Source organism: Glossina fuscipes, unplaced genomic scaffold, assembly GCF_014805625.2.
Source record: "Glossina fuscipes isolate IAEA_lab_2018 unplaced genomic scaffold, Yale_Gfus_2 61646, whole genome shotgun sequence".
NCBI lineage: Eukaryota > Metazoa > Arthropoda > Insecta > Diptera > Glossinidae > Glossina > Glossina fuscipes.
In genome coordinates, this window is record NW_024003855.1 from 711086 (window position 1) to 783174 (window position 72089).

The 72089-nt window shown below is 35.0% G+C and overlaps 1 protein-coding gene across 12 annotated transcripts; it reads right to left on the reverse strand.

Moving 5' to 3' along the window:
* Positions 1-12228: 12228 nt before the first annotated feature.
* LOC119643787 (ATP-binding cassette sub-family D member) lies at positions 12229-35426 on the reverse strand. Of its 12 annotated transcripts, none has more exons than XM_038043259.1 (10): positions 34951-35403; positions 34580-34882; positions 18680-19314; positions 18515-18613; positions 18021-18160; positions 17750-17922; positions 12834-13702; positions 12676-12765; positions 12493-12618; positions 12230-12440 (listed from the first exon to the last, which is right to left on the reverse strand). In XM_038043259.1, exons 3-10 carry the CDS (start codon positions 19300-19302, stop codon positions 12353-12355), a joined length of 2208 nt encoding a protein of 735 aa, XP_037899187.1. In that variant the 5' UTR covers positions 19303-19314; positions 34580-34882; positions 34951-35403; the 3' UTR covers positions 12230-12352. The 12 variants fall into 12 exon arrangements, with proteins under 12 accessions (XP_037899185.1, XP_037899187.1, XP_037899191.1 ...); XM_038043263.1 differs by lacking the exon at positions 34580-34882 and adding an exon at positions 20386-20561 and having other exon boundaries at positions 34924-35403; XM_038043260.1 differs by having other exon boundaries at positions 34580-34725; positions 34924-35403.
* Positions 35427-72089: the final 36663 nt, after the last annotated feature.

The window sequence follows — 72089 nt, forward strand, 5'->3', positions numbered from 1 at the left end:
CAGGTCACCATGAGACCGGCGAGAAAAGTTTTGCGTAATGCTTTTGACCCTCTAGTGCTACCTCAAAATTAGTAAGTAAACGGTTTCTAATACCTAGAAAGACGTACATACGCTGCATGCAGACGTTGCAAGACGACTAAAATTATGGGAAGATGCATTGCTGTGAATAAAGGTTAGTATTATAGCATTTAGTATGTCACTACAGTTTTTAAGCATTTATCTAGGTCGCTGACGTATTCTACAGGAGAAGCGAAAGAGCTGCTACAGCTCACAAAAGCTGGGAAGAATAGCCACTGTGTGCGCGGCACTGCACAACATATACGTACACCAAAAACTTTGAGGAGATCATTTGAATTTTCCAACACACCCTGCAACCTATGAAGATGATGGTGTTAATGTTTGTGTGTAAGCATCTCAGTCTGGCAACTCTGTCGCGCGGTATAGTCGTATATATTTTGTTTCGGCAATTAATATTTTAATTTTTTGTTGAATTTCGTGGCTATTCTGCCTTATAGTGTGTGAATTTATAATATACTTTGAGAAGAAAGTGAGTGAATTCAAAGTAAAGAAATATTTTTCCTTTACGCTTTGATTCATTTGATTTTTGCAAACAAAAATTTTGACCTCTGATATAAATCTCTCTTTTTTTTTTTGTTTTCTCTCTTTTTCTCTGTTATTTTTTTGCTGTTTGGAGTTTGTGTTGCTATTGATCTCTCGTTACAGTGGCAACCTAACAGAGAAGTTTTGCACAAATTGGTTGATAAATTTTTATGTTCAGGATTTTTTTTATTGATTTGTGTGTCTGTTCTTCATAATCCACAACTGTCTTTTTGACAGGACTTGAAGTGTTTATATACACCTTATCGGGCAAAATCAGGCCCGGATTCTGATAGATTCGTTTCTTGTTGGCTCTGCGAGCGCTTTGGTCCTGCAAAGTGTGCCGGTATTCTCGGCCGTGCTGCTGACGCAGTCGCTGATCCGTCTAAAGGCTTAAGATGGTCATGTCCTGACTATGATATGGACATTGACTTTTATAAACTTTTCACGGAGACCCGTTACGGTTTCTCGGAATTGAGTAGAAATCTCGGTTCCTTGTGGAAAAGTTTGAGCTCATTAAGTCTAGGTTTGATGAGTGTCGCTTTATTGGACACTCATCTTCTACTCGTAGCGTAGCGTGTGGGACGTCACCTCTGGCTGTCTCCAAATCTAATTCGTTGGTACAAGTTACCGCTACCTCTAACTCTAAAATGGACAGTAATGTTTCCGATATTGCTGAGTCGGTTGGTAGCAAAACAGTTACAAACAAACCGGCAAGTCCAACGGTTTTAAGCTACGCTGAAGTGGCAAGGGTATCTCCACCCAGAGCCGCCACTCACTCTAATCAAGCGCCATCGCCTAAAAGTAATGAAGAGAAAAATAAATCATCCTCTCCCCCTGGCTGTTTGAATGTGAACGCTGGTCACAATACTGGGCAAGTCGCACAAGCTGCCGGTACAAGGGCGATAACCACATCTATATTTTCCCCAACTCGAAACTCTCCTATCGTGAACCCCCCTCCTGTTCCAAATAATGACATTTGCTTGACGGCAGTTCCTCCCAGAAAAGCAATATTTGTGTCAAGACTGGCACCTGAAACATCGGTGGATAACATAAAAAGTTATCTGGCGACGAAAGTCCCATCAGTCAATTTAAAGCGTGTTAGCATCTTCAAAATGGCTCCTTCTCAAGCTAGGGCAATCTCCTCTTTTAAAGTATTAGTTCCGACTGAAAACAGTGATATGTTGTTAAACAAATCACTGTGGCTTAATTAAGGAATTTATCCCTCGAGATCGTCCCCGTAATACCAAGGCAATAGTCTTGTCGTTTTTAAAAAACTAATTGTTTCTTCAGGCCCACTATCTCTCATTTATCAAAATGTTAGGGGCCTAAATTCGAAAATTCGATCCACTTTTCAAAATTCAGTGAGCACGGAATTTTTCTGTTTGGCCTTCATTGAAACTTGGCTAAAACCCGATCTTCATTCGTCGGAACTTTTTCATAATTCTTTCCAAGCCTTTAGATATGATCGAGTGAATCGCATTGGTGGTGGTGTATTAATTGCCATATCTGCGTCAGTCCCGTCCAATTTAATTGAATTTCCCACTTCTCCTGACGTTGAATTTATCGCTATTCGTGCGAATATGCCTGATAAACATCTATTTATAATCTGCTCCTATATTCCTCCAAATTCCGATATCTCCATTTACAGGAAACACGCTTCCCTCATTTGTGAAGTGGCCAAGCGGTCTAGACCCACTGATTTGGTCGTTGCATTAGGTGACTTCAATTTGCCTCAAGTCAATTGGTGTAGCACTGATAATTCTGGCTGTTTGGTTCCTACTTCAACGTCTGATAGGGCTGTTGTGTTCTTTACTGAATTGTTTGATCATAATTTGGGTCAATATAATCGTACCCCTAATTGTAATGGTAGACTGCTTGATCTCTGCTTTGCCAATTTTCCCGAGATTTACGTAAATCGTTGTCCGCCTTTTAGTTTACCTGAGGATCCTTATCATCCATCAATATGCATTTCCTTTCATCATATTAATGATGGTTTGTTGAAATGCCTTAATGTGCCAAATCAAACTTTTTAAAATAACTATTATGATTTTCATAAAATCAATATTGTATTGCTAAAACATCGTCTTTCACATATGAGGCTTGATTTCTCAACCGGAACTATTGAAAGCTTATTGTCATCGTGCTAGAATACATTAAATCTAGGTATTGCTGCATCTGTTCCGATCAAGCATTGTCGACCTCGAAGCAGGTGTCCCCCGTGGTTTAATAAGACAATTAAATATCACAAGAATAGAAAAAACTCGCTATTCAAAAAATATTCGAAAAGTGGCTCTGCGCTCGACAATGTCGCTTACTCGGTAGCGAGGCATAGGCTTAACTCCCTCAACCATCATTATTACTGCAGATACCTTCAGTTCATTAAATCCTCTCTGCTTGCTATTCCTAAATTCTTCTTTAAATTTGTTAACTCTAAAAGAAAAAATTCCACATATCCCTCTCATGTTTCTTTTAATGGCTCTGGTTCCTCGGATGATTTTGAAATCTCAAATCTATTTGCTGAGTATTTTCCACGCAACTTTTCGATTGCTAATTTCGATTTATCAGCAAACTACCCATATCCTATAACTAACTCGGTTTCAATACCTAACTTGGTTATTTCGGAAGATGATGTTTTCAAAGCGTTGAGTTCTCTAAAATACAGTTGTTCGCCTGGACCTGATGGAATTCCATCATGTGTACTTAAATCTTGCGCTGTCGAGTTGTGTGGTGTGATCTCAAAGATTAACATGTCCTTGTATGTAGGTGTTTTCCCTTCATGTTGGAAGAGTAGTTTCCTTATTCCTATCCACAAAAGTGGAAGTAGACAATTTGTTGAGAACTACAGGGGCATAGCCAAGTTGAGCGTCTTGCCCAAGTTGTTCGAGCGTATTGTGACTCAGCATTTGGCCTTTGCCATTAACTCGTATATTTCTCGACACCAGCACGGTTTTCGGAAAAGGCGATCTACAGTCACCAACTTGTTAGAGTTTACCTGTCATGTTTTCAAGGCTTTTTCTAGTGGCTCTCGCACAGATGTTATTTACACTGATTTAAGCAAAGCATTTGATATGGTTAACCATAGACTACTTATCTTTAAACTCCAAGCCTCTGGTTTCCCACCCTACTTAGTGAAATGGATAAGCTTTTATCTGCACAATAGATCCTTCAGAGTTTTGTTTAACTTCATCACCTCGGATGAATTCCCCGTTACGTCTGGCGTACCTCAAGGAAGTCACTTAGGTCCCATTTTATTTAGTTTATACATTAACGATATCCCATCGGTGGTTAATTCCAGCCAGATCTTAATGTATGCTGATGATGTGAAACTGTTTTCTTCCTTCGCTGTTGAATCGCAATCACATCAGCTTCATGGTGATTTGGATAATTTTGTTGCATGGTGCTCTTTGAATCTCCTGAAACTAAATCTGAGTAAATGTAAGAAGCTTTCATTCTCAAGAAGAAAATCATCCATTACTCAGTATTTCATAGATTCGCATAAGTTGGAGGACTTCGATTCGATCACAGATTTAGGCGTTCTATTTGACCATAGGTTACGTTTTAACTTGCATATTGAGCTCTCGATTAGCAAAGCTAGGTCCGCGCTTGGTTTTATAAAAAGGTGGTACAAAGAGCTTTATGATCCCTACATTACGAAAAGGCTGTACATGTGTTTGGTTAGACCCATACTCGAGTATGCCTCAGTTGTGTGGTCTCCTTCATGTAGGTACTACGTAGATTCAATTGAATCTGTTCAAAAGCAATTCTTGCTGTTTGCCCTTACAAATTTGGGTTGGGATCCGATTGCATCTCTTCCTCCGTATGAAAATAGGTTGCTTCTGCTGTCCCTACCGTCTCTTGAGAAACGTAGATTTGTTCTTGGCGTTTCCTTTCTAATTAAAGTAATAAATGGTGCTATTGACTCGCCTTCATTACTTGGTGAAATAAGCTTTAATGTCCCTAACCGCTTCTCTAGGCACTTTATCTTGGTTAAGCTTAATCAGTGTAAATGTAATTATGAGCTGTTCAATCCGCTCAGAGTCGTTTGCAAGAACCTAAATGACGTCTACCACTTATTCTCGTTATCGGACTCTTTAAAGTCCATTAAAGCAACATTGCTTAATACGCGCGATTTATGTCGTATTTAAACTAGCTTTTATCCTTAAAAAGTCGTTACGTTTCGAAAGTGAATTATTGTCAATTTATTATCGGTTGCCAGGCTTATGCATGTTTGCGATGGCTTAGGGGTTCATTTGCAATTTGGTCCAGACAAATTAGTATTGGCGCTTGGGTTAATTTTTTTTTAAGATATTCATAAACATATTGTTGGGACTCAGCACAAACCAATGCCTCTCTTTCTGCGAAATTTGGTATAAATCTTCAATATCATGAGACGATTCGTAGGAACTGTCGTATTTTAAATTTTGTAATGGCTTAAACTATGTCTGGATCTGACTTCTGCTTCAACTATGTGGCCTAGAAATCTCGTATCTCTCCTTCCAAACTCACATTTTTCATAATTGATCTTTATATCTGCCCCTCTAAAGCGTTCGAACACCGTTCTTAAATCATTAAAATGTTTTGTGATTGTTTTCTTGACAATAATAATGTCGTCTAAAGAGACAAACACCTATGGTCCCATATCTGCCCCTATTACGTTGTCAAACGCTCGTTGGAAAGTAGCTCAGGTCGAATGCAGTCCAAATGACATCACAGTCCATTGATATAGGCCACTTCTTTCAACTATGAAAGCGGTATATTTTTTGCTATTAGCAGCCATAGCCATTTACCAATATCAATTTTTTAAGTCGATACTGCTGACGTATTTTGAGTTCTGTAATCGATCTAAAATATAAGTAATTCATGGTAACGGACACGCATCGGGTTCGGATCGTTTGTTAAGTTTGCGACAATCCATATAGGCTAGCCATGGTGTGTTTCTTCAAGAGTGTTATGGGAAAATTACAGAGTCTGCCCTCTTGTTAATAATTTATCAAATTCTGTATTTTTGTAGCATTCATAGCTGTTTGTTTGAGTGATACCTTATCTTTATTGGCCTTTCGTCTTTCATGAATATTTGGTGTTCAGTAATTGTAGTTGCACCATTGTTTTTTTTTAATTTCGATAATTCCACCTCTAGAATTTTCTTTTATGACCTCTCGAACATCATTCGAATGAATTTTTCACCGTAAGAATTCTCTATCTGAATTTTGACCTGTTTCTTTTTAAAACCAGTACTGAACCTGCTTGGCATTTCTGGCAAGTTATTACCTGATACTACTAAACATTCCTCTTTGGTGCCTCTTTCGTTAATATTATGGTTATCTTCAATATTCATTTGGATGCCTAATTGTGCCCTTAAGCGACCCTGGTATGTATGGTGTGTGACTACTGGACAATATCCAGTCCCTCATATGTTGTGGACAAACCGGCAATAGTTATCACAGCATTAAAGGTTTTTAATAATGTCGGGCCTAGGATGGCGTCATCTGAAGTGCTGAGCATTACTAAAAATATTACAGTGCCGTGTATCTTGGCTAATGATCCGTCGGCTAATATTACTGCTGTATTGGCAGATAAATTTTTAAACTGCCTTATGAGTTATTTTCTAAATCGGCTGCTAATGAAGCCACTGCTGGCTCCTGTATTGATAGTAACCATGGTTAGCCTGCCTACAATTGCAAAAAAGGCTGTAAGTTTGTTACTGTTGCAGTTTAATGTTGGAAGTTTGGCGGAGACGTTTGGGGAGCCAGGAGTCCGCTATTCAATCGGGTTCTTTTCATATTTTCCGAGTGCGGATAACCAAATGATGACATTCTCTTCCACAACGATGGCATATTCGTGGCCTGGCTCCATCATCGTTATTAATATTATTTTTTATATGTTTTATTTATGTTTGATGTTTCTATAGTTTGGTTTGTGTCTTATTTTATTCCGGGCGTAGGATTACGTGATCTCATCTTATCGATTGTTATTAAGACATTATCGGTAGATACAATAATGTTTGATGCCATAGCCATATTTTCTACATCTCCATTTGTCCCGTGTGTAGGTTTCGGTACTTTTGGCGCCTCATGTTTCACTTATAATTGCAGTAAACGGCGAAATTCTTCAGCTGTATGGTCAGTTGTTACAAATTGAATCAACCCCTTTCTTAATCCGTTGATAGTTCTTGCATGTTCGAATTCAAATTGCTGTAGGTTAAATCCTCCTTACGGATATTATAAATCCACGTAAACTGCAGCATTATGTATCCTTGCAACCTCAAATTTGAAGTATAGCGTAAATGTATTCGTTTTTCTCTTTATTAAAAGAATTTTTTCTTCGTACAGTCAAAGCGTGATTCACTTTTAAAAATCTGTTGATTAATAATACACAGCTTTCAAATTATTTCGGCACCAAAACTTCTCGCCAGTATACCATTTAAAAGCTTTTCTTTGTTTACAATTAGCTGCTGACGGTGAAGAGAACAGCGATTCGGTATGTAACATAGTTGTGGTGGCAGCCAATATCTTCTTTTAGAATATAAGAGTGACAAAATATGTTTTATGCGGCATACAACAAAACTTCTACAACGTCGAGTCAAATGTTTACTCTTTTTGTACCAGTAGAGCAGCAAGTTAAAATTGATCGAACGATTTGTGTTTTCTGATATCATTACTCGCAGACTCATATCATAACTCGCAGAGTATGTAAATTTTTGCACATCCTGGATCAGTTAAAAAAATAATTGTATGTATATGTCGGTACGAATACAAAAGCGATGATAAATGGTATTCAATTATGCTTATGGGATGCCATAACATTAAGAAAAAAAGAAATAATTGTTAACAACAAAACGAAACATCATTCGCTTCGTTACGTCACAATATATATATTAGGTGCTTGCAAAAATTTTGTCAACGATTTCTGCAGATAAAAATGAGAAAGTAATTGGAAACACGAGTGTACAGAATGATTACATTCGATGATTTTGAACTTTCTCTACATAAAATATCAGATTTCCATTTAATATTATTGATTCAATCAGCGCGTGCCTATTTATGGAGCACCGAAGATTGCATTTTCAGCGTCCATTATTTTTTCTGTTTGGTTTGAAGAAGTCTGTTGCCGAAGCCCACCAAACACGTTCAGAAGCTTAGAGTGACGCTGCTTCATCGTATCCCAATTGCCGGTTTTGGTTTCGATGTTGTAAAAGTGATGACGCCAAATGACTGAAAATGCTGTTATTTGGCCACTTGCTGCACGAGTTATCAAGGACCACCTGACATTCCTTCTTCTTCTGGTTATCACCTGTTTAGATCGAGGCAGCTTGGCTTGGCTGGCACGCAGAATTGCGAAAATGGGTGGGCGATTGGATTACCGCCAAACCAATATAAATTCTCGACAGACATGTTGCCAGAAATATGGTAAAATATTTGAGAAAATCATGGAAGATATTTTGATTAATATACATTGTACCAATTTTTCTCGCTAAATGGATTTTACCAATAGAAAAAAGGCAATATTTTTGCAAGGATCTAATATATTTATTTTTGTTATGAGATTTGTTAATGAAGTTGTGAATATTAAAGGGATGGAAATAAGCAATCCGCAGAACTGTCCGACTCAAATAATTTGGCAAGTATGAGAGAGTAATTTGGCAAACAAGGGTGTGAAGTTACATTTAAATTTAACTAGCAAAGACGCAAACCAGAAAATGTGAACAGAGCTCTGTTAAGCAGTTAACAGAGCTTGGTTAAATGAAGTCTCGGAGATATTTAAAGCAAAATTTAGTTAAAATAGGACCTTTTCAGGATTTTTTTTTTTAATATTATGACAAAAATACCACTTTATCTTAATTAATTAAAATCTAATACAAAAAGGTCTTTTTACTATATGAAATACAAGGCTGAAAAAGTGAAAGTTTACTTAACCACTATGACCAAACCAAGTGCTGCGAACAAATGAAACTAATATCACGTGAATCCTTGATCATTGACCATTCCAACGGTGTGCCACATTTATAAAGATTCCGTGTGAAAAATTTTTTTTGACACATTGAAAATTTGTTCTACGTGAACTAATATGGGGGCTTCGTTCGATAAGTCACTGTGGCCAAACCAACTGCTGCGAACAAATGAAACTAATGTCACGTGAATCCTTGATCAATGGCCATTCCAACGGTGTATCACATTTATAAAGATTCCTTGGGAAAATTTTTTTTTGACACTTTGAAAATTTGTTCTGCCCACAAACAAAAGTTCTTGATATGTGTCTTTGCTGGTTAAATTTAAATTTAACTTCACGCTTTAACATAGCTGCTCTTACATCTTGTCTGTAAACTTTGAAAATTGTCATATTTAGCATCATGTTGCGATACAATGTTTCGAACGATATTGAGCATTTGGAAATGTTTCATTCTCATTGTAAACGTACTCTTTCGTGTGTTTGTGCATAAAGAAATGTAAATATAGGCATTTATTGTTCTAACAATAATCAAATTGATACAGACGAAATGAGAAAATACATACACTGTACTCTGAAGTTCGTGGGAAAGCGACTATGGATAACAGACACCATACTTTGCTTTTAAAAGCAAAGAAATATGAGAGGAGAAAAAATAAGTACATTATATTCTATAATATTCGAGATATAATAGCAAACTTTTTATGAAACTTATTTTTGATAATATAGAATTCTTTACCATCATTTTTTATTTTGTTTCATACAACCATAACTGAGTTTGCGTAATCAGCAGAAAAAGACGATATATATATATATATGTAATATGTAAACATTACAGTTTGCCTGCATTTTCTGTTTCATTTTATTTATTAATATATATATATATATATATCGGCTTACATTTTGTTTCACGCAAGCATAACTCTCTAACGTAGCTGCTTGTATACCTTTTTTGTATGCTTTGAAAATTTAGAATCCTATAAACAGAAGTAACGATCAAAAACAATGTTCTGGAACAATGTGAAAAAATTGGTATATATTTCGCTCTCATTGCAAATGTACCTATGCATACGCCTGTGTACAAAGTAATGTAAATAAAGGCATTTATTACTCTAACAATGATCAAATTGATAGACAAGAAGAGAGAAATTACATACACTTTACTCTTTGAAATCCATGAGAAAGCAACTAACGGCAGCAGATGCCATGTGCTTCTAAAAACAAAGAAATATAACAAAATTTCTTTTCTACCTTTCTTACCTTTAAGACTCCCTAGACTTCATCCCTTGTAATAGCCTGAACAAGTAAATCATACAGCTACCGTTGCAGTGTTTACAGCAAAGTCACTTGCTTCGAAAAATGACTATATGGTAACATTTTTCCTAGATAACCCTTAATTGTGCCCATAATTATGAAAGTTGCCTATGTAATACATTTCTTGTTTCGAGATATTTAATGAATTGCATTTGATTAAATCAAAATATATTTTTACATTATGCGGAATTTTCTTATTAGTATTGATTAATGGAAATTTATTAGAAATATGAAATTTTGAAAATGAAATTTTGTGAAATGTTGATTTTAAAATTTTTATTGACTTAAACCATTTTCAAAACTAACTAAAGGTCTTATAAATGACTTAAAGCAGTAGAAAAATACGAGTTTTATTAGAAATAATTCATGAAGATTTATTAATTATTTTTAAAAAGTAATCAAACTGGAGGTATGGTAGTAAACACATAATATTTTTGTTTTTCTTCCTTTAATAATTCAGTGGTGGTGTATAATGGAAATAATTTAATATTTCCGTATATTTTTGGTTTTTTTCTTTTACATGAAGGTTAGAATCATCTAAAGAAGTTTTGTAGAATATCTTATAAAGCTTATTTTTCAAAAATCTCATCCATTAAATTTGCAGCCAAGAAAGACATTCACCCACGGTATTTTTTACTTCTCTTATCGTTGACACTTCTAGTGATTTCGCCGAAATAAAATCCGGCTGCGACATTAGTTTTGCCGAAAATGTATTTCCTCTTCTACCCTTTTCTGTCAATTCAAAATAATCTCAGGGCTGTAAATGTAATTGGCTTTTTTCATTTTCATTTCTATCAACCTAAAATCATGGCCATTCGGTGAGAAGGAATAACCAAATACCAAAAATTTATGGCGTATCGTTTCAATATTATTATTTGATGACTAAGCAACTCTTATCCATCTCAATGCTACTTTGACGTTACGATTTTGCCCTAAACAAGCATCACTGTAAGTAGTTACGTGTTTTTGAATAGTTATATCTTCCGTGTGCATTAAAATTCACGATGCTACTTCCGTTGCATCTCTTAAAGCTGCTGTTTTATCCCATACATTCATCTTGATATTGACAAAACCGACTAGTTTTCATAAAACTCAACTCATGAAGAGTGGCACTTTTGTAATAATATATAAGTTATTTTTCTTCCAACAATTAGTTCGGAAGGGCCCAACTGAATTCATGTGTTGTCGTTTCTGTTACTGTGTGATTGTCGCTTGTCGGCTTAATGTGTACTTCAGAAACGCGCCATGTCAAAGTTATGTTCTTATAATTTCTTTCTTTTTAAATTTTTGAATTAGACCACTTTCATAATTAACACAATTCCATATAATGTTGAAATTACAATCACTATCTAATGGTTCATTTTTGACGACATTGTAAAAATTACATTGAATTAATTTAACTTAAAATAATGTGATGTGAAATAACTGATGAACTCATTTTTTAAAATTTTGACTCAGATCACTTTCTTAATTATGGGCGCAATCAAATACGGCAAAACTGTGACTTTTCAATCCACTTGCATTGATGTCGTAATGCAAGGCAAACTACTTAATAGGCCGTAGGAACCCGTACACAACCAAATCTCCTTCATGTTCGTGATAAGCGATGCGAATGCATTCAGTGTCTTCAACGCCTAAGTCATAGCTACAAATAATTATAAATAACGCAACATTAATTATTGGTAACTTTGAAGCAATAATAAAAATTGGACTCTGCCAAAACGGAAAAAATATTTTTAAAGCAGGTACTCGATGAAAATGCATGCACCTTGTTTAGTAATACAGCTACCTGTTTATATTCATTACTGCAGTACTGCTATTGTAAGTTCGATATTTGAATGCATTGTGTCGCATGGATTTTGTGACCCTCTTAAACTGGTAAATTCTATTAATCAGTTTTTTGAAAAAACATTCAAGCACAATGCCAAGAAGTGAGAAAGCATTGTTTTAGCAGCGAAAACATTTCTAGCGCTGTCAACACTTCAAACTAAATTCACTGATTTTACTTTTTCATGGTAATTTAGCTTGGCATTGTCTATATGGCGAAAACATGACTTTTTGAGTGTCTCTATCTGAAATTACAAAAATAATCAAAATCATCTTTGGTACATTTACCGTATTGCAAAAAAATCTTAGAGACTTTTCCCAAAAACTATAGGAAGTGTTTACGATCCTAAACTTATATTTTTGTAAATTTCAGAAACGAGAGCTAGTTGAAAGTTCTATGTGTTATGTTACGCTAAAAGTGATTACACACACAGTAACGCAAATATAAAAAACACGCTTCCTTAAAACGACTGCTGCTATTGTGGACTGCAATCTTTCATATTCCCATAATTCCATCTAGTAAAAATGCTTCCTTTTCATTGAAACGTGTGATTTGAAGTTTCGTCTTAACATTATTGTATTAAAAACCAAGCAAATACATGTGTACCAGAAAAAAATACCTAAATTGATAGCCAGCTACAAAATATTTATTAACAATAGATGTAAACTATGGTCGTTGATATTCTGGCAATTCCAAAGGACGAAAACTCCAACCACCTTGGCCATCAAATTCAAGTAAATGCGTGTGAAATTTCCTATAAAAATTATTGTTTTAAAAACTAAACCAATGGCATAATGAATATTCACCATAAGGTCGGGCGATGTGTAATTGTTAATAATGTGATGCCCATATTTTTTACCGTCTCGTAAATTGAGCTTTCTATATCAACCGATAGAGCACTTGTACATTCATCTAGCAGAGCATACATTGGTCTGCAATTATAGATAACAAATTTTTTCTCTGGCTCATCATATTATGTTTTGATTTACTTGTGGTAAAAGAGACGTGCTATGGCCATTCTTTGTTTTTCGCCGCCGGATAAGATATCTTTCCAATCACGCACAACATAAAAGCTGTCTCTGAAATTATTGTCATTATATAATATATAGTTAAGGCATAGTTCGACTCAACTTGACTCAATTTATACCTTTGAGCAATGTGCTCCAAGGAAACCAGTTTCAGTATGTTCCTTAAGTCATTCTCATTGATTCCCTTGCGCAACATACTGTCGCGAGTATCAGGATATATAATTTGATCGCACAAGTTGCCGATGGACATGTAAGGACGCTGAGGTATGTAGAACATACAAGGTTTGTCTTCGATCGCCCGTGGTATACATAACTCACCTGCGTATATGGGCCAAAGTCCACTGAGAATGCGAAAAAGGCTGGACTTACCGCAACCGTTGGGTCCTGTGATTAATAAATGCATTCCAGGTTTAATGGATAGATTCAAACATGTTACTACGACATTGCAATTAGGCGTAACAACCGGCACCGATCGCAATGATATGCAAGCATTGTCACAATTGTCTGAGTATACGATGCGACCCTTTGCCACAGGCTGATCATTAATAAATTCTATAACGCTATGTTCGTCTTTAGCATCTTTGCCCATGGTTATCTTACTGTAAATGCCCTGCGCTGTCTCTTCAAACACCTCTATCATACTAGCTACGCGGTACGTATAACCAGCCAAGGACACAATTTCTTTATAGGCGGTCATCATACGCTCAATGGCGTCAGCCGCAGATATCAGTAAATTACGTGCCGTCGTCAAATACTGTGTTCGTTCACTAACATTAGAATCCATATCTCCGCTTAGACCGCGACCGCGGTATCGTTTCTTGACGGAGCCCATTAAGATTGGCAGTGAAACCATTACCATGCCCGTGCCGGACCAAACATATTTCATAAAAAACTGTTCCACCATGATAAACCATAATTTCTGTGTGAAAATATAGTTCATTTGATTTACCAAACGATTATATGCTTGACGTAGTTGCTGTAATTCAACCTAAAGAAAGGAATACGTTTCTTTGGTAAGGATAAAGTATGTTTATCATCGTAAATAAAAATAATGTAGTTACTTTTTTGAGTTTTGTAAAAAAATTAATAATCTTGCGAAGTGACTAATATCGATAGAAAGATTGGTTCATTTTATTCCAAAATTGAATATCATTACATATTTATCTTAAAGACAATATTGATTTACAGGGACTTTCTTAACAAACTATTCCAATCAGGCTAGTGGATAATATACTAGCTTAACATAGTTATAACAACTAAATGCACATGTATTAGTTCTAACAATAACTGATTGTAGAGAGCAATTTACTCGCATGCTTCCGGCTTCAAAGAGTAAGTTGTAGTAATAGAAGAGAGAACTGAAGAACAAGAACGCTCAAAAAAATTTTTAAAATAAGATATTTCAAGAGTTCGTATCGCTTCTGTTATTAGTAACAGTAATGATGCTTTGAATTAATGGTCAAAGGACTAAAATAGAATAGAACCACACACTGCGTAACCAGAAACAATAAAATAAAATATGTAAACTAGATAAGTCTAATAAACAACAACATAACTTTTTTTAATAATAAAAAATTTCTTCATATTTCTTGATATCAAAATTTTTTTTGACATTTGTCAAAGCATAGATAACATATACCTGCTGTTTGGTCTTTTTTAGTACATGCGCACTTATACGCATTCCATATCCGTATATTTCAAATTGCAAACACTTGATAGTAAACGTTTCATTCTTTCGCAACTAAATAAATCGCATCTATGTAGAGTACAAATGCTTTCGTCGCGAATGTAGAAAATGTTTTTTAGAAAGCAAAATATTCAGTAACTTTTGATAGCAATTGTATACTATCATATATTTATGATTAAATAAATTTAGAATCACACGTTCATCGCAGATATATTGAGAAAATACGCTGTGGAGAATATTTGACTTTCATAACCAAGCGCAACTTCGTTGTAAGCAGGCTATTGTAACTTTCATATAGCATTAGAATTATAGTTCAGAACCGCCTTATTTACAAAACGCTGGCGATGAAAATTGTTATTTTGAATTATATAGGGTGAGGTCAGCTGGTATAGTTGCATTGATCTTTGCCTCAGCCTCGTTAGCTGGACGTCTTAAATTGAATTAAAAACACAAAACATAAAAATTAGGGAAATTTACACTCGCTCGATGGCTGTCAGATATCCGTCCGTGTGAGGTCTGTTGAGGAAACAACTCAAAAAAGCCAAAAATAAAAGATGTCGCAGCAGCAACTTAAAAGACAACAATAACGCTCTCGAAAGAATTAACCACCCGATGATGAAAATATTAAAGATGAAAATGTTAAGAAAGTAATGAAAGGATTTAATTATCTAATTTAAATTTACAAAAAATAATAATTTTATCACAAAATACAGAGAAAATATGAATTAGCCTTCTGCTGCTCACATGGACAGTGGAATAACATGCTAATGAGGACAGCCACATAGTTAATTTATAATACGTCAGTTGTTCGTTAATAAGTTGTTCGTGGTAATATGTTCGTCCGTTAGACATTATTTTCTGGCATCGCGCGTTTAGCTTACGTAACTTCACCCTTCCCTACATTAGCAAAACCTATACAATTGCATCTATCGCACGGCAAAAATTCAACTAAATTTGGAGTCTATCAAGACACATAAAAATAAACATCAAGTTTCCCACATTAAAATCTTGACGCATTACAAGGCAAGAGAAAAAACATACTGCGTCCTTTTCTACTATACTTGATCACCAGTTAGAGATCCTTGCGACACCACTTATCACATTTGGTCCTTCATTCTGCGTTAATGTTACGAGTCAACGCCCGCATAAGCTTTTTAGCAATGACTTTATTGTCTAATAGAAAAACACGCCAACACGTCAACAGACTGCATAGATATAATATTTCATTTTTTTCTAGCCATAACGCCGGCAAATAATATCAAAACCAAAGCTATGATGTTTGCATGTAATGTTGCTATCGTAATAGATAAACTGCTGATAATGTATTTTAGTAGTGGTCGCAAATTTATTATCACAAAATCATTATATATATATATCGCTAGCAACATTTGTGCAGCAAAATTATTAAGTATGAGCCCAAAGCACAGAGTAAAAGAATTGAAATAAGAACATTTAGTGAAATTTACATTTATGCGTAACCCTACACTATGAATATGCATATGCTATAGTATGGCATTTGGAATAGATCTGTGCGTGAGTGTATTCGCGCTAAAACAGAATCACTTGTGTGCGGTTGTGCGTGCATTTGCTTAATATGTAAGCGTATACGCAATAAAATTTTCAATTTTGATTTTTCAGGGCTTGGCCGCTCTTAGTTTTGGTATTTTCATTTGAACTTTTTTTTATATATTGATTTGGGTTATATTTGGGGAATTTTTTTATATATTTATTGCCAAAAAGACTTTATTATAATTACTTTTGCTAACTTCCACCACGTCTATCTATTTACTAAAAAAAAACTAATATAATTATTTTTCCTAGTTTCGACTGTAATTATGCTCACTTATTTTATTTTTCTATTACATTCTCAAAGTATTTCGTTTTAAAGCAAACAATATTTCGCAATAACTGTTTTAGAATGTTTGTTACTAGCAATTTTACTTTCTTTTTGTCTACCGCAGGTTCAGATATTAGTTTATTTGTATTGATTTTCGAATTATCATTCACGTTAACACAAATGCTAATCTTTCTCTATAAATTGTTATTGTTTTCTCCTTATTGCATTGAGAATGAGTAATTCAGTAAAACATAGACACATTAAAACACAACCAGATCGCGACGTTGACGAACATAGACAAACTTCAGATTATCTTCTTAGGTGCTTCTTACCGATTTTTCTTCTCTGCATTCTTTGGCTTTTTCTTTCGTTTACAAAAGAATACAAGCAATGGGATACATACTGGAAGCCCGCTATGCAGAGTAAATATCAAAGACACTTGCTTGTACATTTAAATTATTGTTTATTGTATTTTTAATTTTGTGCAATAAGAAAATAAAGCGGAGTAGAACACATAAAGACTCTAGCTACGTATACGTTACCGGTATAAATATGGACTGTACAAAGTAGAGCATAGTAATAAAATAAACACAAATTGTATGTTAGAAAATTAAATTTCTTATAAAATAATCGTAGTACCGAAAGACTGGTTTAACACGAATGACGATTGCAGTAAGCATAAACGTCACTTATTGGTTGTGATGTTAAAAGTCTTAGTGCAAAAAAACTTAAGATTCTTGGCCTGAACATGTCAATCTAGAGTATATTAGTCGGGAACATAAGAAACCGCCCAAATTGCTTAAGTTAAAGAGTTTTTGAGATTTTATGCGTATATTTATTAATTAATTCATTGTAATTGTATTACAATAGTCTTTTGAGCTATATGAGATATGAGCTATCTGAAATAATTTTTGGGAGATCAACTGTGTATTATAAAATAAATAGGTAACACGCCTTGTGCAATAACTTTAAGAAGGCAGAAAAAATGCAATTCAAAGAATATATTAAAGATTGGTGTATGCAAATATGTCACATTAAATAAAGCCGAATTGTTTTTCCAAATGAACCTCTTTTATTATGAAAGAAGTCTTCATATTTAAAAAAAAAATGTTCACTGAAGTTTGTAGAAGTATTTGACAAATATAAAGTATAATAACCTTTAATATAAGCTTATATAATGTGGAATGACATCATCTGCGAGTTTTTTTTTCATGTATGTACACTTATATGTGTACCATAACGTGTGCGAATTTAATGCATAGGCATTTGATGCAGAATGGTATCGTACTAAGAAACCTTTGACAAGATTTTTGCACATAGAAATAGTGATGAGCAAAGGAGCTAGTAGTAAAATGTTGGTTAATCGCACTATGCTGTTAAATTTACGGAAACTTTAAAGTCCTTGAGATGTACAATGCCTTTGAAAAGAAACTTGGCCCTTATTGCTATCTGTGCTACGTAGTAATATCAAATATTTGCGCAAATAATCTATTCCATACATACGCACATACCTTGTGACCACCGTAAAATGCGATTTCTTCGGCATTGGTGATAATTCGTGAATGTATGTGTCTAAGGTAACCGTAACGATTTGCTTCTTCAGACACCAACTGGCCGAATTTCGGCGAAAGTACGCGCATTATATGTGCCGTCAGCCCTATGACAATAATCGACAGTGCTGGGCCTTTAAAAATATGTACATATATATAAAAAAAATAGTAGAAATAAATATCGCATTTGATGAAGGTATTTCATCCATAAAAGTGAATATTGTTTTTATACCCAGCAAAATGTTCGATTTTAGTCTTTGAGTAGAACGCATTAAAGCCAGACCAATTAGCATTAGATCAAAGCAAGGTTTAGTGAGACTACCATACAAGTGGGCAATCGAACTGGCAAATACTGATATGTCTTCGGTTAGCCTGCAAGACGATGAAATTTAAAAAATTTTAAGCAAGGAATTGATATTCACCTTTCAGCGAAGTTTTATTACCCACCACCTAAAAACATTACATAGAAATTGCTTAGTAATCTACTGATTTGTTAGATCATTACGACCATGTACTAAAGCATGAGACAGTCCTTTCGTATGGATTATTAATTAATTAATTTTTTTCACCTGCCATCATTAACAATATATAGTTTCAGTCTCAACTTTTGGCACCATTGCAAACGGAAACGCTTAAATCGGATTAGAATCTTACTGCATTTTTCAATGTAAACCCATTCTTTGGTGGTGGGCATAAAAAATGCTCACAATAGCATGATATATTTACCGATGATCCGCATTTTCAATACGCCCGTCCAAATTAGAAACCCGGTAATAATTTTGGTTCTTAAAGTACAAGCGATACGCGTGTCGCACCAACCGTGTTCTAAGATTTGAAAACAAAGCTTCTTTATTAAATATATTTACCATTCATTATCTAAGTATGTAGCACCTAAATGACAGTGATAGTTTGCCCTCCAGAAAACGTATCATAGAATTAATAAAAGTGGCTGGTATCGCAATGCCGAACCATTTAAGTAGAACTATGGTAAACTGCCGCAAATCCTTACGTACAATATATTTGACAATGGCGCCTTCCAATGCAGCCACGTAAATACTGAGAAATGTACGTGAGATTAAGCACAAAGTATGTACGGCTAATAAGCCCGTTTCGTAGCACATTACTTTCGGTATCATAATTTGCAATAATTTAAGCAACTGCTTCACAAAGTCATTATTTAGGCCAGGTTGGAAAAGGTCTTTATCGCGTTTATTTTTCAACTGCTTCTCTAGGACAAGTTTTTCAGCTTCAGCTATAGAAAAATCTTCGTTATTTACTGCATTCGTTGTCGAAATATCTGAATTTTCAATTTTATCGATATTCGCAAGCTTTATATTATTTTCACAGTCAATGCACATATTATTGTTACTTCTGGGCAACAGGGAATAATATAGTTTAATAGTCCACGCTGCTAAAGCTGCACCAACTAATGCCTGACTTATTGTTGGTTTAAATATATGAATTCGCTTCAATTTGTTATCTATTCGATCAATATATTTCGACAAAACAGCCATTTCCTTGGTTTCCTGCAATTAAACACAGCCGACAATTCAAGGTAAAAACAAAATAAACAAGTAAGAAAATTATATTCGACGGGAGCCGAATCTCGCATACCCACCACTATGCTTTTCGCATCCTACTCTCACAGTACTTTTATATGAAACTTATACCGCTGATATTATGAACAAAAAATTTATTGTGGCGTCTACCATGTTCATTTTACAATTACAATACTCATTTGAAGAATGTACAACATACTTTTAACCAGTCTGTTGTCGCGTTATGATAACTAAGCATAAAACTTGAAAAAAGTGAAAAAAATGATATATAATTATTTGTAACTTTGCGTCGGCATGGCTGATTTTTTCCATTTCTGCACGTGAAGAGTATAATGTTTCGTAAAGTAAATGGAAAATGTCAGTCTACTAACTTTTATCGTTTCTAAGTAACGAGCGAAACCCACAATTTTGATTAAGAAAAAGTAAGTTGCGTTCAGTTTATGCTCCACTGCGCGCTTTCGTTCCTACCGATTTGGCCCATTTTCAATACCAACCTGCGTGCAAAATCTGCCAATGTTTCTACCAACTTTGAGTTCTATATATTCATTTTTGTGGCCAGAAGAGTGCCAACAACAAAAACCAGACGGACGGACAGACATGACTTAATCAATTCGGAATTTCACGCTAATCAAGAATATATATAGTTTGTAGGATCTTTGAAGCTTTCTTTGCGGTGTTACATACATTATAAAAAAAAACGGCATGAGTATAATAGCTTCATCCTCAGTGGTGGGTATAATAAACGGATAAGAATATACTATTTAATATTGAAACGCATCTTGGATATGCACCATTTCAAATCATTAGATTTACTAAGCATTTCATTAAATGTCTATCAGATTCGACATTAATTTTACACTAACTTTTTAGTGACTCTGGCAATCAGGATAGAGCTCATGCCTCCAAAATGCGCTAAATTAAAATTTATTGGCTATTGTGACGGTTCGTAAGCAGATCACATAGATTTTTTACTCAATTTTTAAATGTTTGCGTTCAATTTATCGGTGACGTAAACTTTCTTAAGAAAAATATTATTACGTTTTATATTAAGAGGATCACGTTCCATTTTATGCACCATCTTTGCTTTAATAGTGTATACGCCAAGTTCCAGTTCTACATCTCAATTTTAAGGACCTTCACGATTGCAGTATGAAATCGCAGAGGAACAAATAGATAGTCGGAAGAACAAGAGTTTGTGGACTCATTATGTCGTACTGCTCAAAAATATATATAACATAAAATTACAAAAAGCGAGATAAATCTTGTGTACCCTCATTCTAAAGTTGGTGCAAAAAGTGTCATTATAAAAAATTTTCAATTTAGTTGTAAATAAAGTAAGAATATTGTCCGATCAGGAACGTTTTCCTGACCGGCAGTTGTAAGTTAATTGTTTAACCCTTATAAGAAAGCTTTTTTTCGGATAATGCAAAAAAAAAATGTACCGAGAAGGCGGCAAATCAAGAGACTAATTGTTCAACTTAAATGTTACATTTCTTTAGTTCCTTGCAAAATTATAAACTAAAGGTGTTTCCTAACAGTTAAAAGGAACAGCACACAGAACAAAATGTTTTTATGCTTATTATGCTTAATATGTTTGCTGTGCAGACATGTGTGTGCCAGCAAATTATATGAAATGGAATCTATGATACACAAAATACAGGAAACGTCAATTAATTATAATTATATACTGACTTAGGTGTTTACAAAAATGTTCATCACTTTTTTACTTGAAACAGACATTTATTGTGTGCAATTGCTAGAATATATATTAATCAAAATAGTTTCCATCATTTTGTACAACATTTTACAACACTTTTGTTAACATGCTAATATCATCCCGAAAGAACTTAGGTCGGTTTGGCAGCTATCCACCCACCGACGCATTTTCGCACTTCTTCAACTTTGTGGACCCGCGTGCCATCCAAGTAATGCTGGATCGATCGGAAAGAGTGATAATCAGCAGGCGCCATATCTGGTGAGTACGCTGGGTCTGACAGTACTTCCCATTCGAGCAACAGTCTATCCTGTACAACTCTTGCAACAAGTGGCGAAATAATGACATCTTCAATTAATTGGCGTCACTACCTTTAAACCGTTGAAACCAAGAACAAGTGGGATATGATGGAGCAGTTTCATCATAAGCTTCTGAAACAGTTTGGTGGACTTCGGCAACAGATTTCTTCAAATAAACAACAAAAATAATGAATTTGGAAGAAAAAGAATTAGGAGCGTGCCATGATTATCGTTGGTGTACGCTAAATACATCAATAACATTAAACAGAAAACTGTTATTTTATGCAGAGGAAGGTCAAAAACCTCGAATTCAACCGCTATCTACATTGGTGTTTTCCATTCTTTATCATTTTTACCCTTAGAAGCCACTGATCAAAATTTTTGCGAACACGTAATATATATCTGTATTGGATACAGAAATTATAATTTTCAATTATATTGAGATATTTCCAATCTTTCTGAACTTCACCGTACGCTTTTATATCTGACTCTCTTTAATTATCTATAATGAATACATTAAATTATATTCTATTTATAAATCCGATGAACTTTCTCTTAGACCGTTTAATTATACATGCTGTCATTCGCTATACTTCGAAATAATAAATTAAGAAAACTCCAAAATTGTTTTTGCAATGTCTTGTAAACTAGGAGGATTAGTCCTAAAAAGAATGTTGACAAGAAACGCAAAACGTTGAAGTCAAGAATTGTAAAGCTGGGGAATTAACGAAGAAACTAAAGGAGGATAAAGATGTGAAGGTGTAAACTGTGTCATTTTAGTATTAAAAACGATAACGTGAAAGAAAGATGTAACATTAAAAAACATGTAAAGTATAAAACTAACACGTAACGAAGCAGTAAAAAACAACAAGAACGAATGTGACTGTCAGGGAAAGCCGACTATTAAATACGTGACACCACTTCGCCTAATGCAATTGTTCATATATTTTGGTAACAAAAGACTGAAAATTATGCCTTACTCTTACGCAATACTTTTTGTGTCAAGTTTTTATGTGGGAAGAGCCCAAACGTGATCTAAATTTAGTAAAATTAATTTTATTATCTATTCACACGCATGGTTTCATATTCATTGACAACAAAACAAATTTAAATTTCAAATTAGAATATTTTAAATTAGATATTACTGACGTAAACAAACTTGCCGGAAATCGTAAATCTGGAGTTTCCTCAGCGGAGATAATTATAAATTGGCCGGCGCATATTTCCAAGATACTGTTTGCAACTTTTTAGGCAGCGCGTTATGTATCGTAGATCAGTTTATTGTAGAAAGAGAAAATTGGCATGAACTATTTATTTACTTATTTAAGAAAATTACATATTTGTGTAATTCTATAGAAGTTTAACTTCAAATTTGTCTTTAATATGGCGGTCGAGGCGAACTAGTTGGTGTGAAGTATTATGCTGAGGTCTGAAACCGAACTGTTCATATCGTGTAAGCAAAAAAAAAACAGATTTCTGCAAAGAAAATATATTTTAAAGCTATATGTCTAATATCATGAGAGACTTGCCTAGAGATATTTCGCTTATGAAACATTTAAGGCCGTTGCCAGTTATGTAGTTGTTCGCCAGGACATGAGCTGAGATTGTATCCAGTCGCACTATTAAAGAATCGACCATTCAGTTGCTGGCAGACGATCTCAATTTATAAGGGACTTTATGATTTTTTAGCAATGTTTCCGCAACAACTTGTTTTACCCCTAGACAAAGAATTTATATTATCAAGGTAGTGGAATGACGTTGCGTTTTTACGCAGCAATTTGCTTCTATCGTTGTCGATCACGACTCCATTGTCTTCTATAAAAAAAACGCCCGTTAAAATCAATGTATGGTTGGGACGCCCAAGAAAATTATTTTTGGAAAACTGGTAGGGCACTGGAGATTGCGTGGCGTCTGTTGTACTCATAGGAAATATATTGATGCACTCGTCTAGATCCTCTGCTGTAGACATGGAGTTAGCATAGCTTGTTCGCGATTGAAGGTGTTAGTACGAAAACGTTTAACACTCTTCCATATATAAAGATTTTTCTTTTGAGTTGACAAACTTAAAAAAATATTTCGGATTAACAAGCAGTGAGGATTTTATCAAAGTATCTGTGATAATACTGGTGGTTAAGGTAATTAAATTTTTATCTTGATGCAGAATAGGAAAAATAGTTATAAGCAAAACCACTTTCCATAAATTTTTTGAAAACTTTGTTTCTCCTATTTTCGTAATGTTTGAATACACCTATTAAACCATGGCAGGCAATTGCTTCGAGAGCGTGGTTACTTGATTGGAAAGGATGCAGAAATAGCTAGGTCTAATACATTATAGAACGATGATAGTAGGGTTTCCAGCAGAAAAATCGAACGTAATATGCGAAAGATGAGATTTAAGCAATAAGATATTGGTTTTATTAAAATCATAATGTTTATTTGAGAAAGTTGCATATGACACATTAGATTGGTTCAACGGGCCATCATGTTTGTAATAAAAGGAAATGCAAATGCAATTTATGGATGATACGGATCCTCAGGTGAACTAAACGTGAACATAACTATCTGCGGGAAATTGGCAAAGCAAAGATCAAGCAGTCCGCCATTACTGTTAGAAGTACGATTGTATTTTAGTAAATGACGATCAAATAATTCACTGAAAAACACAATAGCTCTATCAGATGTTAAAGTTGGAACGATACAGCCAGAATTATCACTATAATACCAAGTGATTTGTGGCAAATTGAAGTGCCGCAACGCTATAACTACATTCGCTGGTTTAGACTGTTCGGCCGTGTCACAAATAAGGGCAGCATGTTTCTTATAAATAGAGGTATCCGCATTTGGGGTAAGGTAAGACCGAGTTACTTAAAATTGTTTGTTGGCAATTTTCGGCCGAATGGCACTGAATTCAACGTTAAGAGTATGACATTCAAATGAAATGGACTGCAGTAGATATGTCAATTAAAACACCACCACCAGTGCGATCCAATAGATCCTTTCTGAAATCTGATATGTAAATCAGGCTTCAACCACGTTGTAGTGAAAGTCAAACAGGAAAACTCCATGAATTTTTGAAATTAGGTCTCTAAAAATTTGGTAAATAAAAGGTGCATTTAGTTTGTAAGGTGAAGAAGCTACCGAATTAGTATTACGCAGACGATCTCGAGGAATGAATTTTGTTATTAACGATCCAACTGGCCACAGAGCTTTATTTAACCGATTTTCAATGTTTTGAGTCGTAAGTAACGCCGAGATAACTCTTGTTGAGGTGGAGCCAATTGCTAATAAATACTAATACACGTCAAATTGACGGACCGGATTTTCGATAAGTTGTTACGTTATCCTCTGAGGTGTGAGCCCCGAGAGGAATATTGCCTTTGTGGGGGACGCTGTCGCCAAGCAGACGTCATCCGTTATGAAGCGATAAGATTATACGACGAACATATGTAATAAAAAAAAAAAGTGAATAAAAGTGAGAATTTTATGAAGGAATCTGTCTCTTTCCACATCTAGTGTCAAAATGAACCTTTAAATTTGAATATGAGTACGTTGTGAATTCATACTGGTTTCTCAATGGTTTCATTCGTTAATAGAGTACTCGTTCAGTACGTACTGAATTACGAGTAATGCTTCGAATTTAGTACTCTCTGCTTCTTCACGGGCTACAATACTTTCTGGAGTAACTTTTGATGATCACGAGAAAATCCTAGTGTTTTTTCGATTATTTTTTCAATATAGTGTATGCAATATAACATAACATAGTATACACGCTGCAAAAATCATTCGCATACTAAACAAGCACTTGACTCGCAGTTTTAAACAAAAATGAAATGCATTGCAACTTAAGTATGTTACTTATGCTCTGATTGATTTTGTTTGTAAATACTATTGTAATATCCGTAATTTTAAGGTACTAAACACAGTATGTATTCGCGACACTTATGCCTATGCGAGCCACTAATTGTGTCCGCTCGTACAAACGCAACGTCAACTAAGATTTCCACCTTAGTATTATGTTAATCACAAAGTGGTTTTTGCATATATACATGTTGCAGGCGTTCATTAACAAGGGCACTAATTATGTATTTTCGACTAACTTTCTTTAGGATCTTTGCATTATGAATGACTTTCGTTATCGCTTTCGTTATCATAATTCAATTTAAATGGAAAAGCTGAAGAAAGAAGCACATTTTTGTTTATATTTAGTTGTATACAAAGTACGAAGAGAAACAGTCGATTTTCCTCTCAACTTGAATTAATTGTGAAGTGTATAAAAGCACATTCTTTTGACATGAACACTCGAGGCAACACGATTTTTGGCAAACGACAGCTGAAAAATGTTTGTTCGTTTCTTAGTGGTGTTAGCGTAAAAAAAAGTTTGAAAAAAAAAATTTTCGAAAATTTTTAAAAAAATATGTGCATATTAAATTTTTTCTTTTTTCTTCTTCTTTGATAAGTTTTCCCCGGGATAACAGCTACAGCAGCATCAGCCTTTCTCCTTATGGAGACACGATATGATCTAATTACTACAGACAAAGATGTTTTTGAAGATTTTTTATACGAATGCCCCTGAGCATAGTAATAGATCGAGGATGGGTGGAGATGAAGTTGATTTATCTCTCATAGGAGAAACTAAAGCTAATGAATTAATGTTGTCTAGGAAACAGATAATTTATAAGCCTTCTGATTTGAATGCCATTCCAAATCACGGTGTCAATTTGTACGATCGTTTGTCACAGCTCAATTTCTTAGTTTTTGTTGAAACTTGTGAAAACACCAAAGGCAAGCATATGAATATCAACTCGGATCTTTGTTTTTATGATCATTTGAAAAGTTTCAACATGAATGGCTTACAAAAACTAAAAGTAGTTAGCAGGAGCAGAGCTAAATTACTTTTCAGCTCTGCTGTTAATGCTAACAACTTTGTTAAAAACAATGATTTTGATAACAAAGTTTAGAAGCGTATATTCCGAGATCTTTCACGGAGAGATTCGGAGTTGTTCGCAACCTTCCAATTATATATAATGGAAAATGCTGTGTCATATATCCCTACTAAGTCTGCTGTTAGGTTTCAAAGAAAAAATCCCAACAACAACGAAGGGCTTATGACCACAACGAGTATTAAAATTGGTTTTTGGAAAAGCCAACCCCAAAGCGATCAAATTCAATTTCTGCAATTTCGTACCCACCTTAAAGCAATGCTTTAAGTGCGGGAGATATGGGCATGTGTCAAAATTATGTAAAACAAAGAACGGGTGTCTCAATCGCGGGAAGTCTCCCATGTACGAAAACTATCAAACGGTGAACCACGACTGTGGTTCAGGTGAGCACAACAGTCTAAACAAGGGTTGCAATGAAAACGCTAATAAGACCTTAACAAAGAAAAAATTCAATGCGGTCGTTAAAAGGAAATCTGTTATTTCCAAACTTTCTGCCATTACACTTCCTAAGCCTTCTCCCAACTCACGCCACAAGTCTTCTGTAACAAGATCTCGGCAGCCAATAATTTCGAACAATAATTTACGTAGCTCGGAACTTGACAGAATAATCTCTAGGATTACACAATGCACCCGTCTAATGACTTCTCTGAATGTCGTTAAGGAGTTTGAAGAACAAATGTCTCCTCGTGCTAATAATCGCTTCGCTTAAGCTAGTAACACGAGTAATTCCGCTGGGTTTCCGTTTTTATTTAAGGCATGATGTCGTTTTTATAATATAATATAATATTCTAAGTTTTCGACATAACTTATCATTTTTGGATTTTTACTTGAATTCGTATAATATTGGTTTCTGCATATTAAGGGAAGTTTTTCTACGGGATGACAATTTTTTTGAAGTTAAACTTTCCAATTATACTTCAGCCACCAAATGCCGAGATGACAATTATGGTGGTGTTAGTGTATCAATTAAGAAAGCCGTCCATATCAGACGTATCCCCTATATCCCTATCCCATTCCCTACATCGTCGAAACCATGAATCCTAAACTGAATCTTTTCATGGCATCTTGCTACTTTCCAACCTCTTTATGTACAAACTTTTCAAAGATTCTTGGATATGTTCAAGACCTTCTTTCCAAGTTTCAACCTGATTACAATACCTTCATTTTCTTTAAGTAGTCTCAACAATACACCCTTTTCACTGCGTAAGCTAGCGTATGTTTTAGAAAGAAGGCTACTGCTGTAGGTTTTGATGGAGTTAAGTATGACACGATCAGAGCGCTGTCTGGAGGATGCTGAACTATGCTCTTGCAATTAAAAACCGCCGGTCTATTAACTTTATACTCTTAGATTTGCTACGTATCTAAGTACTTTCCATTCCTAAGGCAGGTGAAGACTTAAATGATTTAAATAACTTCGGACCAACTTCGTTAATATCTGTATTCATAAAGATTACCAACCTCATTGGTAAAGAGAGACTAAAGGATTTCTTGACAACTGGGACCATTATTCCAGCTCGTTCTGATGCTTATTAAAAACGCAAATCTACGAATACATGCGTTAATGAACTATCTTTTTTCATAGCTATTTTAATGGTTCTTATACGGTTACTAAGTTTTTTATCCGGGGGTGTTTTGGTAATAGGTACAGAAAAAGTTGAAGTGTACGGTGGTATTCCACAAGGCAGTTGTTTGAGCCCCATAGTGTTCAATGTAAACATAGCTATTTTGCATGATCTTCAAGATGACAAAACTCACATATTTCAATATTTACATAATTTCCTAATTGTATCTGCAGGTTCATCTTTTTCAATAGCTGTGAATAATCTCTCGATAAACGCTAATATTTTTTTCGATGCTTGTGCCGAACTTAATTTATATTTTAATCCCAGCAAAACAAATACTATTTATTTTGCTAAAGGCTCCAAACGCGAAATCAATCCCTTTATCAAAGGAACTAAAGTTAATCATTTCAAATCTCTTCGATTGGTAGAATTTTAAATAACCATTTAACTGTTCGTGGACATTATGAAAAAGCCTTCAAAGACTGTCAATCTGGATGCAATATCATCAAACTGATGACTAACAATCAGTGACGCTCACCTCCCAAAAAAGCTTTGACACTGTACGAAGTTTTAGTCAGGTCTAAGATTGAATTTGCATATGCTATATCTTCTAATTTCCCAAAATATATTGAGAAACGTACACAAACATTTGAAAATCGAATTTTAAAACTTTGTACTGGACTGACATCCTCAACTCCTCGACATATTCTCAATGTCATTTCTGGTGAATAGGCCGTTTCTAAAACAGCTCTTTTTTGTACTGCCAAGGAGTTAATTAAAGTCAAGATAATGAATCCTTCCTTTTTTCGTAAAGTTACATCTCTCAGTGATACTGTCTCTTGTAGCTACACATTTTGCTATCAAGAACTGCATCATATTTTTTCAATTCCTCTTTGGAATTTTTTACCAACAGAGAGACTCTTCGCGAGCATTTATGAATAGATTTCTACCTCAAAACTAAATGTCAACTTCTTATGTATGCGAATTTTATGTCAAGAAAAGCTTGTTCTTTATTACAACAACGGCTATGATATATAATGCCACTGACGGCTTCGTCGGATGTAATGTATCTAGCTTCTCGGTAGTGAAGCAACTGTCTAAAATAGTACATAGACTCAAAGTGGCGGAGGAACTTACCTCAACTATTATTGAATTGGTTGCCAGCAGACATGCTATTAAGGTGGCTATTACTGATGGTATCAAGAGAATTGTTAGTTTTTCGGATAACAAGTGAGTTCGATTTCTAATAAATAAAAGAGATGCGGAGAATCAATAGGTGTTTGATATACAGAGGACGTTACATGAATCTCAAGTGGATGACTGCCAACTTGTTTGGATACCTGATCAATGCGGTTTTTTTTAAAATAAAAAAACAGACTTTCATGCAAGGGGACAATTTTGTCCCTCAAATACGCTCCCAATGAAGCAGTACGGGCAATTCGCAGCCACTTCTTTCAACAACTAAATGCTGAATATAAAGAGATTGCGGGTATTAAATCCAAACCTCCTTTCTATAAAATAAATCCCAAATTTCAATTCAAACCCTTTTCAGAGGCTTCTTTTAATTCCTGGGAAACCAAAATTGGTTATAGACTCATGAGTGGTCACACTTATGATAAAGTATATTTAAAAATAATTCGTGCTGTACCATGTGATATTTGTGAACTTTGCAATATTATCGAGTCAGCTGAGCATTATTCTTCAGAGGTCAAAGGCTTGATGGTATTAGAGGTTCTTTTAAGTTCTTCAAGTTATATGATGGTCTCCTTGACCTCTTTGTAGCAAAAAATGTACGTCATCTCGTGAAACTAATATGCTTTATCAGAAAAGCGAATTTATCGTTTCAAATTATTTTTTGCGTTCAATCATTTTCTATTATTATAACATTCCTTTTTTGTTTTCAGCCAAAGTTTGCAACAATGTTCTTTTTTTCACATGACATTTAACAACTCAGCACTCTACAATTGCACACACACCCACAATTCCACTTAACATATCAACTTTAGCCATTACGGACTCATTTTTTGTTGTGTTTTATATATACTTCTTAGCAATAATTACGAGTGTTTATTATCTGGATATATAAGCCACAAATTAGTTGGCTTGGTCCGCCTTAACTCAGCATCCCAAAAAAAAGGAAAAAAAAGTGTATAAAAGCTTCAAAATTTTAGAGAACGAGGATGTATAAATTTTAAAAGAATTTTTTTTTTTTTTTGGATTGTTGGGTGGAGATGGACTAAGCCAATAAAAGAATTTAGGTAGAATTAAAATTGCAACTTGTGAAAAGACTATTGAAGTAATAGCCATAGCTACTGGGAAAACTCTAAAAAGTCGGCAGTAATTGCAAATAAACCGCATGGTAAGAAACATATTATATTGAAACCGTAATTTGCCTTTCTTTGCTTACACCAATGGTCCTGTCCGACGCATTAAGGGTTTGTGCAAGATGATATAAAAGTTTTTATTAACAAATTAGTTTAAGCAAAACGGTCTTCAGGAAATATTATGGAAACCTCCAAGTCGTCTACAGTTAAGTTTATCATTTCGTCCTTTAAATCCGTAATAAATAGCACATGGTTCTTTTACTTTTCTTGTTCTAAAGCTAAGCTTTGTTTAAGTTATAATTGTTACGCTCTAGACTTCTTGTGAAACAGATTGTCCGATTAAAATTGTCCGAACGTAAGAACACGCAGATGAACTTAGAAGAGACTCAGCTGTTAATACATCAATGGATTCTGTGTCGATCTAACCTTGTCTGCCCGTGTGATATTTGTCCCTGTATTTTTCTGTTCAACCTATAGGTCGCAATTTCGGAAATACTTTTGTCCTTTGGTACAATGATGTGCTTTGGCACAAGGACGAAAGTTATTGAAAAGTGTTCCGATCGGTCCATTTTAATATTTTATGACGACAATCGGTCCATAGAAACAATTTATCAAAAAAATGAATGGTAGGCTATTTGTACCAAGTAGGTCTATATTTTAGACCGTTGCGTATATAAGGACCATCATAAAAAGCAAGCCCTTGATAAAGAGTCTATTGTCCAATTTTTCACGATAGAAACTAAAAACTAATAAAACTTTTGGATCACGTGATTTTTTGAACATCCCCCAATATGCGGGCTGTCACGAAAAATATGTCTTCGAATAAAAATAATATGTAGTTTCTGGTGTATTATTGCCAAACAGACTGAATACGTGTACTACTAGGGTATCCGGCCCAACTATTATGTTCTTACTTATTTATAGTTCAAAACCTTCAATTCAATTTTGCTGATGTGGAATATAAAAAATGTAAAACATTACAAATTTGTTAGTGTTATTATTATTTGATAGAAATACCTATTACGTAATGGAACCACCTAATCATTACCAATGTTTTACCGATTACCGCTACAAAAAAAAGATACGTTATGCAAAACGCGTTAACAAGAATTAGCTGCAATTTTAAGTAATAAAGCGAAAGCAATTTTACTTATAAGCCCATTTCTGTTCCATAAGGATTCTAGTTTGCAAAGATCGATCTTCCTCCATCAAAGAGCACAAACTAATATTGCGAAACATTTTGCCTAACATTTACATATTTATTAACGGAGTTGACACAATCACGCTTTATTAATATTTTTGGATCGAGACTACAACTTTATCCACTTTTCACAAAACTTTATGGTAATTGACATATGGTTTTACCCATATTTACATACAAATAAGTTGAAACCAAAAAAACACTAGGAGATATTGTGGCCGTTTTTTTTTAATTTTAAAGTTATTTATTTAATTTATATTTATCTTACATTCATGCACATTTTTTATATGTTATGTAATTTGTAATTTTGGTTTATAAGACGAATTATCTTGTAAGAAATGAAAAACAAGCAATAAAGTTCATTTATTTTGAAGTTAAAATTGTTTTATTAAAAATCGATAAGTGATAATTTTTAAATTATGAACAAATTAACTCTCGAAGGTTTAAAATTTGAACCGATTATCAAGATTAACCAAAGCGTAATTCCTTATATGTTTGTTGTTTATGTTTGGGCTGATTTTATTTATTTTTGGTTCTAAAACCATATGTTTTTGTTTTTCATTTCCCTGTAAAACAATATGGGAGCTCTGCCACCCATTGAGTTTATCGCTTGGGAATTTTTACCATGAACACGAAAATGACGCCTGTTGGTGTCAGCCACCTAATCGATTATTTTTTAACATATAACTATAACGTACTTTTCTTTTAGAAACTTAAATTTTTTGGTTAACAAGTTTTGATTTTGCTTTTTTTAATAATTGAAGGAGAGTCAAGTATGAAAAACATAGCTTTTGTTGTTGCATTCAGCTGCTTTTATTAAACAGCTAGCTGAAAGAAAGTTTTCAGATACGTGATTACCCCCCTGTTCTTGAAACTATGCACTTTTAGAGTAAATTTGTTCCAAGCGGTAGCTATTTTGGTTTTGCTTACTTTCATAGATATGAAAGAGGGTATTTCACAGCTGTTGTACATATATATCCCAAAAAAAGCAACAATAGTTATCAAACAATAGTAGATGACAATCTGGCACATAACTCCAAAACACCAAAAAAGAGAAAACAAAAATCAAATTATTTATACATAATCAAAGCCAAGCAAACAATGTAATCCCTCAATAACAGGTAACGCGTGGAGTTAATCTTTCTTTCGTTGCGCGAGAAATGATTGCGCAAAAAAAAAGCTTCCATAATTTAAAACACTATAATTTTTTCAATATAGTTTTCATTCATTTGTTGAAAATCCCACAATTTACAACTTTTATTCAGTATAGCTAGAGACTTATCTCCAATTTGTATTGCCAACAGAAGGAAGTGTGCATCGCCGCACTTCGTTTACAAAGAAATATTGATTTTATAATTTTCCAGAATACCTCTATGTTGAATCTCAGTTGGAAATTCACTTACAGTATCTCTTAACTAGTTAATTGATTTTTTGGATTTACACAATATTATTACATACTGTCAAAAACTCCACGTAATTCTGTAATTATACTTGGAAATAAATTATGAAAAACTTTCTCCGCAATGTAGGTGGTCGTATGTCGTAGGTAATAACTCGAAGTTATTTTTAGATATATTGCAAGAAGCCGATGCGATTTTTTTTTAAGTTGCACTTAAATTCCCAGTGAAGAATCATTACAGGGTTAAAACTTCTGTGATAGCCTAACGCTTTCCCTCACAGTTTATAGGGTTCAAAGAAAGGTAACAGATTAATAACAAAGGGGAAAGTCGTTAAGGATGTATATCAATATTAAGAGAAATGTTTTTTTGGAAAATATTAAAAAAACGATAGAATCGAAGCCATTTTTGCGAGTTATCCTTAATTTATGTAGACCCGCTACTCACAGTGTAACTAGTAAATTCAACTTTCAACAATTCAGTAACTAGTGCAAATTCAAACGTAAATAAATCAATTAATCTAAATCTCCGCAGCTAAAGATTTTTAAAAACTTTTGTGCGATTGGCGAGATTTTGAATAAAGGTTACCCAAAATAATAGTACTATTTCGTTAATAAATGGTCTTGACATTATATTAACGTAAAAGCCGCTCATCTTCCTCCCTTCGCGTCAAAATGTTATTTTAAAGAAATTGTAATAAATTTAAACCAAAATAATGAAAATTGCTAGACTCATGTTGCGTGCGGTTTAAAAATCTCGTGTTTCGAGAAAAATGCGATTTAAGTTTCAAAACTCCTAGTATGCTATTCGTTGTATATTATTATGCTTGAAAAATCTAATTTTCCTCCTTTAATATTACTTGATTACTTAAAGAAATTATTTATATTAAAATTGTGAAACATTTCATTTCCTGAAAATATTATACCTACCATTTTATTAATTTAATTTTTGAAGTTAACTTGACTGAAGTGGGTATGGCAAAATTTGAGCCTAGCTGATATTTTGTTTGAAGTTATGTTGAATTTAATTAGTTAGAAAATTATATTCGGCTGAGACAGACCAGCATATAGATATGACTAAATCGATTGAGAATTTAATGCCGATCTAGAATACAATTGATTTATGAGGTTTTTAAAGCTTGCTTTTAGACGTTATAAATGTTTTGACAATAAAAGATGTTGTTCTGGTATACTTTATGTTGGGTGGGCAGTGGGCCGTTTTTTCGAATTTTTTACAGGGACTATAGAATCGTCTATAAAATATACATGCACCTTTTTAGAATTTTATCTGCCGCAGTTTGTGAGTAATGAGCAAAACGCTTATTTTTTTTCCTTTCGGTGTATGGATGAATGTGGATGAAATGTTCATTTTGTAAAAACGTTGGCACAATCTATTAGGCAGCTTCAGGAACCTTATAGAACGCACACTTTCTTGGTCGTTATCAAATTCAAAAAAATTTGAGCATATCCGTCTGTCTGCATAATGCCTGTGACAAACATTATTATCCTGGTCGCAAAAATTAAGACAGCTACTTCAACCTTGGGAAAAACGTTATAAGTTGTTGCAAGCAATTTGATATTGAAAATTGGTCAGATCGGTCAAAAGGCACATCTTTAGCCCAACATAAATCACCTGTTCCAAAAGCAAAAACAAGGGAATTTTGTGTATTATTCATAAACTACAACAATAAATATTTGTATATTGAAAGGTAATATAAAAGATTCGGCCTAAGCCGAATATAATCTTTCAGGTTTTTAAGTATAACTCTACTACAATCTCTTTACGACAAACTTACACATCACGAATTTCACAAGCACTAGCCGTGGGGATCCCTTGAAGCACTTTCTTTCACCGTAAAACTTTGTACATGAAACAGTAGCTCACAAGTAGGAAAATGCTTTGCTTTGAGTTCTACCGTATACACATCTTTTAAGTATGAATCTTACAAATCCAAATACATTTATAAAAAACATGCAGATAAAGAAGAATTGATTTTCTCCCTCAATTTGTATGACTTTCAATTTTAAAATAATGCATATTCACGTTAAGACAATATTAATATCACCAGCTTTATCTCCGGTTTTTCTGTTTATAATTTCTTTAAAATCGAAAACTATTTAGAATCACATTCACACTCACCTGAAACCTTTTTAATTAAAAATTTACCTAATTCTTTAAACAATTATTTGACTGACTTTTGCCTGGAGTCAAGCAAAACATAGAATCCTAATTATTCAACAAGGTAATATCAAACCCAACTTTGGATGGCACACAGTAATGCAGTGGCAAAGAAAACTTTCTATTTAAAAACCTATAACTGCATTCCAGGTTTAAAGTGCATTTTTGGACTTGTTGCGGATTTTTGTATTGTGACGTAGTCTTATATGAAGCATGAATATTTTATAAATGGAGCATATCTCTAAAATATCAACACGCACTACAAGTTATTGTAACTGTATTCAAATCACTAATCAACGGTGAAAACATCAAAAGAAATTTGGTATAAGAGGAGAGTTTTTGATCGACAAGCGTTAAAACGCCAACCATCTGTTTACTTAAGTCACTGAATGTATACACGCTAAACCCGATTAAAAATTAAAAAAAAAGAATAATGACTTTCGAACACCTTCGAACGAAGATTCATATATTCATTTTATTTTTGTCGGACGATATTTATCAATTTTTTTTCCAACGCGAAATACCACAAGTTTTTTTACAAAATAGTTGATGAAATAACCACCAAAAACGAACAGAAAACTAACTAATAAATCTTTGATTGAGGAGACCAGTTGTAATTATTTACAACTTTTTTCTGCTTTTCGCTCAAGCGTTTCAAACGTTTATTGCAAAATTTTTCGTTCTATTCACGTTCACCTATATGAAATCGTCGACGGCACATGGGTGCCTATGCATAAATTTTTGTGTTGATGCAAGGAACATGCACAAAGTAACTAGTATATGTATAATCATATGCACATGAAGGAACTACGAAAATAAATAGATGTATATATATAAGCGTGGGTAGATAACATTCAAAAATGTTATCACATTTTAAACGTGACAAAACCATCTATGCCGTAAAGAAATTATTTTGGCTTCACTATGATTTAATGAAGTTAGGAAAGACCGAGGGATGGAAGTTTTCTATTCAAATAAACTAGCGTAACATGAGGACATGATACAAAGATTTTAGGTTCACATAAACTAAATGTTTAATAATTGCCAATCATAAATTATGCAAATTTTCATATCTTTTTAAAACTATGTAATTAAATGGAAGAGAATCAATTTTTCTTCATGATACCTAATCAAATTCTGACGTTTTGCGAAAAATATAGGGTCACCTTAATTTAGTACACGAATGGTTATACTCAAAGTGTGAAGTTTTCAAGATGGCAAGTTCAGCATGCCAAATAAGTATATTCCAGTTCGAAGAGGATTCGCAGTACAGAATCTTCACAAAAGCAATTCTTCTTTTCACTGTAGAGGCGTAGGTTTACCGTAGACGTTCCCTTCACGCTAATGTTGGCAACTGGTGCCACTGGTTAACCGGTCTTAATAAATGAAGTAAATCCGTGCTTTCTTTCTATTTATTTGTAAATATTTGCAGCTATGCAGGTATTCCTTCTTTATTCTTCAATTATATTGACATAGCGTTATCCTTTAATCTAAAGTGTTGCTTAAATCAGCTAAATCTATGTTGTACAAGCAAGAACTATTGCAAAAAAAGGATTCGCAGTACAGAACTTAACCAAAACAGTTGACAAATTGCCACATCAGGCCGAGGCTCTGCAATTTCGGATACATTCTTCTTTCCTTCATTGTTTTTCAGTGACCACTAATACCAGTGGACAGCTAAACAAAGATATTTATGGTCGACAAAAGTACACTTAGACGTATGTTTTTTAGAGAATGGCACTTCGAAAATGCAGAGTTTCATGAAGCGTTGATTATAATTCATAAGGTTTTTTTTTGTATTATCCCGATCTCCAACAGACACCGATGTATCATAAGAAACAAAAATTTTAGATTGTTTAAACAATGTCAAAATTATGGAAGAATAACTGATTATTTGTCATAGTCGAAGACAAAAATTTAAAAAGCTAATGTTGTATGTCACAACATACAACGTACGGAATATAGAAAACCAAACGCGTAATGAACCTAGAAAATTTTACAAATATGCTGAGTCAAAGCGTAAAGCAAAGGATTATCTCATGCTTATCTATGGTAACTCCGAAGCTTTACCGTCCGAAGCGAACTGTCTAAGATAAATGGGCTGTTTGCAGGTTTATTTGAAAGATCGTATTCTAACATTGACTATATGTTAGATAATTAATCGTACACGATTAATTTTAATATTCTCCCTCATATTGTGGTTTCTGAAAGCGACCTTTTTTTCTCTTTTTGCCATAAAAGCTCTCTTTCCAGACAGTATATAAGATATCTTTATCTTTCAATGCCTTCATATTATATTACTAAAACTTGCATTTGAGAACTCTTACACATGTACAGAGAATAATAAAATGAAAACCACCCAATTAACCTGACACACGTTCTTTCACTGTGTCCGTCACATTCTTTAGTAGTAGCTTACAGAGACTGTGACTTTGAAGACGACCACTGCACGAGAATTATCACTGAAAGAATATTGAAAACTGTAATGTAATTGCAAAATTAGGCGTTTTGGCTAAGTTACTAATATGATTTTTCAGGTAATTCAATTTGTTTTATTTTGTTGGCATCAGAGGTTTTTCAGTGGACTATCTATATCCACACATTCATTACAACTGACTGCTACAGAAAAAGTTGGTGGGATGTACACCGACTAATAGAAAGCTTTTGGCAGAGTTAGTCACAGTTTATTAGTTTCTATAATGAAATCTACTGGTAGGTTTTCGGGGAGAACGGTGACTTAGTTTATATCTTGTCTTACTGCTCAAAGTTAAATTATGCTATTCACTTCAGCTTTTCCTCACGATAAATTCGTATCACCCCAAGGGATTAATCTGGTTTCCTTTTACTTGTCCCATTTATTAATGATACCTGTGTCTGTAACGACAGAGCGCTAACGTATGTCGATGATATTACATTTTTTATTCGTTAGTTTTCATTGCAATAGTAGGATCTAGGTTCACAAATATGTAAAAGTTTGTTTGGGGTGCGACATGTTCCCCACATGTTGGTGACTACCTGGTAGATAACACTTTCACTTTTAAATAATTAGTGGTTGTCGTCGATTCCGAATTAAGATTTGATCGATCTACGGAAGCAATTATAAACAAAGCCATTTCTCTACTTAAAGTAACAGTTTTCCATCGAATATTATTGGTTTATTCAACGTATGTCGACGCTAATCATGGAGCGCGCAAAATTGCATTTTCAAGGTGCATTATTTTTTTGTTTGATTTAAAGAAATCTGCTGCCGAAGCCCACCAAACATGTTCATAAGCTTTTGGTGATGCTGGTCTGCCTTATGCCAATTGTAGGTTTTGATTTCGACGTTGTAAAAGTGGTGATTTTGATGTCAATGTGAAAGAATAGCCTGCAAGGCCAAAAATGTTAAGTAATGCATTGTAAGACTTATTGACCGAAAAACCAGCTCAAACTATCGAACAACTCTCGAATAGCTTAGTTGACAAATCAAAAATTTCTACATGTTTACATATGATTAAAAAACATCCAGAAGGAGGGAAAACGGCTATCTCGCAAATTGATTGTAGATGACATTTCGAACCGTTTCACCATCGGAGTTTCATGGCTTTCTAAGCAAAAGAAAAAATTGTTCTCGGTAGTATGTTGTGATGATGAAAAGTGGATACAGTACGACAACCCCAAACGCAAGAAGCCATGGAATAGGACAGGGGAACTATTCACAGTGACATTGAAGAGGAATATTCATTGCCATAAAATTTAGGTATTCTGATGGTGGGATCAGCAAGGTCTAGTGTATTACGAGTTGCAAGAAGCGGCCGAACAAGGCGACTTCTGAATATCACTTGTTGAGATGGATGCGGGATGGCATGGCTGGCATGCAGCTTCGCAAATTTGAAGGAGTGCGGAAATTGGTCAGTGATTCGATCGGTGTCAAAGCAATATAAGTTCTTTCGACACGATATCGCGATGTTGCCAGAAATATGGTAAAATGTTCTAGAAAATAATGGAAAATATTTTGATTAACATATATTGTAATTTTTTTCAATAAATGCTCTTTTCAAAATTAACGTAAAGTCATACAGGTTGAAAAACAAGCCTTTACAAAAAACATAATAACTGACTGTTTTAGATTGCCTTAAAAGAAGTAAATAAATTCTTTAGAAGTAGAAGCCTTGACCGAAATGTTAAGAAAATACCTTAACCCAAATGTTATAAGCAATCTGTGTAGTACGGAATCAATTATGGGAATCATTTCTATCCATAATATAATATTTTAAAAATTTTCACACATAAGAATTAAACAAACAGCAGACGTACATAATCTGCCAGGAGCATCGCAGAGAAAGATATCCGTTTCTAACTGCCTTAGGAAAATTTACTAAATTCATCATAACAACACTATCATCGTCACAGCAGCTGAACACATCAAGACATTGACAAGACATGCCCAAAATGATATTATTTATTATAAATACATGCACAGTTGGAGTTACACACGTTTGGTATTTCTCTTTTTTCGTAAAACAAGCAGTGTCGTGCATAAAATTTTCTCTCTTTCATTGTAAGTTTTAATATAAATTTTTAAGTATGTTATAAAAGGAAAAATCTTAAAAATACAACAGTAATCAATAACGAAAAAGCACTCCACTGCTAAGAAAAGACGAAAGAGAAACATTACTTACCAGGGAACCAAATTTACGTAAAACACAATAAATGAACAGTTTTAAAATGGAATTTCTGATACGGTAAGGAAAAAGTTAAAGAACTATCATAACAGAATCGGGAATGCTGTATGTTAAAATAAAATAAGAAACTAATTTTAAATTTAAGATACCTGTATGCGACAACTAGCAGGGAAATACCAATTTTTAACTTAAAAATCACAAGTGTTACCGATTCATACCAGACAAGCACGAGCAGTATGCTTTACATTATTACATATAATTGACTTAGATGAATACCAACCAAAGATCATTAAGTTGGAAAAGATAATCAAAATAATAGGATTATTAGACTTCATAAGATTGACTTGGAAATGGATTACGGATAGTGCCAACTACGAAGATCGTTCGACAATTTAGAGCAAAATAAACAATTTACTACCAAACAACCGACATAGGATTATTAATAAACTATATGACCACATTAAGAAAATTGAAGTATAAAAGTGAAATTAAGGAAGAAATATTAGCTTGGAGAAAAAGAAAGCCATTATTTTTTCGGTAGATGGCTGCACTGATAGATTTCTCGTAAAGTATTGATCAAACAATTTCAGATTTATGCTCGTTGGAAAAGTGACATTTTGCAGTAAAAAAATTCTTTTGCTGTTTTTTGTTTGGTGCATTCAGTTGTGAATTACAGCGTGTTAAAAATGGAAGTGAACAAAGAGAAAATTCGGTACATTTTACAGTTTTTCTTTGACAAAGGCGAAAATGCAAGCCAGGCGGCTAAAATTGTGAATGGTGTTTATGGTTCCGATATTGTAACAGCCAATTATGTGCAATTTTGGTTCCGTTCAGGAATTTTTGATGTTAAAGATGCACCTCGCACAGGTAGGCCGGTCGTCGAAAATGTCGATAAAATCGGAGAAATGATCGAAGTTGACCGGCATGTTAGCAGTCGTAACATCGCCCAGGAGCTAAAAATCGACCATAAAACAGTTTTAAACCATTTACACAAAGCTGGGCTCAAAAAGAAGCTCGATGTTTGCGTGCCACACCAATTAACAGAAAAAAACATGATGGATCGAATTTCCATCTGCGAAGCCTTGGCCAAACGGAATGAGATAGACCTATTTCTTAAACGGATGGTGACTGGAGATGAGAAATGGATCACATACGATAACCCTGTGCAAAAACGATCGTGGTCAAAGAGCGGTGAAGCACCTCAAAAGGTGGTCAAACCAGGACTAACAGCCAGGAAGGTTTTGCTATGCATTTGGTGGGACTGGAAGGGGATTATTTATTATGAGTTGCTTCCATATGGCCAGACGCTAAATTCTGATGTCTACTGTCAACAACTGGACCGTTTGAAAATAGCGATTGACCAGAAACGGCCAGAATTGGACAACAGGAGAGGTATCGTGTTCCACCAGGGCAACGCTAGGCCACACACATCTACAGTGACTCGCTAGAAACTTCGGGAGCTTGGTTGAGAAGTTTTAATGCATCTGCCATACAGTCCGGACTTGGCACCAAGCGATTATCATCTTTTTCTTGCATTGCAAAATTTCTTTAATAATAAAAAATTGGAATCTAGGGAGGATTGTGAAAATCGACTACTAGAGTTTTTTGCAAATAGAGATCAGGACTTCTATGAGAGAGGCATTTTGAAGTTACCTTTAAAATGGCAACAAATCGTACAACAAAACGGTGCATATTTGACCCAAATCGGACAATCCGAAGCATGTTAAATAAAGTCCTCAAGTTCATATAAAAATAATGGATCTCTTTTTCCCCAAACTAAAATATAGTCAATTTAAATTAAAAGTTCTTAAGGAAAAATTAGATATGTACAATATTGTTATGAAATTCGCTTTTTCTAAGATACAGTCCCTATCACTGGATCGTGGATATTTTGATCAAGAGAAATACACTTCAAAGTTCTTTTATTTTACTACTTTGTCTTTCACAACCGTAGGACTATTTATTTACAATTATATTTCTTACGTGTAGGATTATTCACAATTTACTTTAGCCCTACTCTCGGCTCAAATATTCTTGCCCGACTAACTCTCCCTTCCACAAATATTCTATTTATGTACATTTTTACAAGCATGTTACTATACCTAAATTTATGGTTTTATTTCTAATCCCAGTCTGCTTTTCCTCTAATCGTTTTCATCGGCTTGCACCTGCATGACGCGCCTGCGAATGTGCACTTAGCTTTTCCCTGTCTGCTTTTCCGCTAATCGTGTTCACCGGCCTGCAGCTGCATGAGGCGCCTGCGAATGCTCATTTGGTTTTTTCTTCTTTAGGGAATTTATTATTACGAAAATTACTTAGCTGACATTTGGGATTTTCGTAACAATATAAATATAAATAACGAAACTTAATAATGTATAATAAATAATAATATATAATAATTGCATATTAATAATACCGTATATTAATGTATATTAATAATACCCTAATATATAGAGGGAATATTCTATTTGAGGAAATGGGAAAAGCACTATACCTCTCTGAAGTAAAAGTTATGGCTAACTGCATCTCGGTTGCTTATATCATTAACATTTCTGTAAGTACCGAACAAATGTACGAAAATGTTCTTTTAAAACTTTGTAAAAGTTGTAATTACAGATAATTTTTGATCGAATATTGTTAGAAAATCAAAAACCGAAAGTTTCAATGTGAGAAAAAATATAAAATATATCAAAACTCATTTATTTAAGAGAGGCAAGACTTTATTGAAGTTAGATATTTTACGTCCATCTTAAATCCCAAACCAAATCTATAACACTACAAAGCAATTGCCAAGTATCGACGTAGTGTCTTTCGGTATAATTTTCTTGAATGACTATATTGATATTCTCGAAACGGAAACTGGGCAGCAATTCTTGAAGAAGAGTTTAGAAAATGGAACCGAAACGACTTCTTTCTACAAATGCTGGATGCTGTTAAGGCGATAGTAAAAATCCGATAATAGGGTAAGTCCGAACTGATGACAAAGCCTGGAGCGGAAGTTTTCGAGGAAATTTCATATTTTAGTCGATTAAGGACAGCTGTTGCTTAAGGCGAAAATTAAGGACCATTCGAGTGGCTGCTCTAGTAAATCCGTCAAATCGCTGCGGACAATATTGGTTATATTAAACCAATCATAAACATTTCTCACCCGTTTCCCATTATATTCTTCAATTAATAGTAATTATTTATCATTTATCTCTGCATCTATTGAAATGACTAAGATTACAATTTAAGCAATCCGATAAAGCGCTGAGTGTAAGTAATTTGTTTACAGTTGAACATCGTGCAGAGAATTATTATCACCCAAGTTCGATTCAATTGCCAGGATAGAATGCTGCTCGATCGAAGAAAGTTATGTGCGAAAGACGAACACTGTATTGAGATAGGTGTAAGAAGGGCAATTTTATACCCCGCAGGATATACAGGAGTCGTGAGGATACTGTTAATAGCACGTACTAGATTGTTTGATATGTATAGAATAGATCATACCGACAAATTTGATTGACATCCCGTTCAGGATATCCAGTTGAGAGTAAACTGAATTAGAGAAGTTCCTGAGAATAAAGTCAATTCCATGTGGGATATTAAGAGATAATCAGCGTAAGCTTTCTTAAAATTTTTGTAGTGCAAGACCTGTTCAACCCTTTTGATTTTCACATCGAGCGATAAAATATCAAATACTGCCGCCTAACCATACCGGCCATACGCAAAATTTTCACTTATGTGAAAGTAATCAAAAAGTTAAATATTTTATTGCTAAACATTGAAATGAGTCCGAAGGCAGTTATGTCTACATGAAAGGCCATTTATTGAACAATTTGCTCTAATATTTATAGATTTGACTAATAAGTGACTATTAATAGTAATAATTTTTATAGATTTGACGAATAAATGGCTATTAAAATCTGCGGCTGTAAAAATGTTATCGCTAAAGTATGCCATAGCTTCTGTCCAAGCAGACTCCAACGCCTCTAGGAAAGTCGACAACAGCAACAATGAGCTTATTGTTTCGAACGCTTAACAAAGGGAGGCTCACAAATCCACCCTTCTGTAACTCGAATTTTTTAATTAAATTGCGTAAAAGTATGTACGGTTCTTTCAGTCAAACTCGTCCAATAGAAAAATGTCGAATCCATGAAAAAGACTCTCCAGTTCATCAAGTTTAGCGCATCTATTAAAAGGCCTCACACTCTGACAATTCAAGGAGGCCATTTGTAGGCTAAGAGCATCCTGCTTGAAGCAGTAAACAACTATTGTTGACAATAGACTCGAAATTCACTTCCAGTGATATAAGAGAAGTAGTGGGTAATTATGGGTATTAGTAAGGAAAAAAAGCTAGTGGAAGGTAGTAGTGTTTTGATTCTTAGAGAAGACGCATAAAGAACGTGAGGGAATGGTAATCACTAAATTCAATATTAAAGCAATCTTAGCGATTAACGTGCAAATGAATGCATAAGAAGTTTTTCACTCTATATAAGTTTCAGCTAAATACCGTTGTGAAACACCAATAGTTACAAAACAGAAAGCGAAAACTAAATCCTGATACTATTATATTTTGTATTATGATCGCATATCATTTTTATACATCCACTTTGAAGTGTGACAAAATTATGCGAAGTTAGCACAATTTATTTGCAAGAAGAAAAGAAAAATTATGTCACACTTCAACTCGCTGAGAATTGCAGTTCGTAATGCAATACGACGCTAGGCGGCCTAATTAAAATAAACCGTCACAATTATAATATTATTTTATGCTTACGCTAGCATAATGTATTTTGTTAATTTTAGTATAAATAGCCATGTAAAATTTATAAATCAATCCAATATAGCGTTTTATTCGCTTAGAACAAAAAGGCGTTCCAAACGCCTAATATATTGCTAAGGACTGCTTCTAGCCGATCACAGTATTGGCACTAAAAGAAGTAGTTGGCGGACTGAAGCCGAGCAAAATAGGAAAGTATTCCACAACAATACTGTGGTCACATGTGAAGAAAGATTCATGGGGAATCTTTCCACTACACATAAACATTCTTTACGTACTCCACACAACCAACTTAATACTATTACAATTTGCTTATTAAAACAAAAACAGTAAAATGAAACAAGAAGATGCCTTGTACCCTATAAGCACGGTATAAAGCACAATCTCTCTGTCCCCAACCGGATCTCAACTGGAAAAAGTCTCAAATACAAGAAAATACAACGAAAAGGTCCACCAAGAGTAAACTACTATAACGAAGATAATGATAACTGTAATAACAGCAGTCTCAATGGCGACACTAATGGGAATCGCAGCAGAAAAGCCGTCAATTAACAACGAATTAAAAAAAATAAAAATAGAGTAGTGAAACAATATAATCAGCAGTGTTAAGACTACCGACAACATTAGCAATTAGCCATAGCACAAACCCAATAACAATAATAGTGTAAGGAAGCGTTTTGCTTCCTTACTGATAACAAGTCCGTACGTACAAATGTCCACCCGTAGACCCTAAGTAGTCAGTCTGTTTTGTCCCTTACATGTCTTTTTTTTCTTACTGATTATCATAAGATCATCCTTCTCCCGCACCAATCGTTCAATTCAATGTTTATAAAAGGGAAAAAAAGGAAATTGTATACACCACTCATTATATACAATGTGCCCAACCATAAAAGATATACAAATGTATAAAATTTATAAAATATATAAAATGTATAAATATATATATAGTAGAACATATACAAACAATATGCATAAATTTTTGCCTAAGCAAAGTTATTGTGACCACAGACCTGACGGTCCTTACAGATTGTAAAAGTCATAGCGAGGCTAACATTCACATACCAACAAATCACACGATTTGGTACCTGGGTTAGCATTTTACAAAATCATACTGAAATTAGCAATATTAATAAAACAGACAGAAGGATAGGCATACAAACAAACATCGCGATAGGAAAAGTAAGATAACTTATGGATATGATGCATATCACGTGAAGCCTTGCTCAACGGTTTGTAAAATCATACAATAACAATAAGACAGACATAAAAATATACATACAAGGAAAACATGGCAATAGGAAAAGGAGGGTTTGTAAAATTATGCTTTGTACATATCATATGAAGACAGGCTTAACGGGTGACAAAACACACGATTTAGTACCTGAGCCGACACTAGCAATAAGATCATACGAGTTGGTACGTAAGGTAGTATTAGCGCTAAGATATACATTAGAGAAGCATTTTTATACAAATCAGAGCTGAGATTGTAACATAGATGTAGGCAAATATGTTCGATCAAACCTAAGTTAGCATACAGATGTATAAGAATATCGTCACAATGCATATGTAAGTGAGTATTGTCTAAAACATGCATGTAACGGGACAGCGATGGTGAACGCAACTATAAAAGAGCGTGTCGCACCACGCTCAGCCGTTCAGTAGTGTGGTAGCAGCCAAGGGTAAGTGATCACGGACATAACTAGTTGACTTTTATTTTAGAGTTTTCTTGAACTCTACGGATAGGGGGTGATGGGTGTGGGTTCGCCGTCATCCCCTGAATGACTGAAGGATACTCTCTCTTGCGACGTGAAACGATTAGGGGCGGACAAGTGGACTTGTAGACCGAGGCTGGCTGCTATAACAGTCGCCACGTATTCTTTTACAGAAACTCGCGATAGGGAAACGTGGAAAAGTAAATATGATAATAGTCGTTCGGAACGAATAAGAAATATTAAAACGTTAAAGAAAGGTCTGATCACCACAACAACTTGAAGCAAAATAGTGCCAATGACAACAAGAACAACAGCATCGCCCATAGCGGTAGATACAAGAAAAGATCCAAACACAAAATAGTATAACAAATCAATAGCAGCAAAGCAGTAAAAAAATCAATTCATAAATGAAAGCAATGATTCACAAGATTTTTTTTTAACTGGGTATCAAATTATTCAAAATATCATGTCACGAAGAGGCATAATACATTCTAGTGCAAGTAACATTACAGCATTTAACATCCAGAACTCACGTGTTTATAGGTGAAATTCTGGGCACACACGTTGCATTTCGGGCTTGTTTGTGGAATCCCAAATGCCATTAGACCAGTTTCCTCTAGCAGCTTTGACACTTTATCCTACACAATATCCTCTATTCTTAACAATTATCTCGACAGCGGAATAGTGGTTGCTAACGATTTAAATGTCTAGAAATTAGCTTCGCCATTCAACCCATATAACTCCGCAATTATGGCCAATGAAATCTTCTTAGGGCAATTTATAAATGAGCCAACGCACATTCCGAACGTTGAAGAGTCGCAATAAAACACAACCAGATCTTTTTCTTATTTTGTATCCGCAAAAAAAGATCCTTGCACTTCCCGGAAACTCGGTGCTAATCTTCCGCACATTTCTTAACCAGTCTCGAAACATGAAATTTCTAAATATGGTTATGAAAATTGGACCGTGGTCAACAACTTTTCCTGGCGCTTTAACTAGAAATTATATTTCTTAAATAATAACGTCAATGACGCGGTAGATGTGATACAAAGCTTTCTAAACATGAAATGCGAATTTGCATTCAATTTAAAAAAACAACTTCGATCAAGCTACAAGATAAGGTTCAGTCAGACTTCCAGGTCCAGAAAAGAAGCGTTTAGAGTTTTAACCCAAACGACCAAACTAATCTGCTTCGCAAACAATCTAGGAATATAAGCAACCAAGTACTATACCGCAAAAAAACTCTGCACAATAGGCGAAATTCTTGGCGCACCAAATAGCAGCCAGACCGGCTGATGAAGCTAGTGTGTTGGCTGAAATATATGCTTAAAACTCCCACATATTACATACCGATCAGCCGCTGTCTCTACTCGAAAGAGTAATATGTTTGATGTGCACCATATTCTTTCAAACGAGTCCAGTTAAAAAGGTTGTTGACAGGCTTAATACTCGCAAAACTCCAGGCGTCACTACCATAGTCCTAAACAAGTGTGCTACCACACTCATTAGGTCATCACGTAATCTTTTCAAATTATGATAATAAGCTACAACTCACGTAGAAATTCCATATAAATATAGATTCACGACAAAAGTCTGTACTTTCTCTTTCTGGTGATCATCAATGGATGATCATCAATCATGCGTGACAGAAAACCCTAGTAGTCATTCGCAGAGGGCAGTACTATGTGTCAATGGTTCCCTTTGATCGTTATGACAAATAAGCATAAAATTTCAAAAAAGTAAAAAAAATAAAATTTAATCACTTAGGCGTTCCATACGTTTCATCCTTCAGAGGTGGGCATAATAGCAGTAGGGGGTCAAGCTAATAAATAAATTTTGAAGCCACCAAAACACAATGCTTCCCTTTAACGCATACCAGAATTGAGAGCAAGCCCTCTCGTTTAATGGTGCCAATGTCAAAAAATCTGCAACGCCTCATGTTTTAGAAGTCCATTAGTGCAATCGACCGCCGTACCATTTACAATGCCCATATAAGGCTAAAAGTAAAGTATAACTTGGATGTGTGGGCGAGAGCCCATAAGCCTTGTTTGGACTCCACATACTGCAGAAGATTTAGGTGCTCATGGATGACGAAAGTGTGTCCAAAATTCTCACTGGCCGTAGCCAACTGTACAGTATCGACTGTGTGCTCCTTATATATAGGTACATCCAGGGTGAGTGTTCTATAGAGATGAAAAGGATTTATCCACCAATTAAATCCTTTACTAGGACCACAAAATTTTCTTAAGGTTCCCACCCACTCATGCTAGAATGTCCCCCACATTGTATGACACACCGTTACTCGTCGTTGTTTAATTAAACTGCTCGCCTTTGGGACGATCTATCAGCAGAAGTTTTTCTCATGTATATGTCTGATGTTTTTACTTTTAAATCAAACGTACACAAATATTACTCCCTCTTTTCATCCCTCTCCAACTATAACCCGTTCTGAGCACTATAGTGCTTACTCGTGTACAATGGGTGTATTCGAAATTATTCTAATACAAATAAAATTACAAGGGAAAAACTTAAAAGTTGTGAAGTAAAAGGAACTCTTAGGACAACCGATCATTACGAAATAATAAACGTATTAAAAAGTATATAAAACAAATAAAATCTGTTGTATCCGATACCAACTAGGTCAGCTATGAAGAGCAATAAAATAAACCAGGATACACGTCTTGGCAATCGAATAGTGTACCATAAGAAAGTAGTAAAAGAACTTTAAAAATCAAAGCAATGCTACCTATACACTAGTATTTACTAATTATTTTTGATTTTACAATCTTAAGGGACGCTTCTGACGTCTCTATGCGCACTTGTAATAATATGTTGTATGTACGCAGAACAACAATCAATTCTCTTGCTTTCATATCATTGGTCTGTAAACACTTCATATATATGTTTTGGTCCAACGGACGAACTGGAATAGTATGTAGAATATTACATACGCTTGATTCTTTCCTTATTCGGATGGTTTCACCTTTAATTTCAGGGGCCGGTTTATAACCCTCAATACCTTGTAAACTAAATCGTAGATTTTACGTTTGGGTCTACATCGAGGAGGGAGTATACAGCTCTCTAGAAAGTACACATATTTTTTACTGGGGAATGCCAAATTTTCAGACGAAATATGACGAAAAGTTCTATATGTTAGGGAAAGAGAATAATCATTATCGATAGTATTATCTACTGACGTCACGAAATGAAAGGATATAATCAAAAATAAATTTGCAAAGAGTTATGATTCTAACATGTGGTTATATCTTGTAATCGACATCGACTTTTGTTCTGAGTGGTGCGTGCTCTGTTTTTCGTCTGCGAATTTTTAATTATTTTTGGTGTTTTTGTGTGTTTAACTCGTGTATTTTTTGTGGTTTTGCAAAAAATGATTGACGCAGATACGATATTTGCTTTTGTTTGTTGTTTTGTTGTATAATAAAAAAGGCAAAAAAACAAAAAACATGAAAGAAAAATAAAATATTGAAAACAATTGCCATTATCCTCAGCAGTTCCCAACCCTTTTCAAGTGAGTGGTTATTTCCCAATTTACTAAACAATAGACCACCATAAGGCGTGATGGCCCTGGGGCCACCAGATAAAAACTCAAATAGATTTCATCTATTAGCAGACGTATCCCCCAAAGAAAAAAAAATAAAAATTCCGACTTTCCGGTGTTGTCAACCAGTAGCATCATTCCTATTGACAAAAAATATGTTGTGATTTCTCCAACTGATCCCTCCATAACAATTTCGCAAATCAGCCCTTTCGCTGTTTAAAAAGCACTATATAGCATTTCAACATATATAGACTCTATATCGATTTTACGCGATGGGAATTTTCTTGTCCTCGCTGGGAACCCGAGCGCAACCGAAAAGCTCATAAAAGCGAAATCATTAGCTAATTTATGTGCTATGTCCGCTAAACTACATGACAAACTGAACTCGGTTAAAGGCGTAATTTATGCCCCTTGCTTAAAGCATGTACCGGAAGATGAAATTGTGCGCGAAATGGGCAATCAAGGAGTGACTGAAGTATATAAATTCACCAAACTGAATGATGACGGAAAAACACGCTCTCCTACAGGAAGGATTATTTTAACTTTTGATCGCTATCGGTTACCGCGAACAGTTGATGTGGCGTGGTATAAATGTAAAATATAACTATACATCCCAAATCCTATGAGGTGTAAAAGTTGCCAACGCCTGGGTCATACGGCAAAAAGATGCACTAGTGCTGCATCTTGTGCTAACTGTGGTCATCCTCCACATGCTGAAAACTGTACCCGTAGTTTCTGCATAAATTGCAATGATCAACACTCAGCGTTAGACAAACAATGTCCACGTTTTATACAAATGCGTGAAATTCAAAACAGAAAAAAATCAAAACAGAATATTACTGTAGCATGGGTGAAGCGCGACGCAAATACCGGGAAATTAATCCACCTGGAACCCAAAGAACTAGCAAAAGCAATACCTACGCTGTTGTCACTTCGCAAATCCTGCCTAATAAACTCCAACTGCTTCCAATGAAAAACCTGTTCTATTATCAACCAAATTTATAGTGCCAAATCAATCCCATTCCCGCCAAAGATAATATTGAAAAAATCAAAACAACAGCAAATATTGAAAAAATTAAAACAACAATACATATGCCAAAATCTAATAAACTAAATCCCTCAGAAGCACCAGTTCTCAACTCTACTCAACATATTACAAGCTGTAATTAATTTAATATTTCATCCCTCAATCAACCGTCAATTTCAAATTATTCACGTGTGCCCACTCGTTGCACCTCATATATACGCAACCACCTAAATACAGATTATTCTGCTGATAAGAACAAATTATTCACGCAAAATTCCTAAAACGACTGTTTAGTTTAAATATATACTTCAGTTTACTCGTATTTTGTTTAGTTTTATATTTGTTTTAATTTAAATATATACTTTCACTTAATATTTTACTCTTGCTTTGCACATTCATGCATGGTTGAATGTGCACTCATTAACATAACATTGTTCATGCACTTGCATATGCATACTCATGTTTCTGTATTGGTCTTTTTTAACATAACTGACCATAGTGTGTCGTCGTTGTTTATATTAATTTACGTATGTTGTATTTTCGTGACACACTTCAAGCTGTTCATATTTCTGTAGTAAACAAACACAAAAATGCAGGTGCATCATTTTATAATATTTATTCATTGCAGAAAAATTCTGCATTAGTTTATAGAAATTGTAATTTATAATTCACGTTTTTTCCAATAAAACTTTATCATTGCTGTTTACACATTGATCATTTTTGTTCTATTAGCGTTTCTTCCAGTTCCAAGCGCTGGAAGAAACAATTAATCAGTTGGTACGACCTGACGAAGCGTTTGGTCGACTCCTGCCAACCAAGTAGTTTTGTATAACCCCTGACCATGAATCGTTTAAATAAACTGTACGAAACAAACTTAAATATGTCCTACTCAAACAGCGACCTTTTCGACGGACACGCTGACATCTAAACTTAACCCACCTACCACTCCGTTACCATGTCACTACAATTAAATAAAGTTTTTAAAGTTCTACAATGGAACATTAAGGGACTTGTTAATAATTTTGATGAACTCCGTACTCTCATAAGTGATTTTAGTCCAACCTTTATATCGCTTTAAGAGACCCATTGTAGAAGCTCTTTTAATCCTATTCCACCCAAATCATATACTGGATACTTCACGAATGTTGACCAAAATTTATACTCCAAACAAGAAATTGGTGTTTTTATAAAATCAAGTATACTTCACAAACGCATAAATTTAAGCTCAAAAATACAAGCCTTAGCGGTACAAAGAATCTTAAACATAAAATTTACAGTGCTTTCGGTCTATATCCCACCTTCGCAATCGTTTTCACAACTAGAACTCTACAATTTATGCTCTGTACTTTCACCCCATTAATTATTTGCGGCGACTTTAATAACTGGAATACCATCTGGGGTTCAACAGTGAACAACAGTCGTCGTACAGTTTTAGAAAAGGCCTTCATTCAAAGCAATCTCCGCATTTTAAATAATGGAAAATCAACGCACTTTTCCACTCATTATACCTTTTCTCATATTGATTTAGCATGTTGCTCTCCCACTTCTTCCTTTGGTTTACTGGTCTCATGATCTACATATAAGTGATCACTTTCCAATCATAATTGCTCTTAAACTTTCAAAGTCTTCTGTCCAGCAAAACAGGCCAAATTCCTCCTAGATAAAGCGGATTGGATCAACTACTCTAAACAGACCGAGTCATCTTTGAGTTAAAAACCATTTAAGGGGAACTGCAACCATGATGCTGATATTATGTCTAAAGCGATTCGTACGGCTGCTTATCTTTCTATTTCTCAATCCAACAGCTCTTTTAAACGAGCTACGGTTCCTTGGTGGAACAACACGCTTTCGCTTTTTAGGAAAAATAAAATGGATCTATGGCACAGCTTTAAGAGATGTCCTGATCATGATCATTTGTTATTATACAAAAAGGCCAAAGCTCTATTCAGGAAGGAATTACGAAAATCAAAGGGACTTAGTTTCGAACTTTTTTCGGAAAGAATTCACAGAAATACATCAATGAAAGTTGTCTGGAACAAAATCAATAGACTCAATGGGATTTCAAACCTGAACGAAATTTCTGGCATCTGCACTCCTAATGGAACTATAACTGACGCACATGATATTTCTAATTACTTTGGACAAATGTGATGCGAATACTCCTCTGACAGCAACTTTTCCATTGCTTTCATCGAAAATAAAAGGACTCCAATTTCTCTTTCAAATTGTATTGACAGATGTGCCACGTTCGTGGAATATTGCATGTCTACCTTAGAACTTGAAAGTTGTCTCTCCAAATCGAAGAGGAAAACACCTGGTCTAGACCGCATCTCCTACCAAATGATCAGTGCGCTGTCTAATTCAAGTAAACAGAAATTGCTGGACCTATATAATACAGTTTTTTTGACTGGCCATATACCCTACATGTGGAAACTGGCAGCAGTTGTTCCAATTCCAAAGTCTAAAAATGTTTCCATCGCATCAGATTATCGCCCAATTTCTCTTTTATCTTGCCTCTCTAAGGTATTAGAGAAGTTTATGGCATCTAGATTATCTTGTTTTCTTGAGTCCAAGAACCTGATAACAAAGCAACAAGTTAGTTTTAAGCGGGGTAGAGGGTGCATCGGCGCTCTGTTACATATTGATTATTTCACAAGCAAAGCAATTTCCGGACGAAATCACGTAACAATTCTCTCAATTGATTTCGAAAAAGCATTTGACAGAGTTGGTTTTCATGTTATCTTAAGACTCTTGAAATCATGGAATGTTGGACCCAAATTCTTCAACTACATCAAATCATTCATGTCGCATCGGCGGTTCAAAGTTAGAATCAACAATCATCTTTCTGATTCCTTTCCGCTAAAGAATGGCATTCCGCAAGGATCTGCTCTCTCTGTCACGCTTTTCCAGATCGCTTTCAACGAAATTAGCGAAATTCTTTGCCGTGTACCAAGAGTGGAACATTGTCTCTACGCGGACGATGTACACATTTTTACAAAAGAAAAAGACAACACGAAAGCAATCAACATCCTCGAATCTACTGCATGTGAGATCTCCACATGGGCAAACTCGTCAGGAGCTAAAATTTCTATACAAAAATCAAAAAAAATGCACAACAAATGTGCGATGCAGGAAATCTACTGATGCATATTAACGACTTACCAGTACTAAATGTGGACACGCTCCATGTTCTCGGGCTCAAGTTTTCTAACAATTATCGTTGGAAAGCACACTGTCTTCGGTACGTTGCTTGGAGAACCCATGCGCATATTAACACTTTTGCTTATCTTACCAAAATGCTTGTGTTTAGCAAGATTGACTATGCTTTGATAATTTATGGCAATAGCTGGAAATCTAGTATCAACAGCCTTAAACCGGTTTATCACCAAGCCGTCAGAGCAAGTTGTTATGCTTTTCGGACGACGCCCATAAATAATATTATAATTGAAACTGGTCTCCCAACTTTAGAAACGAGACTGTATGAGTTAAAAGCTAAAATAGTCCCTAAGCTTCTTAATTCAAACAAATCCATTCTCGGTGAGGACGTAAGAAAGATTATTATTGCGGAGAAAATTCGAAAGTCACCATCTGCAACTGACCATTGTTTGTGCATCACAAAGGAATTGAACATTCCCTTAAAAATTTCCCCCTCTTTTGGTGGTAAACCTCCCTGGATTTTGAAAGACTTCTCTTTTGACATCTCACTGTCTATGCACAAGAAAGAAGATACTCCAAATTACGTCTTCAGGAATCTAATAGCTGAATAAACCCAAGTAGTGGACAGTACTGGTTGGAATCTTTTGTACACAGACGGCTCAAAATCTCCTGGTCTGCCTCCTGCTTGTGCGGTGGTAGATGCTACAGGACGGGTGCTTCTCAACCACATATTTCACGAAAGTACTTCAACTTTTACAACCGAAGCCAGAGCTATCCTTCACGCTGCCAACCTTGCCCATAAAAACAAACTCAAAACCGTCATTGTTACCGACAGTTTGTCTGTATTACAAGCTACTCGGAACCCTTCGACTTCGAGATGGAGCACCATCAACAAATTAAGGAATATATTTACTACACCCGACGGAAAAATTAAAATTATTTAGGATGTCATGGAAATTATGGAGGATGTCATGGAAAAGTTGGATCTTCAAAGATACATTGGAAGAAAAGTTAAAGAGAAAATTGCAGAAGGAAATTTACAATACCATCATCAACACTACTCTTCCATTAACCCTCAATTAACTCCACCTCTATATCCAACAAATGTTGAGAAAACCAAGATCCAAACATTTTCGAGAATTCGCCTTGGTCATACAATTGCAACTCACCGATGGATCCTGAAAAAGTCTTCTCCCCCAATCTGCTGTTGTGGACAAACTCTTACTATAAAGCACATTCTCTGCGACTGCCTCAACTTTTCCTTGGCTAGAAGGATTGCATTTGGAACGATTAACCGTTTGAACATTCTACAATCAGCTTCAGAACAGAATATCAATTCTATACATTACCTTATTAACACTACTAAGCTCATTATCTAATGTACATTTTATTTATTTATTTTTTTTTTTAATTAGAGCCGATAGCCTGTGATGCTAGTGCTTAATATATTTTTTTAGTCTAAGAATTCATTTCATTAGTCTAAAATTAAAATAATAATAATAATGATAATACATTCAATGCTATCACAAGTACTTCGTTAATATTCACACGAAAAGTTACAATATTTAATAGTTCGTTTGCAACGTTAATAAGACATATATTTGGATTGTTGCACCGATATATGCAGCAAATTTTGATCATATCGCATACACACCTTTTCAAATATATTTGCTCGCTGCCTTGTGCACAGCAGCCTTCTCCAACCGAAAAACCAAATTTTTATAAATTTGTTTTATACTGTTTTCATTGAACATAACCCAATACTCTAAATTTTTGATTTATTTTTGTATACTAGTATTTACTGTGACCATTTCAATCACCTTAAATCGCATTTAAGTTATATTGCGCACTGTCTCATTTTACTGCATCTTTTCTATCTGCTGCCTTAAACGTGTTGTTGTCGTCGATTTTATATATTTAAGAAAGAAGTCTATACCGCCTACTTTTGTTAAGTGAAACACTTGAAACAAAATGTTTAGATTATAATTTCGAGTTCTTTCTTCGTCACGCTGTTGTAATTCGTTGCATTGGCTAAAGTTTTTTTTATACCTTATTTCTATAGTGTTTTAATTGTTGTAATGCAAAACTTTCAAGAGTGAGATTGACGAAAGCTACCGTTGTTAAAAAGAACAGAAGCTAATTTTCTAAATAAAGCTTCCCAAAACTATCAAGATTGAAGATTGTTATATATCAACAATAAGGAAAAGAAAAACGCTAACCAAACCATTTATTGGATAAAAAGAGTAACCCTCCCTGTACTGTGGAACTAGCTAGCTTTAAAATAACATACGCGTTCATGCATTGTGATTATTTGAACTTTATGAGACTATTATAACATTTCCTTACACAAAAATGGCGATATTTACATATATATGACTTGTTGCCCTAAAATTGCCCAATTAATGAGGGGTTTACACACTTTTGTTAAATGGTGTTACGAAGAATCAAACGACTTTTAAATTTAATTGCAAAGGGGTTAAATTTTTAAGAAAATAAATTTTGGATAACGTGTTTACCCGGTCTATACGAAGACTTCGTCAACATCTCCTACTTCATATTTAGAAAAAAGCAAACCTTTAATATATTAGTTTGTGGAAAACGAAATCCATTATTTTTTCGGTAGATGGCTGCACTGATAGATTTCTCGTAAAGTATCGATGTGGGGTGCCACACCAATTAACAGAAAAAAACCTGATGGATCGAATTTCCATCTGCGAAGCCTTGGCCAAACGGAATGAGATAGACCCATTTCTTAAACGGATGGTGACTGGAGATGAGAAATGGATCACATACGATAAACCTGTGCAAAAACGATCGTGGTCAAAGAGCGGTGAATCACCTCAAACGGCCAGGAAGGTTTTGCTATGCATTTGATAGGACTGGAAGGGGATTATTTATTATGAGTTGCTTCCATATGGCCAAACGCTAAATTCTGATCTCTACTGTCAACAACTGGACCGTTTGAAGATAGCGATTGACCAGAAACGGCCAGAATTGGACAACAGGAGAGGTGTCGTGTTCCACCAGGACAACGCTAGGCCACACACTTCTACAGTGACTGGCCAGAAACTTCGGGAGCTTGGTTGGGAAGTTTTAATGCATCCGCCATACAGTCCGGACTTGGCGCCAAGCGATTATCATCTTTTTCTTGCATTGCAAAATTTCTTTGATGATAAAAAATTGGAATCTAAGGAGGATTGTGAAAATCGACTACTAGAGTTTTTTTTAATAGAGACCAGGACTTCTATGAGAGAGGCATTTTGAAGTTACCTTTAAAATGGCAACAAATCGTACAACAAAACAGTGCATATTTGACCCAAATCGGACAATCCGAAGCATGTTAAATAAAGTCCTGAAGTTCATATAAAAATAATGGATTTCTTTTCCCCAAACTAATGCATCTTAGTGATATACCTACAATATCACGTTTGAATACATTTTAAAGAAAGGAACCGAAAAGATTACTCGTGTTGTCTCCTGCACGGTTACAAGTGACATAAAGCACAAAACTTCGCCATTCCCTATTGACATTCCCATAGTTTTTTAAATCTAGTTGAGGATCATTTTCCAAGTACGTCCTTTTACGTCGCCCATCGCTAGAGGAGATACTAATATTGGTTAGCTTAGTTGAGATTACAACCTTTTTTGTTCTTCTTGCTCCTTGTCTTGCTGTTATCGTATTTTAAACTGTTAATTTCGACTTTGGTTTCGCTTTCTTCAATGGGGGTCTAAATCTTTGAATGAAACCTAGTACCAGCGAAGCATTTCGGTTCAGCGGAACTTCTCAAAAGCCTTTTAAAGAAAGTGGACAACCAGTTCGAAATGCCAAGTGAACAAGGCGTCCCACTACGAAGAAGCTTGGTGCAGCGAATCTCGGATTACCCGGAAAAACGGCGCGAAATCTTCAACACCGGAAACAGGAGTAGAGCAGCACTCAGAAGGAAAAGATTCTCAGGCTTCGTCAAAGAACAAGTGCCTACAAGAACTTCCCAAGAAGCAAGGTGTCAGCAATCATCATTCTGGAGCACGACACGAGGTCATTCGCCTAAGCGACAACGTCCAAGTAACCCCATAACAGTAAGGCCCTGGGGGCTATGGGCCTAGACACGGGTAACGCCAATAGTTACTTAAATGCAGCGTATCAGGTGACCGATACACAATGCAGGTTCCTAGACAAGCTCGTAGAAACATTCCCTCATATAGAGCAGCACGCAATCACTATTATTGCCTGTGAAACAAAAACACTACCCTATATCACCGGAGGTACAACCGCTGGTTTATAAGGAAGTGGATGATATGCTAGCGCTGGGGACGATAGAAGATAATAGCAATGACATTGGTATCCAGGGGCACAAAAAATTGCCTGTGTTTAGACGCGCGGAAAGCGAACCGTCAAGGATGCATACCCATCGCTACATATCGAAGTTCTACTTAGCCGGCTGGAGGACACTCAGCATATTATATATTCCAGACATCTGACGAATTCGTCTATAAAAATGGATTTCAGTACTGAAAACGAAGTCGGGGATGACAACACTTAGAAACTGTGGGGGCCAAAGGAACTTCGACCTTGCTTAATGACAGCGATTCACTCGTCACCATCCTCGACGCACGGAGGGAAGCACAAGACGCTAAAGACAACAGAAGTGAAGGATGCACTTAAGAGCTGTGAACTATGCCGTTGTAGTAAAATGGCGACAGCCCAAAGACCACCGATTGGGAGGCAGCAAATTACCGGAATGTCCTTTTAGTGTCTGTATATTGATTTCATGGGATCGTACCCAAGCACGAAAGACGGTAACACAAGCAGCTTCGTTTGCCTAGGCCATTTGTCAAAATTCGTATTACTCAAACCAAGGAAGGCCACTGCTAAAGGCGTCGTCGGATACTTGGAAGAAGATGTTTTTCATACATTCGCAAGACCTGTAATGATACATTCTGATAATGGCAAGCAGCTTATTTCGGTAACCTTGCAAAAATTTCTGCAGAAATATAATCTCCACCATATTAAAACAGTTTTTTATTCTCTGCAAGCGAACGCTGCTGAACGAGTTAACAGGTCTATCTTGTAGACAATACGATCATACGTCGTCAAAGATATGTGTCCTTTTGATACCTTTCCATGCGCTATCGAATTTTAATAAGGCCAGGCTATATCAGTCGATAGGACATGAGACGGTTAGTCTCAGGGCGTGGATCGAAGCCACACGTTTGCCTTTAATACTCAGCGTATTGTCAGGTCAGTCGATCAGTGTACTATTTGACGTACACATTCCTTATCGCCAGCGATATCGATATGTCCGAACTGTAACGTCCCCGTACATTTGAAGTGCAGGGGTTCCGTCGGCACTGCTCTATCCCAATAGAGTAGTGAAAATCATAAAAACGACCTACCGTTATGGAGAACTTTTATTCATAACTCTCTCTCTATATAACTTTATTAAACGAGAGAGAATTATGAAAAGAGGAAAGGTCCAAAGTTCTTCTGTGTGACATGAAAATATTATTCTTTCATGTTTGATCTTGTCGTTTGTTTTTTTCTGAGAGAAAAGAAAAAAGTGGAGTTATAAAGCAAACGTTCATGGCGGAGTTTGTGAAAGGTGTAGGCTAGTTACAAATATATATAATTAAAGAAAATTATTAATTTATTACTATTACTGAGAGGTTAAAATTTGAAGATGTTAAAAGTGTTAAAATTGCGAAAGAAACTTTATAGCGCTATAAAAAACACAGATTGTTGAAACACGCATTAAAAAAAAAAATGTCGCGAAAAGCCTAAATGAATATTATGCATTTATGTATCCATAAAGGAGTACTAAAATACAAATAAACGGATGATAATTGCTAAAAAATTTATAAAAATATGAAAATATTATAAAAAAAGAAATAATAGAATTAAATACACTAACGTTACCATAAAAATAAAGTATTGCACTTTTGTAACTTACGGCAATGAAGATACGGCCAAATAGCAAATAAACAGTAGTAGCAATTACTACACTAAAAAAAATAGAGAAAAATAATCAAGTGCATAAATTTATCTGCGGATATATAAAAAAAAACTTTAAAAAGGGAAAAAACTGATAAAAAAAGAGAAACAAAAAGCGAAGCATCGTGAAAATTGAACAATAGTCAAAAAGGAAAAATATGAAATATGTTAAGCATTGTGTTGTATTGTTTTGGATCCAGAAATGTGTAAAAGCAAAATTCTATTATCAAGGCCGAATAATTTAAAATGTATTTCAACCAAGATTTTATGCAATAAATAACATAAAAAAAGATTTGTTTATCAATCATACCATTGGCGTTGGCGCATTTTCGACAAACTTCTTTTTACCAATATGTGGTGGAAAAAAAAGCAAAATCTTGAATGCTGTTTGCAGCGGTGGATCATCATCGAGCTGAGAGGCCTAAGGTGCATAATGATCATCGTGTTGATTGGCTTCTTTTTGAGGCATGTGTGTGCCAGCATCTTTCACTTTGGCGTCATCGACTAACTGTATCTTAGATAAGGTGTTTGGGCTTGTGTTGGATTTTCTTATACATTGCTATTTTTGTAGCTTTTAGGTTACTGTCCATTATTTGCATGTTAGTTTCATATATGGTTAAGCAAATCATTGCGTAAATATCGCTGAAACTAGTTTTATGTCTCAAAAAGAAAAAACAAGGATGTCGCAGGCATGTTATTTAAGGAATTCTGGCCACGAAATGCGTTATTAAGAGAACTCGTTTTTCGTAACAGATCGCGTAGTTCAACTATTGCTGTAATTCCTTTTATCATGTGTACTACACAAAAAACGAGTTATAGGAAGTCTTGGCTTCACTGTTCTTTATCAACATATTAAAGGCCTTAACACTTAGCCCCGCAGTTTGCATCCAGATAGTAACGGTTGTGTTTATCATGGCTAAAGCCCATTATATTAAAATCTGAAAACTTTTGTGCTGATTAGACTGTACATAGGCAAGATAGACAATTTAATTGAGGGGGAGGTGTTATATCACCCGTGTGCAATTTCTCTTCATCCGAATTAATATCTTTTGGTCGTTTGATGGATGTTGAAATTTTATGTGCCCGTATCACTTGAGAAAATAGGCAAATTTTTATGTTTTGTCCATGAGATATGTACCACAGGACTGATATATGATATGTACCCACTCTCTAACGAGAGTGATCTTTATTTCGAAAGCAAAGTACAAAAATTAGCATTTCTCCTCGAAACTATGCAGAAAACTTTAGATAACTTCATTAGGAGAGCGTATAATGCCCCTACATAAGTGCCATTTCGGTTACTAAAGCGGCAAATTCACCACGATGGAAATTCAGAAGATGATCGGTATCATCGAGGGGGTGATAGAAGCCAAGCAAGTGAGAAGATTTTCCAAAAGATGCGCAGAAATACGTATTTGTTAATTAATAAAAAGTGTTACAGGGATTATGAACATAAACAAGTGTGACTTTTGGGAGAAAGCCTGAAACATATATATATAGTTTCGTGGAATCGAAGCGTAATACTTCTATATATATGCGTTACCGTAACAAGGAACCATGTGAACTTGTGCAAGAAGCTATTATGGGTGGTACTTTTTTCCAAGAATCTTATCCAGAATCTTATCCAGAAATGGTATGCGACGAACGTAGTCAGCTATTTGGTATGATGTCAACATTCACCCGTTTTTTCTTACAGGAGAAAATGTTCTTATTGCCTTAACGCCGCTAATGCGGTTTGTAAGCCAATAGCGAATACCTTCAATACATAGCATTCCTTGCATACATGCTCTCTTGCTTATGAAATATGAACTATTTGTTACCCCTTCTTAAGAAGAGTAACAGGTAATGCAATAATAATTACAGAGACAATGCTACTTTTAGGGTTATACCAAAATTATTAAACTCGTTTGTTATTAATTGTAACAATTCTGTTAATTCGGAGGCTTCCTCATTTCAACAGGTGTTTGCTGCTTAAAATCTACCTTTACAAGACTTCTAGAACTTTCTTCTTATATTTTTGAAACTTTTTCCCATCTTAATCAAACAAACGCTTTTTTTCATAGAATTTAGTAAGGGACTTGATAGGGTTAATCATGACTTGCTTATTTTGAAACTATCAAAAATCGGATTTCCTGATTATTTAGTCAAATGGGTTCGCAGCTTATTTATCACGAAAAGCATTGTATATATTTTTCTGTTCCGAAGTGATACCTGTTGCTTCTAGTGTGCCACAAGGCTGCCATTTATCTCTCTTAATTTTTGTTTTATTTATTAACCATCTACTTAGTGTCATACAGCACGGTGATATTAATGTTAACTAAATATTAAATGTAAAATTCGAAAACATTTTCATGATAACTGCTTTGGGATTATTTTGTTTTTCGCGCGATTATAGGTTATTTTAAAGTATATTCCTAGTTTTGAATTTAATATTTCCAAGAGAACCACTTTCCGATTCTATTACTAATTCAAGAAATCTGATGCTGTTATCCAACTATTTCAAAATTTTATCATATATAAACCCTTTAATATATTTCATCCCTTGTTAACCATATTTCATGAGAACACGAGCTACTTCGAATTTTCTGGGATAAAGAGTCTTTATCTCAACATCTATAATGACCATTTACCAGGCTCTGAACAGATATGTCAGGTATTAGACAAGCATAAATGCGTGAAGTGCTGAAAGCCTTGCCTAACATATACTTACCTCCGTGCGATACGGAAATATTTACAGCATATGTAGTGATATATTTATTACTCTATAAAAAAATGATCTTTTACTAAGGCTATGTCGAGAAGCTATATCATCTCCTACAAAAAACTGCTTGCGAAATTAATAAAATAATAAGACCGGTATATTGATCACCACCACAATTTTGCGACGGAGTTCGAAAAAGCTTCTGCAACCCCTCTCTATATATATTCAGAAGACAATTCTGAAAACACATATCGCCATTTATTAACGGCTAAAACAAAATTAGCACCCATCGCAAATATATGGTTAACCCGAAAAGAGCCAGCGAAATGCCGGTATATACTTTGGTCCCAAGAGGAATACCAACAAATTATACCATTCAAGCGGAAACTATCCTCGAGCGCCTTACTAACATTCATCCCCCGTACTTCATACCGTCCTTACATGTACACTGCGCAACACACTACCGTGACTCCATCTCCTTTAGTCTCACTTATGCCCAATGCTCACGTACGTTGCTCCCTTCCTTAACCTCTCAATGCCTATAGGCTTTCTTACCACCGTGTCCGCATGTATAGGGGACATCCTCTGAGTGGTTGGTATTTGAAAAAAACTTCCTCGATCCGTCAAAGATGACATCGAAGATCGAAGATGATATATATATGGGGCTCCTGCCCCATACGCAGAGAGAAGACAATCCACTCGTCTTTCCTCGCTGAGCTAAATATAGGAATACGTTAAAAGTCATTTAATTATTCTATGCCAAAGATATTATTTTTCAAAAGATGATATCCCGTCGAAAACTGTACATGCCAAAGGGTAGCAAACTTAACACTTTTGACCCTTTTTAATTGGCTCGATTAGTGCAATCCTTTTCTCTTACTTACATTGAACGTTTTCAAAAAACTTTGTTTTATGGAGCTCATTTCATCCAAATGTTAATCAAACGCGTCCATATTTTTACCCCCCATACGGATATCGGTCTTAGGATACGTCTAAATCGAGGTGGATTTTGAGCAAAAAATGAAAGTATTTAGATGTTGCTATACAGCAAAAAAAAACGGCATGTTTCTCTGGCGATCCTACACTTCTCTTCCAATATTTGTTTTTACTCTACTCTGAAATGAGAAATTATTTTTTCTTTTTAACCTTATTTTCCTTCGCTTGCATTCTTACATCCGACCTGCTCGTTTCGTATGTCAGAAGAGTTATGCACGCCTGTAAGTAAAGTATCAAAATAAGTAATCCGAAGTATAAATATCAACGATTGAATTATAATTTTTCGATTTGTGGCATGAAAAACTAATATAAAACAAGATCAAAATTGAATAATTTCTGAACTAAAAAGGGCGAAGTGAATTTTGCGTTTTTTTCTAATAATAAATTAACGACAATTATGGTCTCATGATGATGTTCCCTTGCACACAAACTTTAAAACTTTTGACCTAGCTAGTTATAAGTTATCGATCTTTAAATTCTAGGTGTTTGGTGCTCAATTATACATTTATTCTTCATCGAAATCTATTAACTGCGTCACCTTACCTAACGTTAGGTCCCTTAACGTAGCTACTTAGACCCACTTGTATTTATCCTTTACACCAAGGATTTTTCTTTCGTGATTAAGTGCAGCTAGACCTCAATATAACCTGACGATGTTAAACTGCTTACTTTCTTTACATTAGAATCGCGCTCTTAACTCTTTTAAGCTGATTTAAATAACGTGGGTACATAGTGGTCATTAAATTTTGTTAAATTTTATAAAAATGCAAGAAGATTTCATTCTTAACGGGGAAACGTTTCATGCGACCAAAGACTACGTTCTGATTTGAACGGTAATCCTTCTTAAATCTGTCTGTCCAAGTTTTAGAGAAGATTATCTTGCCATGTAAATTAGCTAAAGTCTCATGGAAAAGGTGTACAGGTTATTTACTCGGAGCTGTTATTTTAGTCTCTGGTTCACCGCATGGACGCCATTCTCTGTTAGATTCTTGAACAAAGTGTAAAGCATTTGACGAAGGGTTTTTTACTGTCGGCATAAACTTAATTGCATCATTTACTTAAATTTCTTTTGTTTTAAATTTTGCAGAAGGTAGTGTGCGTCGTTTACTATGAACAGGAGGCTCCTTCGTTTCGAAGTGATAAGTTATTGAATGTTTAACTTCGGACAAAATGCATTATGGTTACGTGATGTCTTTCAATTCCAATAATAGAGAATGAAAGGAAGAATTCTCCGGAACTGAGATATTTTTGACAGAGAAAATGGCGTTCTTGGTTGGCATAAAGTAAGGTGTGTTGAACTTGGTTATGCTCCCGACAAGACGCTTTCTATTGACGGCGGAGAGCAACCTAAAATGTTCTGGAAAGCTAGAACCGATAATTATTTTTCGAACCTCTCCAATTATAAATTTCCATATACTCTGTCCTTATAAATTAAGGTTGAAATGCAAATCTTTCTCTTCATAAGATTTGATAATAGAGTTATCTGAGGCTTGAAGCTGGAATTTATTTGGTTTAGAACGCTTTTGATGGACAGATGTTAGAGTTACCGATACATCAGCTTCTGCATCTATGATCGTTGTTTATCGTTTAAAAAATTGTGTCATACAAAAAGGCGACATGTTTTAAATTTTTCTTCGTCAATCGCTTTGGACGAACGATTTACTTGGTTTCCGTTTAATATTTGCTTGCTTCTCGACATTTGCCAACCTTAACAAGAAACTTGAAATGGTACCAATGTAATCGTTCAGATAACGTAGACGATGCTCTTTTATTCGGGTGTGCTTACTGAAGGGCAGTCTAACTAGTCATTAGTTTCGTCCGACGTACCCGCTAGTTTGTTTAAATTGTCTGAGCTGACTTACAAAATGGTAAGCATCGAAATCACAAAGACTTCAGCAGGTCTTTGTACACTTTTCTAGAAGTAAGTTGACGAATTTCACGTAAAAATACTCAAGATTTCTTATCCTCAAAGCGAACGTTTTCTAGTAATTTTTGCAGACATATTTCTTCGGCTAACAATGAGCTTATTAGAGCTTCGCGTAAATTTTGGTTCGGTGTATTTTAAATGATGTGACTTGCAGCGTTAAGGAAATTTCTTTGAAGAACCGACTAGAGTGTGATATTTCCCAGCTGTAAAAAATTGACTATCCTATTGACTAAACCACAGGGGGATGTTTACGTTTCAGAAAGGTGATGCTTTCGCAACAACACGCGTAATGTAGGTTTAACCTTTTGTTCTGCTGTAGTCATAGGTCTATTGTTTCTTCGGATTCTGGCATTTTAGTAAGTACACCAAATATTTCAAGACCAAGCCAGCAAATTATAAGAGTGTACGTTTCAAGTTAAAGGAGGAAATGTAGTTACTCAAAAATAGTGACACAACGAACCCTCACAATAATTAAGTATTCCGCAACCGACCGCAACTTATTTTAAATAAGAAACTCGAATTTTTACCTAACAAATTTATTAACTAGTTCCAGGTCTGCCAGCATTCCAACTTTTTTACATTTCAAATATATCCTAACAGTGTTACCGTCAATCTTGAAGCTCTTATTTATCACCACAGAGTTTTAAGTTTTAACCTTACTACGTACAAAATTTTAAATATCGGGTTTTCGGAAATAATGAAATGATAAATATTAACAGAAATATATAAATTAATTTCTTATATGCCACCTAAACCGGTTTATAGAAGCTACAAAACAACTACCAAAATGTGTATAGTTTTCGATGTTTCTTCATGCGAAGCTGATGGTACGCTTTCGCCTGTTGGCGAAAAGGCTTCGGTGCGGCGGATGCTCCTTAGCGCTTACTAGTACGTCGGCGGCTGGACCGTTCGGCTGCCCACTCTCCATGGGAGCTGACGGTGATCACATACAGCTCCCCGCATACCTATAGATTTCCTTCAATGACTTCATGAACGTGTTCGTTCAATAACGAAAGACCTTTGCCTTGAGGCGCTGTTTGTTGTTGCGGTTGAGTTTGCTCTTGCTGTTGGGTTTGCGTAGTTTGCTGCGTTTGTTGTTGTTGAGTCAAAATATACTGCATGGTGAGCTTGATGCCGCTGAGTATGTGTTTGTTGTATAATCTGCGTCGGTTGAGTTTGTGCTTGCTGGCTTGGCTGCTGATTAGGGGAAGTAATATTTTCTACAGAATACTCTAAATCAGTAAAACCATGTTGGCATAGATTTAAATGAGCTTCAAGGATACTAGTTGTGGCAAGGAAACCAGTAGAATCTTCGTTAATTAACTTGCCATATAGAAGATGACCAATTATTTGTTGGAGAATTAGATGAGTTAAAAGCAGATTCGATTCATTAAATCTATATATTTTGAATATTGATGGACATGAGAAAAAGGAAAAAAAAATTATAAATGCAAACAAAAGTTTTTTTTCCTTCCTCTCTTCCCTACCTCTCTAAGGTTGTATCTAAATCTCTTGCTTAATTAACTTACCATATAGACAATGGTCAGTCAATTATTAAAGCATTGGGCGAATTAAAATGCCCTCCGATTCATTAAATCTTTAAAAACTAAAGCTTCGTCGGCGCTAAAAAATCTATAATGATGCTTTGTAATATTACAATTGTTCGGTTCTATAGGTTATTTCTGATGTTGTTTATTACAACAAATTTAAAGAGGTTAACTGCATTCATGCGCCAAGTAGCATATTTTGGATTTCCTCTGTGTTCCTCTCATGTATTTTTGTCCTATTGGTTAGTTACCTTCAAGATATAGTCAAATCGGGTAAATTGTATGCATGAACCCCTTTTTTTGTATAGGTTTAATCATGTATTTTGTATGGTTGATTTTTGCTCGGGCGCCACTTTTGAGGGCTAAAGCCCATACCTGGTCCTGTTGTAAGCTCAGCGGCTCCAGGTTTTTGTTTCACAAGAATTTTCTTTGGATGATTTATTTAATTTCCTTTAATGATTTCTATGCGGTCTTTTTAAAATTGTTTCTGTCTTTTATTTTATATTTTTTTAAACACTACCTAGGAAACTCTATAAATATTCTTGAGTTCGAAATCGTTTATTTCTTTCCATTTTAATGGCTTATTACAATTTTAAACTTGAAATTTTAATTTTCGTTGCGTGTAAGTTCCTTTTTCTCAATCTAAAGACCTTTCACTACTGTCATTAAACTGTCCACTCTCTTCGACTCCTCTAACTTAACTTACTTTCTCTAACTTACTCTAGCACTCACAAACAACAACGACTAAACTTCGGCTTAAGTTAATTACTCTCCCCTACTTCTGATTTCTCTTTACTCTAATTTCCCTTTACTTAACTCTAATTCTGACTAACTTACTCCAGCACTCGTCCTCAGAAACGAAGAACCTGTGAGGCCAAAACGAGGGACGACTTTGGCTCCTCACAGTATATTACTGTTTATTAATTATATGGAAACATATAGGTGTTAGAACTAAAATAAATTTCAGATATTGCAGTCATACAAAAAATTATACAATTCAAATATGTTATTTTTGCTAAGCGATTTAAGAAGTTGTATCAGTTATGCATTACACTCATTTAGTTGGTAGCTCAAAGTTGACGATAAATTACCTCAAATACGACATTGCCGTCCTCTCATCTTTCCTAATAGATGACTGTGGTTGAAGGTTGATGTGTCCTAATCGGAATTTTTTGAAAGGCTTCAAATTTATATTATTTTTATAATAATAATTAATTTTTTTATAGACTTGTGTGTACGGATAAGTAGCTGATATGTCCACAACAGACGAATGGTTTTGTATGAAAAATCTTAATTCTTTCTTACTTTAAGTAGGAAACATTAATGGCGGCGACTCATAGGCTTTTTTAGCTGTGAAGTCTGCTAGGTAATTCCCCGGAATACTAACATGGGAAGGCGCTCTCCTGAATTTTAAATTATCAGGATTTGGAATGAACTCTTCTTGGGTTTGTACTAACGGAGAAATATCGTTGCTAAGGTCAAGGCGTACGCTGTCGGTGCATACACAGAACTTCCCTATACGCTGTGAAGCGAAATTTACTCCGTGATGAATTCCTACCGCTTCAGCGGTAAATATGGAACAGTAAACGTTCAACAGACCAACTTGTATTATTTCATTAACATTCGTAAAAAGTTGCTTATATAACGTTTTAGGGGTTCCTTCTCGTCTGTAGATTATGAGGTCGATTTTGGGTTGAATTTGACTGACGTTGAAAAGATGGAGAGACAACCAAGCTTTGCTTTTGATAAAATAATTGCAGAAGCTTATTACAGACTTAATTTTTCGGATGGTTTTCCCTTTCATCACCTTGCTTGATATCTTAAGATAATATAAGGTCATTCCTGTAGAAGAGTTTAGAGTTTAAGTCAAGGCATCACACACTGAAACGACTAGATGAAAGTCCTGCTTCTATTAAAATGCATAAAGAGCATTACGATGCATCATAGGGAACGTTTAAAAGCTGGATATTACTTTTGGCCAATATCCCATAAATCTCTAAACCTTATTCAATTACAGGTAGAATTAATGACTGAACAATATGAATTAGTGAGGATGAATGTAGAAACGTTCGCTTAGGCGAGAGAAGTTTGATGATATTAAACCTTTTCATTATTTCACTACCAGGACAGAGGCTATAGCTTTCGAAATTTTTCTGTTTATAAAAAAGAAGGTCTAGCAACTTTAATTCTTTAACTTTATTGATGGTGGTATTGGTAAAGGAAAAGCGTGGAAGGACGCGAATATATTTCCGACATAAATGTAACCTGTAACCTGCATTTGCATACTAAAATGTTGTGTCCATAAATATTGCCCCAATTCGACAAAATATCCAAGATATTAGTTTGGGGAAAAAGAAATCCATTATTTTTTCGGTAGATGGCTGCACTGATAGATTTCTCGTAAAGTATCGATCAAACAATTCCAGATATATGCTCGTAGGAAAGGCGACATTTTGCAGTAAAAAAATTCTTTTGCTGTTTTTTGTTTGGTGCATTCAGTTGTGAATTACAGCGTGTTAAAAATGGAAGTGAACAAAGAGAAAATTCGGTACATTTTACAGTTTTTCTTTGACAAAGGCGAAAATGCAAGCCAGGCGGCTAAAATTGTGAATGGTGTTTATGGTTCCGATACTGTAACAGCCAATTATGTGCAATTTTGGTTTCGTAGATTCCGTTCAGGAATTTTTGATGTTAAAGATGCACCTCGCTCAGTTAGGCCGGTCGTCGAAAATGTCGATAAAATCGGAGAAATGATCGAAGTTGACCGGCATTTTAGCAGTCGTAACATCGCCCAGGAGCTAAAAATCGACCATAAAACAGTTTTAAACCATTTACACAAAGCTGGGCTCAAAAAGAAGCTCGATGTTTGCGTGCCACACCAATTAACAGAAAAAAACATGATGGATCGAATTTCCATCTGCGAAGCCTTGGCCAAACGGAATGAGATAGACCTATTTCTTAAACGGATGGTGACTGGAGATGAGAAATGGATCACATACGATAACCCTGTGCAAAAACGATCGTGGTCAAAGAGCGGTGAAGCACCTCAAAAGGTGGTCAAACCAGGACTAACAGCCAGGAAGGTTTTGCTATGCATTTGGTGGGACTGGAAGGGGATTATTTATTATGAGTTGCTTCCATATGGCCAGACGCTAAATTCTGATGTCTACTGTCAACAACTGGACCGTTTGAAAATAGCGATTGACCAGAAACGGCCAGAATTGGACAACAGGAGAGGTATCGTGTTCCACCAGGGCAACGCTAGGCCACACACATCTACAGTGACTCGCTAGAAACTTCGGGAGCTTGGTTGAGAAGTTTTAATGCATCTGCCATACAGTCCGGACTTGGCACCAAGCGATTATCATCTTTTTCTTGCATTGCAAAATTTCTTTAATAATAAAAAATTGGAATCTAGGGAGGATTGTGAAAATCGACTACTAGAGTTTTTTGCAAATAGAGATCAGGACTTCTATGAGAGAGGCATTTTGAAGTTACCTTTAAAATGGCAACAAATCGTACAACAAAACGGTGCATATTTGACCCAAATCGGACAATCCGAAGCATGTTAAATAAAGTCCTGAAGTTCATATAAAAATAATGGATTTCTTTTTGCCCAAACTAATATTTGTAAAAATTTCATGAACAATGAAGATAAAAACGTCGTTTGTGTAAATGATTTTGGTTAACTTTGTTATTTATTTATTTATTTTAATTCTACTTATACATGAAACTCAACTAAACAAATTACAGTCGAGTTTAATTGGCACCTAAAGCAAAACTTATATTAAATTAATAATAAAATTTAGTATAAGCACAATAAAACAAATAAGGAAAAAAGAAAAGAAAAAAGCATGTGCACAACCAGCATAGAGCCACACTTACAACCGGTACAGGACCAAATTCCAAATGAACCTCTAAGCCGTCGCAAACATGCATAAGCCTGGCAACCGATAATACTTAACAACAATTCATTTTCCAATCGTAATGACTTTTAAGGATAAAATGTAGTTTAAGTAAGGCATAGGTAAATGGCGCGTATTAAGCAATGTTGCTTTAATGGACTTTAAAGAGTCCGATAACTAGAATAAGTGGTAGACGTCATTTAGGTTCTTGCAAACGACTCTGAGCGGATTGAACAGCTCATAATTATATTTACACTGACTAAGCTCCTAGAGAAGCGGTTACGGAGATTAAAGCTTATTTCACCAAGTGATGAAGGCGAGTCAATAGTACCATTTATTACTTTGATTACAAAGGAAACGCCAAGAACAAACCTACGTTTCTTAAGAGATTGTAAGGATAACAGAAGCAACCTATTTTCATAGGGAGGAAGAGATTCAATCGGATCCCAACTCAAATTTCTAAGGGCAAACAGCAAGAATTGCTTTTGAACAGATTCAATTGAATCTAGATAGCACCTATATGAAGGAGACCACACAACAGAGGCATACTCGAGTATGGGTGTAATCATTAGGCTCTTTGGACCACCTTTTTACAAAACCAAGCGTGGAACTAGCTTTAGATTAGTTCAAATAATTTTCGACATACGTCTGTTCGTTAACACTGGATTGCCGGATCTTGGGTATGTACAAAATTCAAATGAAAAGAATAAAAATTGTTTGCCTTATGCTACTTGTTTTCAAAAATTGTGCTTCGAGATAAACACGTTTAATGTTTTAAAATAGCTTAAAAAAATTCTATTGCAAAAGCATAAATTTTTATTTTCATTACTCTGCACTCCCAGCACCATAAAAATACATTCTTCAAATATTTTTTACCAATTGCTTTCCTCGACGTTTTTTTGGCTAGAAAATGTTTCTTTCGCTGCATTTAAGAGCAAAATCGGACGTGTTACATATTATCATTATTATTATAATTTTAGACTAATGAAATAAATTCTTAGACTATTATTATTATTATTTATGGGCGTCGTCCGAAAAGCATAACAACTTGCTCTGACGGCTTGGTGATAGACCGGTTTAAGGCTGTTGATACTAGATTTCCAGCTATTGCTATAAATTATCAAAGCATAGTCAATCTTGCTTAACACAAGCATTTTGGTAAGATAAGCAAAAGTGTTAATA

Bases quoted from the DNA above. Each gene is read 5' to 3' on its own strand.
- LOC119643787 (XM_038043255.1), bottom strand. The intron at 18,614-18,679 runs GTGCTACATACT...TTCAAATCTTAG, and splicing joins AAACTATCACTGTCATTTAG to AACACGGTTGGTGCGACACG. The intron at 18,161-18,514 runs GTAAATATATCA...ATCGTCTTGCAG, and splicing joins ATTGAAAATGCGGATCATCG to GCTAACCGAAGACATATCAG.